The following is a 72,089-nucleotide window of genomic DNA, read 5'->3' on the forward strand; positions in this document are numbered from 1 at the left end:
GCTGTGCATACTGACCACTAGGTGTCCCCATCACTGATGCCAAATGTGGGCAACTGGGAGTTAATCCCACACTGTGCCACTCGACCAGTATGGTGCTTCATCCACAACAGATGAAATTCAGTGTTTAATTACCAACACATGCAGAGGGAATCCATCAACATGTGCAATGCTGAAATTCCTTTTTTTTAATTGAAACTGTCTGGAATTAACAAAAGTTTAATTCCTGCAGTGGTGGAAGATCCAGATCCTTTACTTCAGGAAAAGTACAAATATCACACTGTGAAAAAACCCCCCTGCAAGTAAAGGTATACTTTTACTTGAGTATAAGTTACAGTATTAAAAGTAGTCACCGCAGTAAAATCATCAATGTCAGTGTTTCAATGTTAAATATGATGTTTTTGGATTAATATTACTGCTGCATTGACGCATATGTTCTATTTTACTGCTTTACATGTTAAAGGTTGATCTTATTTTAACTACTTAATGTACTGTTGGATAGTTTAATCTGTAATGCATCATTCTTCACTTCATAATAATATATGTTTTTAATATTTGCCTTTGATATATAGATGAGTAGGAATATAAAACTGGATAAAATGGAAATACTTATGCAAAGCAAGTACCTCAGGTTTGTACTTGTACAGTACTGAGCTGAGTAAGTGTACTTAGTTACTTTCCACCACTGAGTCCAGGTTCACTGATGAAATGAGTGCACTGTTAAACAAATGAAAGGAGATGCACACATACATAAATAATGCCATTCCCCGTAAATAAAAGTCCTCTGATGGAGAAAAAAGTTCAATAGCATTCTGCTGTGTTTGTTTCAAGCCCACAGTCATTTTGCGGGTGTAGGTGTCAAAATGGTTCAAACGGCGCACAGCTCATTTTGGTCGCTGGTAGGAGGATCGTACGGAGAAGAAATCGAAATGAGGTCCTGAGTCCTTGTGTTTCTTCGTCACAAAGGTTCCTCGGCAAGGAGAGAGTTACATCAGTGCGTGTGTGTGGTTGATATTTACCAAACAATTTTCTGTTTGCTGTCGGGTTGGCAAGCTGTAAATCATCTGTGAGCATATAACTGAAAAGCTGAAAAGAAACATAACAAAACAAAACAATTTTCAGCTGGAAAAAAAACACAACACTAAAAGAAAAAATGTTCTTGAACCTGATCTTTTGATAACAAGCGACCACGAATGGAGGGGGGGCGGCGTGGGGGACTTGGAAAGGGACCTTGGGGACCGTGTCAACGTTTTCTGTGCCGGAGCAGGGACAAACATTGGGCAAACATTGGGAAAGACTGGCAGCCTTTGAGATAGTGGGCCGTTGATCTAAGACTGAGGAACTAAAGTCCACTATCTCCTGTCTGATACAGCAGCCAAGGTCTTGCTGACACACAGAGCCACAGAACAAACATGCATATACCTGAAGACAATGACCTTTGAACCCCCAGTGGGAGAAGTGGGAAAAAAACAGGAAGTGGTGAAAGTGACTCCAGTGACTTCCTCCCTGCAGGCCAAGAATGAATCAGGTGGAATGATTGTAAGTACACGGGTCATTGTACATAAAAAGTGAACACACACACACACACACATTGTTCAAGAGTGGGAGGCACAGATGTGGTGTGTGCGCATGTGTGAGCCTACATGCATGCGTGTGTGTGTGTGTGTGTGTGTGTGATGGAGGAAGCGAGAGAGTGAGTCTTCAGATGTAGCGACAGATGGTATTTGATTACAGAGCAGACGGTCGGTGTTGTACAAAGATGCTGTCTCAGCCCAACCTAAGGAGCTGTAGCCTCCGGTTAAGGCAAGCGGAGGGAGGCAGGCGGAGGACGAGAGGGAAAAGGAAAACGGGAGAGAGAGAGAGAGAGAGAGAGAGAGAGAGAATAAAAGCAAGCAAGCAAAGAAGACACAAAAGAAGCAACTCCAAAAATGAGCATCAAAGCAAAAAGAGTGAAAAGCAGTCAGGCAAGAACAAAAGCAAGAAAAGGAACAGAGGAACGGGGAGGTGTGGTGGAAAGTACAACAGAGGTCAAGATAAGAAAATGGCAAAATGACGCAGAGAGAACATACCGAGCCTTTTGAAAAAAGGCATTTTTCTTAAAAGACTCCCAAACCTGTCTGCAAATAAAATAACCTCCAAAAAGATATTAAATAGGTGTGAATGTTTCCAGCATTAGATATTGTCAGACCCAATTTTTTTTTGTTCTTTTAGAATTTTGTAGAACATAACGTTTCACAACACACAGAGACACGTACATAATTAAATCAAACTAGAACTGCTTCAATTTGTTGGTTAATCAGATACTCAATCGACTGATGATTGGTCTGCAGCTAATCAGCGAATCATTATAGTCATCTTCAAGTTGTTTTATCTGGTTCCGTCTTCTCACATTGTGAGGATCTGATGCGTTTTCTTTCTTCTTGTCTGATAATAAACAGAATATAGTTGGATTTTGGACTCCGTGACAAGTGAAACGATCATTAGTTGCAGCTGAAGTTAGAACAAACCCAAATTCCAAGTGGTTTGTTTTTCTGCTCAACATTCATTAACTTATCTTTATTTACAAAGTTTTTCCTGCACACTTCATTTGATATCTTTGTTAAGCTTTCTGTTTGTGTGTGTGCGCGCGTGCGTGTGTGTCCTTGGGTATGGCAATTGTTGCATTTCGCCCGATGAGGCGGCTTCTGCAGTCGTCTGTTGAGAAAACTAGGCTGGGAGGTTGGTGCTCTGCTGCCAAACCCTCATTAGTGCACTGAATCAGTAGCAGAGAGGAGTTAACGCAGAGTTAACTATACAGTAAGTACATACATTGTAGCCACTGATGCATTAAAATAAAATTAAAATAATTCATTATTCATTATCAAGACAGGAGATAGCAAGGTAGTAACCATATGTTTATTTAACGTGACTTTCTCCCAGCCATCTTACACACACACACACACACACACACACACACACACGCAAAGCATTTATTATCGCTCATATAAAATAAACCAGCAGACGTCGTCTACTCTCTTTTTCATTTTTATTTCCATTTTTTATTAATTTTGCACAAGCTTGCATATATACTGCACATACATTCAGTCCATAGAGGGTGAAGGCACGAAAGGCAATTTGACTACTGGTTGTTTTTGGGCTGGGCCAAAGTAATACAAGGGGGGAAAAAATCTCAAGAGAAAATACAAAACTGCTTCAGACTAGTTTCAGCTTTTAGCCCACCATCGGCTCTGTCCTGGAACAAAATATGACAACCTTTTTTTTTTCTTTTTCTTTTTCTTTTTTTTTTTTTTTCTTAAAGAAAACTGTCCTGTTCCATTTAGCTGCCAAGATCTCCATTTTATCTTTTCTCTCAGTTGAATTAACACACAAGAATACTAATTTTTAAAATTCAGTTTTGGGTAGATAAGGATTAAAATCTTGCAAGGGGGTTCTACTCAATTAAATGCAGTACAGCCTTCCCTGTTTGAAAAACAAAAGAAAATAACATCAAATAAATTAGGATAAATTAAACCAATAAATTACACAAAATCTGCAAGACAAATAGACACCAATAACAGAAAAAAAGCAGCCATGTCATGAGTTTGACTTTACAACCTGTGTGTATCAGACTGTATGTGAAACATGGCTGTTTCAGTTGGAATTACTGCACTAGAATCGAATAATAATGTCATACAAAAAGCATCAACAAAACACTATTTACATAACATATTGCTAAGTTACACAAAGGCAGTATTTATCACTTTAAGTCCACATCATTGATATTTACAAAAAAAAGAGGAGCAATGTAATAATAATAAAAAAAGAATTACTACTGAAAGCATTGAGAAACAAAAACCCCTTTCAAACAGGTCAGAATACAGATCAGAGGAAATTATCACAACGCGCACACACACACACACACACACACACCAAACACACATTGCCAACGCTTAATGAGAATCATTTACATGTCAGGATGGTACTCCCAGGGGTGGGGGAGGGGCCACAGTGTTGAGAATTGTGTCACTCACTGGTTCACAGGTTCTCATAATCGGTCTTTTCTCTCACACAGACACACACTCATATGCATGTACGTACACACACACACACACACACACACACACACACAATGCAAAGCCTAAAGAAATTCCACAGAAAGTCCAAACTTTTCCCAACTGTTTGAACCCAGTAAAAAAGGGTATAAATCACTTTTTTGTCCCCACATCTGCAGACTCTTCATAAACTGTACAACACGTGTTCCCTCCTTGACACGACTCTTCTGACGACAATGAGTTCCTGTCTCTCCCGGGTCAAATCTAGAGCTACGTCGGCGCGGGAGCCTGCCCTTGTTTTTTTTTTTTTTTTGTACAAGACCGGGCCAATCCGTGACATCATCATTACCCGACGGCGAGCCTAATGCATCGTTCTGTCAGCAGAAATTAAAGAAACGGATGCTGGTGCAACTTCAAGGGCACTGCCGACGGTAAACAGACCCCCGTTAAAGGCATGGCAAGGGGCAAAAAAAATAAAATCCTGTCCTCTGTGGGTTTTTTGGAAGAGCGGGTACGAGTCCAGTTGAGAGCAGGTCATCCCTCTTATGTTTTTCCACCCTTCTTTTATTTATTTTTTTTAAAACCCACCCCTCTCTACCACTCTGAGTGATAATAGCAAAAAAATCCCAAACTGTACAGCTATTCTTTGTTTCATCCTGACAGTATTTACAGTAGCAACAACAATATTTCATACTCTGAAAACATACTCCAAGTTTATTTTTCTGAGCTTAAGAAGACAGCCATTCAGCACAATACAAAAAAAAGTAAAGAAACCAAAAGGAAAAGTGGTCACAAACCCTGCTAAAAACCTACTAACTATTGCTCCTAGTCTACCAACAGCTCACTTATTCAGAATACAGATTTAAACAAAGCCGTCACTAAAAATACCCTCAAGCTTTCTTTTATCAAACAAAGTCTAACAGTGCCTTCCAAAGAACTTCCACTACTGTATATATTTTTATCCCATAGATTTGTCTTTTACAATTCTTAAAAAAGGCTATATATTTCAATAACTTTATCCTTAAAATCAACAACCCCAGAAAACAAAAACTTGACAAAAATATTCTCAAAGCGGTATTAAGATCTCGCTAATCCTTTTTCTTTCATTTTTTTTTCTTTTTTTTTTTTGCACATAAGTCTTCATTATCCTGAATTAATCTTTTTAGGCGCAGGAACTCTTTAACTTTAGGGCGGGGTTGCAGGAAGGGGGAGGGTGGAGAGCGATAGTAATCTGTGCATCAGATAAAAGTGTCCTTTCCTTTCTCCTTTGTTTGTGACGCTTTAGAGCCCTTGGCTGGTGCTTTGAGACTCTGAGACATGCAGAGCCTAGCCCATCCTTCAGTGAGAAATATGTCCGACTCATTCTCTCAGGCCTCCAGATCTTAAGAACCCTGTCCTGGGAGGAGGAGGGGGGGCACATAATGAAGGGAGTAGCTCCCCGTCTTTCTCTGCCTCCTTTTGTCAGGTGCTTTGTCTCGCTTCTACAAGTCAGCAGGTTAAGCAACCTGCCCCTTTTGATCTTTTGTGACACACACACACACACAGACACACTAAGCTAATGTCGCCAAGGTGAGATCAACAATGAGCTTGCACGCACCCTAGAAAGCATTCAAGTTCCTCTCATTGCCTCAAACTTACCTCATCAAAAAAGGCAACTAACTGCTTCTTAAAATTCTTAAAAGCCTGAGAGGGTGGATAAAATTAATAAAACACTAGATATACATGTACAACTCCAGTGGAAATAAAAAAATCTGGGATTAAAATCTCAGATAAAAGTGAAAGGAATGACATTTAACAAACTGGACACGGTGGCTTCAACCGAATCTCACTTTGGGTCTCGAAAGCCGCCAGTTTGGGAACGGAGGGACAGAGTAGAGGGTTTCAGGTGTGTGTCGGTCCTCGCTCTCAGCCTTTGTCCCTGCTCTTTGTGGCGCTGAGAGCTTCTCCATCTACCCCTGGGGTGAGTGTTCACCTCTGACCTCGTATTGTTGCAGTGAGAGAGAAGCTAGATCACTCATAGGCAGGTGAACATGGAGGGAAGGAGCAGTGTGTGTGTGTGTGTGTGTGTGTGTGTGTTTGAATGTGTGATGTTCACGGGGGAACTTCCACTTGAAGCAGAATTAATAAAAACCTGTGTTTCAGCTTATATTCACCTCTCTCTTTGCCCTCCTTGAATTATCTTCCTCTCTGTGATGCTTGTGTTTGTTGTATGTTTTCAATTATCTATGGTTTCAGTGACACTGTACATTAGATTGCCACAGTATTCTGATATATTCAAGTATCAACTGCTATTGAGATGACTTCATAATACAATTTACACCTTGTATAGGCTGACCACAATAAAAGCCTACCATATAAACAGGCCGACTCCATCTTACACACGAGCGATTCAGAGAACAGTGCTATAAAAAGACAAAAAATGATTATTATTGTGTATGTTCACCAGATAATTAGATGAATAAGATTTATTTCATGACTGAACAAATGGCTCATTTAGTGGGAGGACTTTAGTTATAAAAGCTGGAGAGGCTGTGGAAATTTAGCCGTTAACAAAATCGCACCAAAAGGCCACGCTTCTTCTGCATAACTCTATACTTCTGCACCGTTCACTTCATGTGTTTCTGCATCCTAACTGCTTTTCCAGCTTCCTTGACGGGCCGATCCTGTGCAGAACAGGCTAGCGACCGCAGGCGTATGGAGAAGCCACTCTGATGGCCCTCCATTCAAAACCCCAAGTTCAAAACACTTTCCAGGCAAAAAAAAAAGAACAAAATTAAAGTCCACTTCAGGGATGGACAAAAAAAAAAAAAAACGTAGTAAGGAAGAACGATGGGAAATGGGGTTAAAGTATTTCAGAATCTAAACTCTTGTGGAATAATATTGATAGCAATAATTTATTTTTTTCTGCAATGGCATCAAGGGACAAACAAATCTCGAAGTGCCAACCTTCAGCAAGCAGTGATGACAAATAATAATAATCATAAACATCAACAATAATAATAATCAAAATAATGTACAGCCAATAAACACAATGCCCTACGTGCAGGGAAAACACACTTCAAAACATGGTAGACCTCAGTTAATATCTGAAACCAGTCCAAGTCCCACAGACTAGTACAGACCATTACCACAAGTCCAGTCTTAGTCCAGTCAATAACCTCACTAGACCTTGTCTTTGTGTGCATGTGTGTGTGAGACTGCCCTGCTGGGGACATCTTCAGTCTGGGCACCCACTTCGCAGGGACAGTTCGTTTGGAAACCCACTGGATTGGAGGGATACCCTTGGGTGCTATGAATCTTTAGGGAACCCAGCCTATGTTCTTAGTCATCTGAACGGGAGCTTCTTCCACACACTGAGGACTTAGTGTTGATCATAAAACAAGCCAAAAGGGGTGAGAGTTCACACGGTCCAAAAAAACACCCAACAAGATTAGAGTCTCTTGAGTTCAGAATCATAGAAAAACAAAACAAATTATAACCATCATGATAATTATCATATAAGAACAACAACAGAATAGCTAGGTCATTTAGGAACTGCCACAGAGGCTTCAGATTGGGAATGCTACTTCATAACTTTCATACATTCAAAAAATAAAATAAAAACAGGAAATCAAAGGTAAAGTTGAGGGAAAGGAAAAAAAAAACAAAACAGAATATTGTTCTGAAATTCTATGAAATCAGAGGGAGGAAAAAAGCGCAAAGCATGGAGCGAGAGGAGGAGAGATTTACTCATGTAGAAGCTCTTGGAGACAGTTGGGGGACTTGAAGACCTCAGGGACTTCGCTGTCCAGTTTGCAGATGACCTTGTAGATGGCCTTCTTCCAGGACGGGTCCACATCTTTGCCGGCCACGATGGCGTTGAAGAACTCCCTCAGTGTGACCTCGGCCACCTCCAGGAAGCGATCAGGGACCTTTACCGACACAGGAATGAAAGAAATGGTTATTAATCTATGAAAGTATGATTTTAGAGAAAGCACAAAACAACCCTCAGGTGCAGCTGGCAGTCAAAGGAACAAATCACAGCCGGATAAATTTGTGGTTGCAAATATGAACAAAACGGTGTCATGGTTGCCAGAATCCTCTTGAAGTGACCGATGGTTTGAAAGTGAGTAAGTTGCAGAGTTTTATCATATTGTTTTATTGTGTAACTTAAGCTTCCACTTGCTGTTAGCGACACACACACACTGCATAGCTGAAATGTACCTTGAGAGTCGTAATTAACTTATTCTTTTACATACTCAAGCTTATGTTTTATCAAACAAGAAGACATTTTCTAATGCAGTTGCTCATCTTGTGTGCTGATGAATTTCCTGTCCAGCCAAGCCTTCAAAGTTCTCCAACTACCAGTCAACTAACACTGCCCATGCTGAAAATGAACTCATACATCTGGAAACCCGAATACTCAAAGAACGGTTTCCCCTCTGAGCTTTGCAGCAATGCTTGCTTGCAGTGCCACTCTGCTCCCTTGTAGAATATGCTCATATTTTCACGGTGGATATAATACCATAAATCTCCTATCTCTTCAGTGCCTACTTCCTTAAAAGCCAATTGAGGCGTCAGCCTGAGAAAAGTCACTTCTTGTGAATTCTCAGGTTTCTCACACCTCCCACTTCCCTCCCCACAACACAGTGAGCGTGACATCTTTATGAGTCCCACTGTAAATCTGTGACCAAACAAGAAAGCGGAGCTGAGTGAAGAGCGGCAGAGAGGTGCTGGCGAAAGAGGAAGTACTAAATGCTTTGGGAACGGGGAGACACGCCGCCTGACAGCAGCGCTCACCGACACCATGGAGATGATTAGTCTGGCAAAGATCTGTGACACCTTCCCCCAAGCCAACACTCTGTCAAACACACACACACACACACACATGCAGGTTTGAGCACACACACCAGTGCACACACTTCCTTGTGCCAAGGAGATGACACATCCTGTACTGTTACAGGGCTCTACATAATGCTTGCTACACACACACACACACATACAGAAGCTACCCTGGTGTATTTGGCTGAGTCTCTTTCCTCAACTCAAAGCTCCAGGGCGACGCAGCCTTCAGGGGTCACCTGCTTGGATAATGCTGACTGTCTCCCTGCCCGCCTCCCTTGATGCTTGCTCACACACACAAACACACACTGACACACATAGGCACACACACACATACAGTAGCTTGCCCAAATGCCTGACAGTGCGGCGCACTCCGCTCCTCCAGTGTCCTGCAGATACTCATCAGGAGTGTCAGGACACAGCAAGGTTAGTGGCCACTGGAACACACACACACACACACACACAAAGACGGACATGTACCCACACACACAGAGCGAAACACACAGGCATGTCTCTTTACACACACACTTGTACACACATGGGACAGCCACCAGCCCCCCTCAGGGTGATGAATGAAGGCTAAGATGCCTGTGTGTCTGGTGTGTGTGTGCATATTTCTGTGAGAAGGTGAGTCGTGAATAAGGAGCTTGTGCTCTCTCTCTCTCTCTGTGTGTGTGTGTGTATGTGTGTTTTAGGCAGTGAGTGAAAGAGAAACCACACAATCTAACCCAATTCCCCAAATACTGAATTCCCTTCTGGTGTGGTAGGAGTGGATATAATTCATTGTTTGGATTGCTGCCGTCTCTGAAACACTGGCACAATGACCCTGGTGTGAGGGCAATTTTGTGTGCATGCACTGTAAGTGTCTGTAGGTGCATGCATACTCTTTTCCCAAAAGGTCCCGCCAACAGGCCAGTGCGGCGTAGCACCCAAGCCATTAGACGCAGGGAGTGCCGCATTACTAAGAATATTCCTGCATGGAATTTCTCCTGACGTTTTGACTATAAAAGGACAGCAAAACGCTGACTGCAAGGAGAAAGCAATGTCAAGGAGAAAAGGGTATTGGTATTTCAGATCCTCTTGACTGAGAGAGCGAGAATGGGAGGGAGGGAGAGAGAAAGAGAGAGAGAGAGAGGGAGAGAGAGAGAGAGAGAGAGAGACGACAAGAGAAGGAGGGGCTGAGAAGAGTCTAAGGAGAGAGAGCGCAGCGACAGAACAGAGGGAGTTATTCCTGTCCCACAAGCCTTTGTTTCGCCAGTATGTGTGAGTTGTGTATGTGAGCAAGCTGTCTCCTGACCAGCAGTGAGCCTTAACTGTTTGCAACCCCTCCCTTGTCCCACTCACCGCCCCTCACTCCCCCTCTCTTCATCTCGCGCTCTCTAGGGTCAGCTGTTGGGCCTTTGTTCCAGAGGCATTGTGGGGGATTATCCAGTGTGGCCGTTCATTCGCTCGGCTGTCCGGTAAATGGGGCCAATCGCGTGGCTCACAATCCTTCATACATATTTCATAGGGCTTTTTAACAACTTCTCAGCAGAGCCCAAAATTAAAGGACAGATGTACAAAGAGGGGAGGGGAGAGGGAGGGAGAGAAAGAAGCAGGAAAATAAAAGCATAGAGAGATACATAGAGGGTTGTGGGGACGTGGAACGACGCCTGGAAAAGGCAAACAAGGTGACTGCGAGTACGTCCACTTGCATGCCAGCTAAATTTGAAAACGCACCTTTTTCTATTTGGCTTTTGGTCCAAAAGCTTTTTTAAAACTGGACTTTCAGAAAATGATGTAGGGCTGCTCAGTCATATTCAGCGTCTTCATGGTGGTTAAGAAGACAACTTTCGGTCACATTTAACTGTTGGTACATCACATGACAGAGCAGATGTTTATTTTTGCCAGATGACTTGACAGTCATGACAGATTTGATCAGCATCTCAGTGCAGGAGCACAGGAAACACTGTTTGCCTGGTCAACATTAGAACAACTAACAGTGTTTTCAGATTTAGTGTGTATGAGTCCGAATCAAAGAGGACTTGCATGTGTGACACACACTTTCTGCTGTTAAAATGATATGGCCTCCTGAAAAACTAAAGGGTTTAGATCTGAGAAAAGGTGCGAGAAAGATGGAGAGGATGGAAGTGTGTGTGTGACGGGGGTCCAAACAGCAGCTTTCATGAAAAGGGATATTATTGTTACTCTGCCTCTGTGTAACACGATATGAAAGGAGGAAGAGAATCAGCAGAAGGAGAAAAAGCTGCTCTGTAATACACATGTTTTCCTAACCTTTTCATCGTGCTGTGTTGTTTAAATGCCAATTAAAGAGAAGGAAAGAAAGACAGACTGAAAGAAAGAGGGACTTCTCTGACCAGAGGCAGCGATGAGGCAGTTAATCACTCTTATTCACCGACTCCCCCGCTCTCCCCCATTCTCTCCACCTCTCTCCATCTCTCTCTCTCGTGACAGGTTGCTTTGAGACAGAAGGATAAGCTCTTTTTCAGAGAGAGGGAATCGGATTTCCTGCTTTTTGATGAGATAATAAAATATGACGGAGGACAATAGGAGCCTGTGGACGGCTTGCTGGGAGCCATTCACTCCCGCAGCGGCCCCTGTCTTAAGACTGCTTAGACAAACGTTTAAAAAGGTAGCCAGAGGCCCGAGCCCTCAAATAAAGGCTACTGTTACACACACCGTGTTCAGTGTGTGCCTATGTGTGTGTCTGTGTCTTTGCTTGTGTTTCGGTAAAGCCTGAGAAATCTCTTCTCTCTCTCTGTGACTCAGGGTTGGCTGTTTGTTTGGCCAGCGTGTTTCTCTCCCTTGCTTTTGGGAACTGTCAGGAGATGTATTGCACCTTCTATTTGCACAGCGTTGGCCAAACAAGACGAGACCCTGGAAGATAAGGCTGTGTGTGTGTGACTGAGTGTGTGTGGTAGTGAGTTCTACCCTTGAAGGATGAAATTGCAGGGACAGACCCACCCCCCTCACCAGCCAGGTTAATTCCTAACCCCAGCTCAGCCTGGGAATACCAACACTTCCCATGCTTTTCAGTTATTGCATTTGTTTGTTTCTGTGAGTGAGATGGGAATTTATAGATTTTGCAATGCACTGAATGACATACACGGGATCATCTGGCACTGATGTGTAATGTTTTTGCTGCGGCGACTGTATCGTAAGAATATTCTCCCTTCTGCTGACAGAGAAACATTTAAAAACAGAGTTGAAGTTGAAGTTGAGCAGGAATGTGACATTTCACTGAGTCAAGCCAGAGCTTCCAGAACCTCGAACACACTCACACATAGGTCCCCGTGCCTCACGTATCTGCTCTGATCAATAATCTACAAAGGTCTTGATAAGCCCTTGGCCCACACTGTCACTTTAGGCAAACACAACCCATGTCCCCTTTCTTCCTACCCCTCGCTATGCTCATCCCCGGCCCCCTCTCCTGCTGATAAGACTGCACCATAGCTGAAGAGTCCAAACAACTAACAAGAAAAAGTATGGGCACAGTCACAGTAGATCCTTCGTGTGATTGTTTCCTTCCGAAGTGCTTAATTTTCTTCTTTTTCTCAATCCTTCACTTTCCTGACTTCCCCTCAAAGCGTCTTGCTCTGTGCTTACGCGACTACTGGGACGGGAAACAGGCCTCAAAGCTGAGCAAACACCAGCCACCCTCATTCCACTGATAGCCTTGAGAGCATGGAGCCTTGAGGGACTGTTGTGCATACATGTATGTGTGTGTGTGTGTGTGTGTGTGTTTGTGGGCGCACATCTTGCTGCCTGGCGTGTGTACACATGTGGACATGAGCACACGATTCACATGGGCTCTTTTCAAGGTGCACCTCCGTCAGGGAGTCAAGGACAGGACAGGGTCAAAGACACTGATGAAGTCGCTCTCCTATCTTCCTCGCTCCTCCCTCCACCTTTACTTGCATCAACCCCCACCACTACATACACAGACAGACACACAGACACGCACACACAGGCTGAGAACTGATATCATATCAGGGCCTCTTTGACATGTCTTGCCATCCCCTTTCTTTCCCTTGCTTCACAGAAGTTGAGGGTAGTAGCAAGACAACAGAAATAAAAATAATCTGAAACTGAAACAGCAGGGGAAGCAGAAATCACAGTTCAAGCCTTTCTTTACAGACTTAAAAATTCATTGTCTGAACTCATGTGGTGAACTCAGGCTGAGAGAAAACGATGTAAACCAAGGAGGGGGGGGGGTCACCAAACGCTGTAACAGGGCCTCTGGAGGTCAGGAAGTCAGCCCGGCTCACAGAGACCGAAAGAGCAGGAGGCAGAAGGGAAAGAAAGGAGCAAGGGAGTCTGGAAGATAGGAAGAGGACATCTGGAGAGGAGGAGTACAGAGGGAGGGAGGGAGAGGAAGAATAGAAGGGTAGGAGGAAGGAGGGTGTGGGTGGGCGGGCAAACAATAAAGGATGGCGAGCAAGGAGCTGCGAAGGAGGGAGGATGGGAGATGGATGGAAGGATAGAAAGTATAGAAGGAAGGGCAAGTGAGACAACAAGATGGCAGGAGAAGAAAGAAAAATAATGAACTGCTGATTGGACTGAAGGAGGGAGAGTTTAAAATCAACCAGGGAAATGGGAAGAGTGTATGAATGGGGGGGGGGGTTGCTTTGACACATCTGCAGTTCTGATGCACGCCCTGGTCATTTTGGCATGAGTCCCTTTGCCACGCTTCATTAGTCTCCCACACACACACACACTCTGAAGGAGACCAAAATGGTCCAGAAATAATGACATAATCAGCAGCTGTGCCACAGAGCAGGCTGCCCCTCACAAGGTGACCAGGGACAGAAGGAGGGAGGAGAGGGGAGAAGAAGGGAGGAGGAAGAGTAGGAGGAGGAGGAAGAGGAGGGGGCAGTATTGGAGGAAAAGCAGGCAGGAGGGCGAGTCAAGTGTTGGGTGAGCACAGAGGGTGTGTGTGTGTGTGTGTGTGTGTTGGAGCGAGAGCAGGTGAGAAAAGGAGAGAGGGGATCATGTAGTTCTTTATGTTTAAGTGATTTCTTGCCACCCCTGGTGCCCCAGGCTCTACACACAGCTGTGGTCATTTAATCAGTGCACAGAATAAAGTGGCTTATTCTCACGTACACACACACACACACAGATGAGCACACACAAACCACGCAGTGAAGAAAAGACCTGTCAGGCTACGTCAAACGGGGGCCCTCGATAGCCCCCGGCTATTCACTGAGAGGCAGATGATCCTGCTCTCCATGCTTCTCCTTCCATAACTCTTCCCACTAAGAGAACGAAAAAGTCAAGACTAGTCGTAAATGACTCCGATATCACAGCGGTACTATCTGAAGATTTAATCTTTTTAGCTTGTGTAGATACAGTTGCCTCACGGGCTGACACACAGGGTACAGCGAACTGGTTGGTGGTCTCTCTTTAAAGGCGTTCAGTGCATTTTTATCACTTAGTGGCTGTTAGTCTTTTAAATCATTTAGGCATTATTTGCCCTGGTCTTGCTTCAGAACGCGCTGTCAACAATATTTATAGGCGTTATTTCTTTGTTGGAAAGTAATTTCAATGAAACCTGACAGTGTTCTATCTGGGACACTGTTTCGGGAAATACGTGTGTCTGCTGGATTTTGCAATGCTTTGAGCACCACAAACCGACAATTACGTCCACTGCATTGGAGCAGCGATGGAAATCTGGGAGACGGATATTTGCCAAAAATCTGTGCTATCTATTAGCTTTGCAAAGTTTTTTCTCATGACTTCATTAAAACAGCGACACATTTGCGAATGAGAATCTGAATGTGGCATCTCACTCTGCGGTCTTTCTTTCTGTGCCCTGCCCTCTCTCGGGTCACCTTGCTGGAAAGAAGGTTGTCCTCGTTTGTCCTCCTGCATCCTCATTCCTCATTCATGTATTAAAAAATGTTGCTGTTGTAATGTGTATTCTGTGCATGCGACATGTACTGCACGTCTGGCCATCCCGAGAGGAGAGGATCCCTCCTTTGTGGCTTTTCCAATTTTTGTTCTCTGTTAAAAGGTTCTTTCAGGGTGTTATTTCCTCTCTCGAATTGAGGGTCCAAGGACAGAGGGTGTTGTGTGTGACCTCTGTAGAAAACGGAAGCTGGTGTGTCTGCTTGCTGTGGTGGAAAAAGCAGGTGCAACCCCCCCCCCCCCAACCCACACACACACACACACACACACACCAGGTATACAAGGTCAGCAAGTACTCCACTAGTTATTTGTTGCTGTATATGATGCTGTGCAGCTGTAATGTACACACATGATAAACACACAGGTAGGGAAGTTTGGTTCAATCTTTTCTCAATGGGAGTGTTAGAGAGCACAATGACAGCAGATAGAGGGAGAAAACGGGTTAGGGGAAGTGTGTGTGTGTGCGTGTGTGTACTTGACATAAACCCACTGGCAAATTGTATCGGCTGTATTTTTGGCAGCTGTGAACCTAAATCTATACTACAAGCTTTTCATCTTTCTTCTCCATCTTCTGCCTGTTTTTGTCTTCAATCGCTCTTCAAAGTGAACCCTAGAGCCTTGTGCTGAAAACACCACACCTGTGTGCAAGCGTGTGTTTTTTGGGCACTTATGTATATTCACATTTGTTTGAATCTGTGTCTTTGCCTCTGCATCCAGTGCAACGGCCGTGACCTTTTCACCTCAAATTCCCTGAGGTCAAACCCCGGTCAAAGATGTGCACCCCACACACACACACACACGCACAAACAAACACAGCATGCTCTATGTGGTGAGCAAACCAAAAAAAAGGAACAAGAATGAAGGAGTGCAAGACAGGGAGGGGAAAACAGGAGGAGGAGGAGGAGAAAACAGACATTAGCCTCTCTGGGTGGAGAACAAATGGAGCCCCGAGAGGGACATGAAGAGGAGGAACGAGGGAGTGAGGGGGGAAGGAGAGGTGAAGCACACAATGCTATGGGGCACGGCGGTTGGACAGACAGCATCTGCTCTCAGCTCTCTGTGGCTCTGGTAATAGATGGAGAGTTGGAGAGACACCGAGAGAGCAAGAAGGAGAGAGACAGAGAGACAGCGGGAGGAAAAGCTGAGGAGAAAAGGGTTGGGGAAGAGAGGATAATAGAGGAATAGAGGAGACGATATGTGAGGGGGGGGAAGTGAGCTGGGGAGTGTAAAAAGTAAAACTTTCTCTGGCTGATTTGGCCACTTTTTGGTTGAAACACAGTGGATAAGAGTGTGTCCGTGGAAGGGCGTTTCAGTTCTAATGGAGGGATGACAGACGGATGGACAGACAAAAGAGGAAGAGGGACAAAAGGAGTGAGACATCTTTCTAAGAACAGAAAGAGCAGCTGATAAGGGAGGACACACGATACTGTGTGTGTGTGCGTGTGTGTGTGGACGAAGGCCTCTCGCTGTGTTTGCTGGTACCTTCTCACATGGAGATCATAGGGACTTCCTCTTTTAAATGCCAAGCTGTGTGTATGTATGAGTGCATGCGTGAGTGTTTGTGCCCTGTGTGGGAGGAGTGGTCACTGACAGAGGAAACTTGGCCTAGTCTGTTTTATGGAAATCTGAGAGTTTCCCAGAGCCATCATAAAACCTCATTGCCTCTTAGCTGCTTTTTCAGTCCCCACCTCTCCCTCTTTCTCCCTCTCTCTCTCTCTCCCTCTCTCTCTGTTTCTCTCTCTGTGTCTCTGACCCATTACCAGGTCACACACATTCCTGTCTTATGAAAGTTGATGTGTGTGTTGTCATTGTGGGGGTGGGTTCAAAGACAGACAGAGGGGGCTTCGGAGCAAAAAGAAAAGGACACTAAGTGAGAATTTTCACTTGAGTCCTCACATGAAAGTGATGCTCACTCAAAGTCAAGGCTTTGGAAGGCCGGGTGTGTTTTCGGAAGACTTTGATGGCGATGGACAGAATGAATGAGAAGCGGAGAAGAAAGAGAAGAAGAGAGGGGATCAGGAGGGGGGCTGAGAAAAGAGGAAAGTAGAGCCGGGGTCTAGGTAATTAACGGCAAGCTCTTTAATTACCGCTGGTGTTCATTGTGCCAGAAGGAATGTGACAATTATGCCATTAAAACTTCCTAATGGGGGGAAATAGCGAGGGAGAGGACGGGAGGGGTGGGGGTAACGGAAGACATGCAAAAGAGGAGGATGAAAGAATGAAAGGAGAGAGGCAACAGAAGGAAGAGAGAACGACGAAAGGGAGCGAGGGAGGAGGGATATGAAAGGAAAAGGGGAAACAATCGCGACAAAAGAGGAGCTGGGAGGGAGATGGGGAGCGTATTAGGCCAGCACAGTGACAGAGCAGATTAGCATCAAACAAGAAAGGCCACAGACGTGTGTGTGTGTGTGTGTGTGTGTGTGTGTGCATGTGTGTGAGATCACTGAAACAGAGGACATATTCATTCCAAAGACGCCACCAAGGTGGATGGAACTTTGATGATGCAGAATCTGGCAAAGGGAAAACTCACTCTGTATGTGTGTGTGTGTGTGTGTGTGTGTGTGCTGAATCTGCGTAGGCTCCTGTTTCAAGTGGTGGTGCAGGCAGGTAGGGGAGGAAGAAGAGGAGGAGGAGGAGGAGGAGGTGGAGGAGAAAGGGGAGAGATCCACAGAAAAGGGCCTTGGGGGCATCCTGATACACATCCAGTACATTTCCATCTCCATGTTACCTCTATGACTCACACACACACACGCACACACACACACACATGCACATATAAGACAAACATAACAAATGTGTCCATGCACATGCATAATACACACAAACACACCATTCCCACACAAACATCAAACAGCAAAAAAAAAAAAAAAAAAAAAAAAAACCCAACAAAACCCACGCACTCGCACTCACAAACACACATGGCAACACACACAAATAACACCCACACACACACACACACACATCAAAAAGCCGCACACAAACACTTGCACGCAGAGTCTTCGTGCTCACCAAGGCGGTTGGTTCGTCAGGGGGGTTAGGATTTGCATGGCTGGGCAAATTTTCCTTGTGCTAAACTCTAATCAGCTCCTGTATCTCTCAGACACCTGCCCAGCAAAAAAAAAAACCTTAATATGCAAAACACCTTCCCTCCCTCCTCCACTGCTGCAGCTCCTCGGCCAACAGAAGACTTATTCACCTGGCCTCTCTCACTCTTTTCCTCTCTGTCTGTCTTCTTGCAAATTTTCACATTTATGTATGCAAATAGGCTGTTCCCCTTAAGCCCGGTTCAACAGAAGCTTCCTGGTGGTGCCAGGAGAAGAATGATAGTTTTGTCTGAGATATGACTCAGAAAGAAGGGGTTTGTCTGGGGGAAAAAGACTTCGGTCATTTTCCCCTGTTGCCTCGTGCAAACTTTGTTGACGGGGATTTGCACAATCTCTTCCTAGAGGTTGTTCTGTCCGCGGTTTTCTGTGAGCTGTTACATGAGTCATGCACACCTGTCCAAGAATTGAGATTTATTTCTTCAAGTGAAATACTGTGTGGTTTAAAGTGTTTGAGTCGTGTAGTGTACAAGTTGCAGTTTTACAAGTTTAGAAATGCTCTTCATTAAGGGCAGCATTTAAAAATCGAGATTTATGAAGCTGGGTTTTTAGAATATCAATTGTCATGAAAGGCTTGCATTTCCTGTTGCGGGTGTTAGGCCTTTAACCGTAAGCAGAGCATAATATGATATCTGATAACAGAAACGGGCTTCTGATGGAAAATAAGCCCTGATTCTAGGATAAGGCAAAAGTGAATTATAATAATACCATTATTATGCTTTAACAATGTTCTTCTTGCTGTGATTCACTTTTACACATTGGTGGTGTAAAAATCTAAACTTTTTCGCACACATTTCAGATCGCTCCGTCTACTTGATTTAAACTTATTCCCCAGTCGCTGCAATAATCACTCTTGGACCCGTCATGAGCAGCTGAACAGGAGGAATCGTGTCATTTCTCATTTCTCTTTGTGCTTTGCCCTGATGGACTTTGGGCTTATTGAGACCTCATATATACAAGTGCTTCTGCCTGCCAGAGTCTTTCAAAGCCTCCCTTAAGAGGGTTGAAGATGGATGTGGGGAAGTGTGTGTGTGTGTGTGTGTGTGTTTGGGTGCACACAGAGGAGCCCCAGTGGACGATTAACGGACAGAGAGAGATAGACGTAAACAGAGAGAAAGAGAGTGAAGCACTTTAAATGTGAGCGCTGCAAAAACTCCCACTGCTCGCAAGGGCACTTCTCTCCTGCAACCCCCCCCCACCCCCCGTCTCTCCTTCTACCCTTCTTTTCCTCCCCTTTCCATTCCCCTCCTTTCTTTTTCTCCTTCCCTCCCTTCATCGCTCTCTCCTTTGTCTCTGAGCTCTCACCCTCTATCCCCTATCTATCCATCTCCCACTTCCCCCTCTCCCCCTCTTTCTCTCCCCTTCCTCTCACTAAAACAGTAGGACGCTTAACCTTGATAACAGTGAGATTTTTTCCCCCCTCAAAGTGACACACACACGCACACACACACACACACATACACACACACACACACTGGAGAAGTGCTTTGCCAGCATGCCAGGCCGGTCCAAGGGACGGCTGTACCCTTCGAGGTGAACAGGACACTGGGAAATGCAGCAACAACAAAACACTCACACACATGCACTCACACACACACACAGACTCTCTCTAACAAAAACACACACATGCACGCACGCACACATGCACACACACAAACCCAGATCACTCCAGGTCCTTCTTAACACAAGCGTTTTTAAGGTCTATTGTCAGCTGACATTGAGAGAGCACTGGCGATCCTGAAACGTTTCACACACGCACACACACACACAGACTGTGGCAAAAGGAGGAAGTGTGAAAAATGAACCATATTAAAGGTGAAGTTGCCTGCCGAGAATTTATGATCACAATACAGTGGATACAGTGAACACAGTAAATGAAGATTGGGGGAAGTAAAATGTGGTTTCTCAAACACACACATACTGAGAACTGCTGAGGGGAAATTAACAGTGAGGAAGAGGCAAACCGAGCGAGGTGTCTGTAAGGTTTCTTCCTCATTGGATGACAGTTCCTCCCATCTTAATATGGCTCCATATTATTGCTGTCTAGTGAAATTCGTCTCCAAATATTTCTCCAAAGTTGAGAAAATTTTCAATGGGTATTTCAGAGAAAATGCGTTGTTACAAAAATGACAGACTGCCCTCGACATGATTTTCACAGGACAGCAACAACATATGTTATATAGTGCAGTGTACAGCAGGATGCTTGACAGACTTGAACTCAGCACTGAGAACAGCGAGACGGTGTCAGAGAGGACACTGTGAGGCGGTGTCACTGTACCCATCTGCATCACGAGGTATCAGATGAAAGTCACTGTTTTCTGATATGGACTGTGTTCACTCTCAGCTCCTCCTCTGGCTCAGAACATACAGCTTTTTCAATTCAGCCTATTGCTTAACGTGTTGGTGTTTACCTCGAAGTCATTGGCCTTGTTGTAGTGCATGTTGAGGGCTCGGAAGAGCTCGCAGTCGCGGCTGACGCTCATCTCCTCACTTCCGGTGACTCCGTCATTGATGGCCTGCCGGGCAAACTTCTCCATCTGGATGTAGTAGAACTCCCTGAAGTTGCTGAACCACTTGATGAGCTGGGAGGTTATGCAGCGATTAAACTGAAACGAGAGATGAGGAGAACGAGTTAGCACTAATTACAGTGTCTGTATTGTTGGAGCGAAAACATCACTTGAATTCCTGGTACATTTTGAGTGGCAATCAATGGCATCTGTAAATATTTTTAAAGCAGTGATTGTACAGGGAAGACGATCATGTCTACACCATATTAAGCCATTGGATTTGGGGAGAGAAAGAATGAGAGAGAGAGAGAGAGGAATATGAGAGAGAAGAAAAAGTGTAAGGATGATAACGTGTCATTTCACATGAGGGAGTAGAGATGTGAGATGAGGAAGAAAGTGAGAGATAAAAGATGAGAGCAGGAGAAAGAAAGAAAGAAAGAACACAGGTTGTGGAGTGAGGGAGGATAATAGAGACATTAAGTAAGACAGCTAGCAAGGAGAGGGGAGAGAACAGACTGTGTGTGTGTGTGCGTGTGTGTGGTTCATCTTCCCCACTGGGAGCAGACCTCCCCCCTATCATAACCCTGAGAGTGGAGAGTGAGGTGGGGGGTGGGGGGTGGGGGGGTGAGACCGCAAACACATAATTGACCAGAAAAACGATTAAGTCATCATCTGAAGCGCCCTGGCCCGCAGGGGGCTCAAACATGTACTTAACCCCGTTCACCAATTACACCCTGATTCTCCTCCCCTCTCTGCACCTCCCAGGCAGAAAGAAAGGAGAAGAAAAAGAGCAAAAAAAAAAAGAAAATAAAAGAGAGAGAGAAGCAGAGCAGAAGAAAGAGATGATAAGAATTGTGGAGAAGACTGTGACTATCTGATCTGTGCCGCTTGGCTGGATTCAATAGGAGGAGGTAAACCTATTAAGAACCTCGGCTAGTCCCGGTTCCTTTTCCGTCTGGTCTCAGCAGTGAAAACACACTGTCTAAACATCCAATCCTCTAGATAAGGACCTCAGGGTGCTTAGTATAGCTGCCCAGTCCAGTCGCCCTAAACTGCCCCATTGAAAGCAAAGATTAAACCCTTAAAAACATACAAATAATACCTTCTTTCCTCATGACTCCCACAAATTATACTATCTCACAAATACAAAATTCTAGCCTGTGAAATGCTTGATACCTCTAACCATCACCCACACCCTTCGTCCACACACACACACACACACACACACACACACACTCTCACACTCCACCCTCCCCTCTGCTCTTTTTGTGGAGCTGGAAGAATGGGGGGACAAAACGCTACTAAACGCTGAGCGGACTGTTCACTGGGGAGGCAGAGCGGTTTTGACATGGAGATTAGGCTCTGGCTATTGTTCGACAACACACAGACATGCACAAACATGCACACACACTCTTCGCGATCTGGGATGGCGGTCAAACACACGCAAGCACACGAAGATGGGAGGGCGAGGAGATGGAATGGAAAGAGAGGCAGAAAAGTTGGCAAGTGAGAAGCGGCGGAAAGAGCTGGACCAAGACGGGACGAGGGCTAAAGGAGAGTGCCGTGCCTTTCTGGAATGATCAGCAGATGACATAATGGTGGAGTGGAAAAGAATAAGTCCGCTTGACATTGTTTGGCAGGGGTTTTGGAGAGTGTATGTGGGGGTGGGGAGGAGGGGTGGCCTGGTGGCTGTCGTAAAGTGCAGGGTGAGCATAAATGGGGAAATGAGGAAGGGGGGGGGGGGTGCAGGACGGGTGCAGGTCAGTGCCATTGGACAATAGGGTTTTGCTGGTGGTAGTGGGGGGGGCGGCGGAGGGTCGGAACGTGAGCAGTCAGCAAGCTGGGGTCGTGACATCGGAGTGTCAAACAAACAAACTACTGACACAAATACATTGGCTGCACGGGGCTATTCTTAAACACACACAATGTAGCAGACAGTCGGACGTTGACAGAACACAAAAACACTATTTCATTCAAGTTGTCAGCATAGCGTAAACCTTCCCTTGTGTGTAAGATCCAAACAAGTCTTACTGGCTGTGAATCTGAGACATTAGTGAATTGGTCGTCGATCCGCGCGTGTGCGTGCATCTGAGGCGCGTGCGAGATCGAGCGCTACATACTGAGATTAAAGTCAGTGAAAGAGTTACCATCGCTCATGCAGGAGACCTTTGGTGTCACTGCAGCCGAGTGACGGATAGATTTGTCACTTTGGACAAGGATTACTTTATTATACCGACAGCTCAGGAGAAGATGTATTAGGGCCTACGCAACTGAACTGAACTGTGGCTCAATCGCAGCACAGAGCGCACAAAAAAACGCAATATTTACTGTACATGCAGGTAAATACACTAAATCACATTATATCTGCTCCCTGCACACCAAGACACACATTTTTGGCAAGTCTTGCTGCAGCTTCTAGCAGTCTTGGTTCATTAAGTTGCTAGTGGGGGACAGAGGACCCCTGATAGCGACTAAGGGCGAGTGTGTTCAGCGTAAAAGGAGGGAAATGGTTCAAAGGAGCACATCACTGCAGCTCCTTAATCAGAGCTGGCAGGAGTTAGCCAGCACAGACATGAGATGCAGCATGTGTTTGTGTATGTGTGTGTCTATGTGTGTGTGTATGTGTGGACACACTGCATTTTGAGCATTTAAGTGTGTATAAGAGTGTGGGTGTGTCTGTATGCGTCTGTGTGTGTGCCTGGCTGAGAGGCAGATGAGAGAGAGACAGCGAGAGCGTGTTTCTCACACTCACACTCAAGAGCCTGTGAAAGGTCAGCGCTTAGTGCTAACAGCACAAGATAGAAAGTGGCACGCACGCACACACACACACACACACACACACATGTTCTGCTCATGCACACACACATAGTTAAATCCAGAATAGGAAAACACTCAAGTATCCTTGGTCTAAACTATATTAGTCGTCTGCCAAAAGTATTTGGGCACTTTGACTGCAATGCCAAACGCCTGCACACACATCAGCTAATTTATTAATGTGTAGAATAAAATTGGTTTCACAGTTCTGTCATGTGGTTTAGGATGAAAACGTTCAGCTGTAAAGCATTAGCATGAAAAGCCAGAGCGCGTCTCTCGCCAACACTTTCCCTGACATAGTGGTCAACAATGGAGCAGAAAGCACACAGATGACCTCAGAGTGCTAAGCTACATCCAGAACAACCGGAGAGGAGAGCAGAAAGACACAGAAGCCTGTACGGGCCTCTCTCTTTCTCTTTCTGAACCTCTCTCACTCTCTCCCTCTCTCGTAAGCCCCTTCACAGTCATCAGGGCTTTCCAACGTTTCCTGTTTTCGCAGGGGTGAATTGTGGGAGATAATCTCTGGCTGCCTATTGGCTGACTGCACACAAAAAGCGGCCCTGGAAAGCGGGCTTTTGTTACTACTGCGACTCAAATCCAGCGGCTGGCTTTTCTTTCTCCCCGGCCCCGCCGAGGCACACATACCATGCCACACCATCAGCGAAAAAAAGAAAAGAGAAGGAATGACATATAGAAAAGGGAAAACCCCTCCTGACCTCCGCTACTCCACAGCACATGACTGGCCCAAATACTGAAGCTTGTCGCCAAAAGAGCCACAGAGAGACAGACAGAGAAGGCAAGGTCTGTGAGTTTGAGGTTGTGCTTGATTAAAAATGAAAGGAAAATGTGCATATACTATAAATAATACATCCACACAGGGTATCTCATTACAAAGACAATAACTTTAGCTGACTTTATCAAGTGACTGAAGATCTTTATTTAATCTGCTCATTAATCTGTCATAATTATTCACTCTCCATTAAAACAGTATCTGCGTTAATAATGAGACATCCTTAAGCTAGCGGGATGATACTATGGGCTGTCATCAGCAGTGACAACAATGATATTATGACACATCTGTCAAAAGATGTCAAAAACACCAAAAGTCAAAAAAGGTCACAATAGACTTAAAAGAAGCTTAATGGAGGGGAACAACAGCTACAGCGTCCCCCAGTTATTGGGGCAACCCACTTCCCACGTTCATTAGGTTCTTGACAGTCAAGACCTGATTAGTCGAGACCTGATTAGCCTTCAAGACTTATGTCTGAGGACACCCACTCGTTAAGGGGCCGCATAGGCTGAATCTAATTAGATAGTCAGTCTCATTCCCATACACGTCTACAAACTTCCAGCTTGAGCCCATTGTCCTCTACTGAAAACAAAAACAAACCAATGTGACTCATAATCCCCCTAAGTATCTTGACCTTGTTTAAGTATCTGATGAGGCCATTCATGAAGAGGCCACCTTATCTAGAGGGACAGAGTGAAACAAGTGATTCAAATCTTAAAAAATCACTGCAATTGTTCAACAGAAAATAAATCAGTGGGATGCTTTAGTATTGCGGCGTTAACATTTACCGGTGCCTATCTGCTATACCAACATGTTGTCTCCTTTTCAACCTGACCAGTGATGTGCTTAGAGAAAATTCATATGACGCTTGAGTTATGGTCGGTGGCAGCGAAATCCAAGAGGGGGCAGCTGGGAAAAAGGGGGACCTTTATCTTCTGATTTGAATAAGATGGCCTGGATATGTCACAGTGTTTACCCCTCCGTATGGTCCAGGAGGGGCACACGCAAAACAACAACAACACACACAAACTCGGCCATTGTGTGGTTGTTCTTGTTTTTTTGCTGTTTTTTTTGGGCAGCTTACATATTGTGCTTTGTTTTCCAAATTTCCTTTATTAAGCTCCCAATGGAGCTAACACTCATCCTTGCTTGTTCCCTAAACCGACTCTTTCTCTTCTCTCCTCCCTCTATCAAACCATCCTCCCTACACCTGCTCAGATAACCACTCCTCCGTCTCTAGGCTCCATCCTCCTCTTTGCCCTCTCCACCCCTCCATTACTCATCCCGCTCTTTATCTTTAGAATACTCATAGGCTCTCCAGCTCCCTCATGTAAACCCATTCAACTTCCTCTTCTTTCATCTTTTGCATAAAACCATAACTTGGTGAGGGAAAGGGCCTCATTTCAAGACAGACAAGCAAGCACTGTTCTCAGCACCTGAAACTGGTACATCACAAGTTAATAAGTAAAACTTCCCCTTTTAAAACAAGTTCATTGAAAGTTTGGGAGGAAAACATGCGGCAAAAGAGAGAAAAGAAAAAGCAGAGTGATATCCATCTTTATGCTTGTTACAAACAGCCAAACTCTTGACCTCAAAAAGATCTTAAATGAATCTTAAATTAGATGAACAGAGACAGTGTGTACCAAAGTTGAAAAGGAAGATACTGGAGAAGGTTGTAAATAAGAAAGAAGGACCGAAGAGAAAGAGCATATTTGACACTTACCTTGACATCAGAGAAGTACATCTTGAGCATATTAGAGCTTGGGTAGCGGGTGTAGAAAAACATGAGCTTGGCTTTCTTCAGGTGATTGGGAGAGAGACCCTCTTGGATCTGAAAATCGCCAGCAATTAAGGACATTAACAACTGTTGGGAGTCAAACAACTTATGGTAGCTCAAGCAGCTACTGATATTATCACAAATACAACATGTGTGAGTTAATTATTGACAGCAAGACTGGCAAGAAATTGTCATTTGGATGATGGGTAACCAAATTTTCTTGCAGGCATGAATGGAGTAGGGGGCTGAAGACAGTGCACCAAAGCAAAGCCATTTGTTTGCAATTAGCATCGTCCGTATCAGGTGTGAGAGCGTCACGGTAAATAAAACGCTGGCCAGCACTACAGCCGATGCTTTTACATAAGGAGGCTCATTTCACAGTCAAAGTACGCAAACGCCTTTGCCTACACCCCATGCTAACCTCCACCCAAAAAAAGGAAGAAGAAAAAAGGAGACATTTGCATATCACAGACAAAGACAGCAGTTAACGCCAATGACGGGCAAGAAGGCCTAATGGCTTGGCGACAACACATGCCAAGCCTGAATATGACTGTCTGATGCTGGCTTCATATCAGTGACAAAACAAGGTCTAGGAGATAGTCCCAAACACTGGCCCAAGCAACATGAAAAACCTTCTCACTCTCACATAGGCCATACAGCATTCAAATACATGTCAGAGGCCTTGTCTTCCTAATGGATCGCCTGGATTGAACAGCAGAGAGGATGGAGATGGGCTGGTGGGGGCACCTTGAGGGATAGTACGGTTCCAACCTTCAATTACATCCCCCTCCTCCTCCCTCTGCTCCACCCCTACCCCCCAGCCTCTCTGCCGCTGCCAAACCCTTGGAGGAGCAAAAGAAGGAGGAGGAGAAGGAGAAGAGGGGCTCTGAGGCTTTGGACACAGCCAGTGATGGGGGGACTGAAACACATCTGCGCCACCGAACGGCCCAAGCCATTTCCATGGTGAATTAACAGCCGTATAATGCATCTGATAATATCAATCTGGAGGATAAGACATTGAAAAGGGAACGGGGATGGGGGCGGGCTGCATGTTAAAACCTCAGGCTGTTTCAACAAGGGTTTTCATCAAGCAGAGGCAAGACAGGGCTTTAAAGTACACAGAAGATACAGCCCTAAGTTTTCATGAAGACTGTATACACATGAGTGGACAAAATACATTGCTTGACATTATTTATGATCTACAGGGGTGGCTGTGATCGTTAAAATCAGTCAAGTGTCCAGATGTAGCTGTAACTATAGAGTGGGAAGAAGGCATCAGCTGCTAGATTGGATTGCCCTTGGCCTCAGGGTTACACAGCAAAGCCAGCAAATGCTGAACCACACTGGGTTGGCTCCTTAAAGACCCTGTCTACTTTGTCTGATTCAGTGAGGGAGAGGGAGAGTTGGTTGTATACGCAGCGAGGGTCTTGTGGGGGAAACCCTGGCAGACCAGTGTTGCTCTGTCAGGCCTGGCCAAAAGAGCAGCACTTCACTCTCCACACCACACCATCTGCTCCAAGTGGAGGGGATACAATGGATCCTCAGACAGACAGAGGGAGAGGGAGAGACAGAGAAAAAGAGAGCTCTTTTTCAGGCAAGGTGGGATTTATTTGCTGAGAAAGCTGTGCACTTACACTTAGATTAATTTGTTTTTGCTTTTTCAATTAGGATTAGCATCGCTTTCCCCTTATCAGTGAAATTAAAAAATATTTTAAAACAAAGACGTTGAGGTTTTACCTCGACAGCCATGAACGCAATATCACCTCCCTTCAGATGACAATTAAGAAGCTTCATATCTCCTGATGAGGCATTTTCATCTCCAATTCACTCACAGCTTGCAAATGTAATTGTGATTGGACTTAGGGGTGGCGTGCAAGGCTATTATTTTGTCATGATGGTGCACTCATACCAGCTGGCCCACTGTTCGCCTGCCACATCTGACAAGACATCATCATTCTCACAACACTTCCCCAAAGCCCAAAGTCATGAGAGGAAAATAGCTGCTCCACTTCCTAATTCCAGGTGTAAGGACAAGAATATTTGGAGTCGGACTGAGAACAAATGAGGAAATTGATAGCAGCCATCTGCTCCATAACACTGTCGAGAGCTGGTGAAGTTGAACACACCTCGCAAAATGTCTGACAAGCTGTCTCTGGCTTCCAAGGCTCTGAAAAAAAAAGCTCCATATATATACATTATATATACCACATTATTTTTGATTCCCAGAGTTTAGGAGCAATGTTAAAATATATATGTGTGTGTGTGTGTATATATAGATATATATACACACAAAGTAAAGCAAAGTAAATATATATGTGTGTGTGTGTGTATATATATATATATATATACACACACACATATATTTATATGTATATTTAATTTGCTCCTAAGCTCTGGGAATCAAAAATAATGTAGACATGTTATTCTGTCTATTCTTTTCATTTAGGGGAGTACATCTGTTAATGCCTTGAATTTATAAATGCTACAATAAAAGCCACAGCATCTGGCATATGTGGTTATTGTTTGATTGTTTTCTACTTTCTCTCAGTCTCTGTATGTTTCTCTCTCCCTTTTCTCTTTTCATCCCTCCATCGGGAGCCCGTAGAAGCAAAGGATTATGGATCTCTGGAAAGCGTTCACCCTTGGGTCAGAAGACAAGACAAGGCGAGGTAATGAAAGATAAACAGCTCGCTGCAAACACCTGTTAACGTCCGCTTCAAAGAAAAGACAGGGAGGAGGGGGGTTTGCAGGGAGGGAAAACAAAAAAAGAAGTATTTGGCTGCCAAGCAACAGCCGAAGGGCCCCCCGGGCTGTTGACAGATCTTTATGAAATGAAAAAAAAAGAAAAGAAACGACAATGATTGTGGGCTTTTTACAACAGCGATGGATGATAAGAGGAACACAAGAGAAAACACAAGCAATCATAAATATACATCTTTACCGAGTCCTCAGGCGAACCTTTTGTGACATGCATACACACAAAAAGACACACACAAACACACACTTGAAAAAAAAAGTCTAGGCACTCAGGTACACACAAGAGCAAAAACAAGGCATCCAAAGTGATAAATGAACATATTCAGTTCACTAATAAAGCCCCAACTGGGAGAAAAGGTGTCGGTTTTATTTCTTAAGTGTGTAATGAATGTTAATAACTTTAAGACAAGGCTTTCTAAGGACAGCCAGTGTGACACAAATCAAACTTTCATAAGGGTTAAGGGGTGTTGAATACTTGGGGACTAAGGAGGTATAGGGGAAACAGAGAAGGCACTGAATGTATCTGTTTAAGCTATTAGTCCTGAGTCCCCGGGGGATTCAATTTGAGCCTCCCATAGGGGATAGCCTCATTATCTGTAGGGCATGATTGGGGCACACTGGGGTTAAACTATAAGGGATGCTATATAACACCATTGTGCCAAGTTTCAGGATGCCATCTCCCTCCTTGTTTTTTGAGGTCATTTTTTTATAAAAAGGAATTGGGGCAGTAAATGTCATGGAGAGCTAATCTTTGTGAGTAAGTGATATGTGACAAGAAAGCTTTTAAGCACTTAAGATTGAAGATGGAAGAAAGGGCTCTATGGTGCTGTGAGAAGGTAGAGGTATGAGTTTAAAAATAAATACAACAATGCAGCACAATGGAGAAGAGAACAGCAGTGGGAGGAAAAGTGATTCATCAACAATTTCTCAGATTCTTAGGCTAGTTTCAAACAAGCTAAAAAAGATTTGATTTTTAACTCTTTGTAGCTCAGATGCAATGTTTTGCACCTGTCTCTACGGGGAATTACCAACTGAAATCAGATTTTTCCTGGCTCACATAGACGTGAGCTGCTCTGAACTGGACCACAAAGTGTTAAAACATCAGTGTCAATGTCATACACATTCTTTCAATCCCTTCAAAACATACACACACATACACACACCACCTAGACTTTCTTGAAGGATACATTGCTGCCCGAGTAGGGTGAGATGTCAGCCATGTCCTGGAGGTCACCGCACTCAGACTTGATGAGGGACAGGGAGAGTCCCTCGGCTGTGCTGCCAGGGTGTGCTGGTGAACAAGAGCGATGGTGGTGCCCAAGCTGGTGACCTGAAGTCATCTTGGTCCTCAGGCTGGTGGTCTCACGGGAGAGGTCCATGGAGTCTGGTGAGGAACGGTCCTTTCCTGGATAGCCACCTGTGGGCGCACCAAGAGGACTCTGGAAAGGGTAGCCTATGAGAGGCAGTGGAAAAGGGTGCCTAAAAGATGGGGGGCTGAAGCCCATGGAGGCAGAGAGTGAGGAGGGATGAAGGGTGGGATGGTGGTGTCCACCATGTGCACCCACAGCTGAGGACTGGTGGTGGTGCTCACTGGGTGTCTTCCTCACGACTAGGGGCAGCGCCTCGGTTTGGTCATTGGTGCCGCCTGGCATCCCGGGCATGCTGGCAAAGGAGTCTAGTGGATTGGGAATGATGACATCACCGAAGCACTGCAGCCTCTGGTTGGCGGTGTGGAAGTTGGGGTTGTCTCCATTGACAACGTTGGGAAATCTTTCGGGAGGTATGGAAAGTGGGGGGAAGGCCTGCTGGGGAGTAGGGCGTGGAGGTTTGGCAAACACCTTTACCACTGTGTCTACCACCTGGGTCATGGCTGAATTGAGTTCCTGCTTCAGCGTTTCTGCCAGCTGTTTACCTTCAGCATGCATGGAGGATCCAGGACCTCCCTGTGCTTTGCTCCGGCCGAGCCCTTCTCTTCTTGGCTTCTCTCCGTCTGCCAGCAGGGCCTGCTCCCGAAGCAACGCCCGTGCCCTGTCCAGGAAATGACCCGGGTCCAGGTCTGACATCTCATTGTCAGAGCGCAAGTCATCTCCACCCCGGTCATCACCGCCTGTGTCAGACCGGGTTGGGCTGTCCTCAGACATGTTTCCTATGTCATTGTGGAGATCATTGTTGAGGTCATTGTGTTCTGAGTCGTCAGTTGAGTCATAGATCTGAAAGAACTTCTCTTGCAGCTGGCGTAGCTGTTTCTGCATGTCCTCCAGCTGCAGCTTTAGTTGCCGTCGCTCCTCCTGTTTCTGCTCCTTCCTCTGGCACACCAGCTGGGTGAAGCTCTGCTGTTGCTGCTGAGGCAGACGCTGCTTACGCTTGTTTTCTCGGCTGCTACTGCTGCACACCTCACCTCCCCGTGGGCTGCTGGGGGCCTGCTGCTGTGACTGAGGGGGTGGACAGTCCAACTCTATCTCCCTTTCTCCATCCATCTCATGGTCACGTTCATGACGGGAAGCAGCAGGTACCACCACACTGGGTGAGTGGCTCATACCACGTATAATATTCTCTACACGGGCTCGCTTGGCACGCAGGTGTTCATCATTGAGACGTTCAATGTCAAAGGTGGCCAGGCCAGGAGGACGACCAAACGGGGACAAGCACTCTTGAGGGGTGCTGTCCTGGGAGGAGTTACTGCATGCATCCTCTTGGGGAGCATCTGAACTAGCATTGGAAAGCCCTGATCCGGGGAAGCCAGCATCCCCTCTATCACCTCTGTCCCCTCTTTCTCCCCTCTCGGGTCCTCCTCCATTTTTAGCCATGTTGTTCTTGAGAAGCTGGGAGATAATGGTGGTGCCAGGGAAGGGCATCATGGTGTCCTCGTATGAGTTGGCCCTCTTCAGTAGCTTTCGGAGTACATTGGACTTGGACTCACTGTCACTGGCTGATATAACGCCAGGCCCACCATGTGGCTGCACTACAGAGCACTCCATGGAGTCGGTGTCTGATCCGTGGTGAGTGTGGGAGCTCAGAGAGTTCATGGCACTGAAAATGGCTGCTTTGGCGCGGGCTATGTTATCAGTGGTTGCTGTTGTGGCTGCTACTGTGGAGGAGGCTGTGCTGCCCACGGTCCGCTTAACACCAATGTCCACACGTCTTCGCTTGGTCTGTCTGTTCAGGAGGGAGTCGCTGTCATGGTCCGGCATCACGGGTTGCTGCTATTGGGCCATATCCCACAAACCCAGTCCTCTAGGATCAAAGCCTCTGTGTATCTGTGGGCAAAAGGTCACATAGGCATGATTCAAGTGTAATTATTTCTAGAATCTAAGTCACTCACGCACTAAAACAGGACATGTCCTAGAGCACCTCAGTTTCAGAAAGGCTCTTTTAATAAACTGAAACAGTAAAAATCTATCAATCTCTCTAAAATTGCATCAGCCGATATTCTGAATATATACCAAAGAGTTTTGTCTCTAGCCAGAAGGCAGTCCCCTCCCAGTATGTATTTAAATGGACAGAGACACGGTTAGGCAGTAAGGATCAGTGACAGTAAAGAGAACAGGCAAGATGGGGTCAGAATTAGGCCCTGGCTCAACATTCCAGGGCAAAGTCCTACATTTTATCCTGTCCCCTGTTACATGCCGCCCGACACTGAACCAGTTCCCACGGAACACAAAGCTGCATAAAATTATGATAATTACTTAAGTACTTGTCCTCATTTCCATTTTTGTGCAGTGCGAGCCAACATAGAAGCTATTAATTCACAAAATAAAATAAAAAGAAATAGGGTTGAGTGCCTAAGAGAGGAAATGCACATTGTACATGTCTTTGTATACACTTTGCTAAATCCTTTTTAGTAAGATATTGTTTCATAAGTCCGACCAAAATTTTTATTATTTTAAACCACGTTTACACATTGCGTAATTTTGAAATGCAAGTTCTTTGTCCACATTAATCAATATGGCCATAATATCTTAAGCAATGGGGAGAGTGACACATAAAAGAAACACAAAATAGGCCTATTGATTTTGGTGCCAGCGTGAGCTCACTTCTGTGTTTTTTGTTTGTCTTTTCATCTGGCAAGGGCAGTTAATTCTGCTCAAATGAATGGGTCACAAGGGTCAACTCTGGCAAGGAGCAACTTAAAGCGCTCTTACAAAAACCCTAATGCCCCTCTGAAAGCAGAACGTTTTGTCAGTACAGGCCTGCATCAATAATGCTATGTAAGCAGCGGTGGTAGCACCTTAGTCAGAGCCATATCAGATGCATTCAGCCTCAAATGTAGTTTTATTATCAGAGAATATTTAATCCGTATGCCTCTTTTTTTTTTGCTTTTTAATTAAGTATGTTTAAGGTTAATATATTTATAAATTTGAATGTGTTTTCTTAGCAGCATAATAGTGGAGCACTTGCACAGTTTACACCAGTAAAAATATATATATCAAGTACAAGTACAAATACAAGTACAGTATTGTTTCTTTGACTTGAATTTTACAGGTTGCAAATGTACTTAAATGTTGCACTTATTTGGGAAGGATAAGATAGATTCACAAAGTGGCAATAATTAATTAAAAATAATAATTTTAAATACAAAAAATGTCAAGTGACTGATTTATTTATGTTTAATTTTGCTCTAATATTCTCGGACAAACGCTGTTCAGAGACTTCTAATTTTAAGACTCATTTAGTTTCAGTGTAAGTGGTGACAAACAAGGAAATCCAGAGAGATTTAAAAACATTTTCTGTATCAGGCTGTTTTCTTGCTCTAACCAAAGGAGATTGTATCATCTTTACGATATCGTTCCATATGAAAACTATTTCTTCTAATTAAGTCTTTTTTCATGTCACTTAGCCACACAGATAACATTCACATGCACACACAAGCGCGCGCGCGCCCACACACACACACACACACACACAGAACTGAACTTTGCTGCTGGCTTTGTCAGTCGCTGCGTTAAGAGATGCACCGCACATGGGGATATGCATTAGCAGATTTCTCACTTTGGAAAACATTTTGTAAACTGACATTCTGTAAACTGATAGACTGAAAATGTAAAAGTCGATATGTGCTGGAATAACAGGTAAATGTTTCCTCCTTAAAAGCCTCTCTAATGAAGTAACACCAGAATACTACCACAGAACCCTTAGATAAAATACTTTGGCTCAAGTCTTGACAGCCGTATCCAGCAGTTCAGCGACACGTCTCCAAGAAAAATAAAACTTGTCTTGATCGCCTCAGGATCTTAACAATGAGTCTGAAATAGTTGGCAGCACCTGTCTTTTCCGACGGCGCACCTGTCTCCCATTGCCCATGCGCACTCTCTCTGGCTCTTTAAAAAAAAAAAAAAAAACCTTCCAACAATTTCAAGCTATATGAACAACGAGCTGTGGATGTTCACGCCAACTTTTACAGCTCTTCACCTCGGCGTTTATTCACTGAAAAAGCTCTATAAATTTTTTAAACGAACCTGTGAACCTTCCAGCTGATATCAAATAGGTAATGAGTGAAGTTCAGGTGTGACACTTGGCCCGCATCAAAATAATGTACACTTTCTGTAACTTTAATGGGTTCAACCTAAAGTTTACCAAGAATTACGCGACAATATAAGATGGGAAAAGTGAGACCCTGGCTGTCTCTTTGCACATCTGATGGTCAATGGACAGACTGAGATAACAAAACCGACCAGAGACACAACATTATAGCCAACCAGCAGCCTTCTCTCACAACTGTTCAAAAAGTGCTGCCGCAGAAGATAAACAAATAGACAAAACAGGAGAATTGACAAGCCCCGCAACTGTTCGGTTTAGGACGCGGTGTCAATGAAAAGGGACGATAGCCGTTAAAATTAGATTTAACCCACAGGACAAAGACAACCTGTGATAACAGAGATCAAATACAGGCAAAATCTCAGTTTGCGTCTATAATCAACTCATGTTCTAAAATAAACACGGGCTTCCCAAACTTACTTCGCAAAGTTGCAAATCAACTTGATCTCCGCTTTGATGAGGAAGGCAGGGCTACCGTCCGCAAATCATCCTGGCAAAAAATACGGGCTGCTCACGTAAACTCTTACCACACATCAAGATGAGGGGGAACGAAACGGGGCAAACAATGTCCCATAGATATGATTAGCTGCTGATCACCGGAATAAATTTCCCCCCGTTAATGATGTTTGATTTGTTTATTTTTTTTCCGCCCACCGTGCGCACAGGCGAGGCAGCACAAGAGAGGGAGGTATCCGAGGACAAGGTTACTTACCCTTTAGATGAAGAGGGGGACAACCTGAACTCCTACGGCGGAAAAAAAACAGAGAATATACACAGAGCACGGCGGATCGCTGGATGCTGGGACACAGCCTAATTATTTTCTCAGAGAAGAAAGAGTTGGAATAAAGTCAGCGGCGCGAGCGAAAGCAACAAAACGGGGAAAAAAATAGAGAAGATGAAAAGAGGCTCTTGAGCGTCGGTCTCTCCCTGTATCCTCTGCTGTGACTAAAAGAGTGAGAGACATAGAGAGAGTGCTAGAGAGAGAGAGAGAGAGAGGGAGGGAGAGAGAGAGAGAGAGAGAGAGGCTGTGTATGTGTGCGTCTCCGAGGCGCACTGGATACAGAGCACTGGATGTTGGAGCGCTCCTCCGCCACTAAGATTCACTTTAAGACGCGGCTGAAGGAAACAGGAAGACGTGCGCGTCATGAGCGGCGTGATGTAACTGTCGCAACCTACCAATAAGAAGCGTCCGTCCGGTCCGGAGAACAACGCACTGAACTTGACCAGAGAATAGGACTTGAGCATGCAACTAAAGAGAGAGAGAGGGAGGAAAAAAGGAAATACCAGTCTTACTAATCTCTTTCTCCCCAAATCACCGACTGCGCCAGTAAGAATCGTTACGCACTTTGACATTACACTACCAATAAAACACATAGTCTACATCTTATTATTATGGTATTTTTTAAAGTCTTAAATGTTTCTGTAACGCTGCCTGGTTCTAAGAGTTTTTAAATAAAGTATCCATACTTTAAAAAAAAAACAGAATATGAACAGTTTTATTTAATAACAGCTAAAAGAAAACATAAAACCAGTCGGGTTTTCTTTGGAGGGGGGGGTCACCATGTGAGATTATCTCCCGGTTTTAGATTCATTCATTACATTTACTCATAGAAGCGTGTGTTTAAGATGAATGCAACATGAAATGAGTTAAGGCAAACAGTTTTACACCGCGCCCATGCAAATGATTTCAGAGCCCCTTCCAGTCTTCCTAGTGACAGTAAAATTCCCAATTAACCGTCTATTTTACAATCCAAACGACTTTTTTTTAAATGCATGTTTAAACTATGTTTGAGAGAGCCGAGTCATTTTTAATAATTTACAACTTTGTAAATTGATCCATTTTGTCTGAATATATATATATATATATGTATTTTCTGCAAGACAACTGGTGCGTATTTAGACCACAGCTTCTCAAAGGGACTAACTGTCGAGGGGTCACTTGGGTACTGGAGGTTCAAAGTGGCATGTGGAGATATTTTACGTGCAGAGTTTTCTCATTGGTTGCAGCAAAGTCTGATTTATGTACAAGCAAAAGCAGCACAGATGCTGCGAGCTTTGCTTTGGAATTTAGATTATCCAGGGAAGCCAATATCTGCGGAGAGCTAAACGTCTCTTTGTGAAACGCTCAGTGGAAGAGCCGAATATCATCACGAAACGTCTGTCACTCGGATCCACAGCTCGCAACCAAAATATCCCCGTGCGTAAAGACCGCCCTGTGATCAGAAGTGATTATTAAGTAAAACCGGTGCTAAATTAAAACAAAAATCCTCCTTTACGTTCACACACCTATCAATTTTTGATGATTTATTAGTTTTTTTCTGCGTTTGAGACTTGCGCACCTGTAAGGCTGAAACCTGCAGGCACTGACATCTGATCCTTTCCACAGAAAAACCCGTTTGACGCTTCTGATTTATGTAATGATGACAGCCGCTCGCCCTCATCCTCCTGCCTTATTACAAATTGAATGTTCATTGTTACAGTGCAGTTTAAGCGCTCGGAAAATAATTCAGCTTTCGACCTTTACAACAGGTGTAAGCACAAATTGTTAATAATATTATTTAGGAAATAATCGTGTTGTGTTCCGCTGAAATTAATCGTTCCATAAGATCTTATCTCGTGGAAAGTGCCTGTTTTATCTCTTTTCATCGACTCTAACGATATTTCTGCCTGATGCAGCTCACATCCATTTGGCTCTGCCTGCGTTTCTGCATTTAGAGAAAGCGTAAGACTCGTGTTGACCAAATAACTTATACATTCGTTTCATAACGAACGTATAAAATACGTATAATTATTAATATTGTGGTTTTTATTAATATTAATTTAAATGGTTAAGCAAGTTCGTAGGCCTTTGTCCGTCAATTTGTTAAAGCCAGTAAAGAAAAAGTTGTTCATGCCCTGTCCTTATCAGATCGGCGTGCCTTTGCCCTTCTTCCCCCCACAGATTTTACACTTTGGATTCATTTGTTGCACGCAGAATCTTCTTTTTTTTGTCCTCTGCACAAACAGGATTCTAAAGTACTTAACGATAAATCTTATTTTCCATATGCTCCTCTGTCAGGTGCCAAAAAGGAAAAGGCGAGTCTCTTTTCCATGTCGCAAGCAAGTGTTTTCAGGACGAACGAATTGCAACGAAGTCAGCAAACTTTAGTGTCTGGAGTGTCTTTTCCAAAGCAGGTGTCCCGGCCCCCTGCTCCCCTCACTGGCCTGACGCTGATTTGGCCTCGGCTCCCCTGGGTGCCGTCGGTGCGCACGCAGGCTGGAAAAACAGGCCGGGACATTAAAGAAACGCGTGTTTGGAAAAGGAAGACTCTGATGAGGTGTAGAGGAAACGTGTTGGTTAACACTGGCTGCTCTTATCGCGGCCCATTCCAGATGGATCAACTCGTGTATTTATTTCAAACTCACTTTCTCCCCCCTCTTTTGGGTCGAGTGCGACACACCTCGATGCCCAAGACTGATAATGCACTCTGGCATTGCGCACTGATGACTGAATTTATTGACATATTTATTAGCGTTGGGCACAAATGCAGAAGAAGGGACGTAATGAAAACAGTATTTTTCCCAGAGGTGTTATAAAGGTGCTTTTTTTTAGCACGTTCTGACACAATTATGTGAGAATAAGTGCGGACACGCGGTGATGGTATGTCGGAGTGCAGAAGAGCCGGTGGCCTATTTTTCCTCAGTACTAATTTGGATCAACGGCGGGTCAACTATCTCTCTGTTAATATTATTATTATCATTATTATTATTATGACGACTGGGTTCGTTGTCTTTTGTCTTATTTTTTGAGAAAGTTGGAGGTTCTGCCTCAAACTTAATTTAAGTTATCTTAATTAATATTACGGAGGATGAGTATAATTTAGAAGAAGAAACAGCAGTGGTTATAAAACGGCATTAATCAGATGATGACTTGACGAGCTCCTACAACAGCTCCATTTCTTTTCACAGACAGTTTTTTTTAGAAAAATGAGAGAGACGGACACACACACACACACACAGAGGGAGAGAGAGAGAGAGAGAGAGAGAGAGAGCTATTTGCGAAAACATAAGCAGAGAGAAATGGTAGCGCTAAAAGCTGTTTTGTTCCGGAGAGGTCTCCGGGTCCCTGAATAAAAAGGTTTAGGAGACAGGACAGAGGAGAGGAGAGGAGAGCAGAGGAGAGGAGATGAGGATACAGGATTTGTCCGAGTTTAATAAGTGAGTAGGCGTCTGACTCTCAGAGCCTCTACAGTCCTTGTTGGGCCTCACGTCCAGCACTTAATGTATTCAGCTTTCCCCATCAAAGATCAGAATGCTGGAGGAAAATATGCATCACACCTGTTCTTGTTATCAAAGGCAAAACCTAAACCCACTTCGAGAAAATAAAGGAGGAAGCCTGACCTGAACGCGACGCAAGTAACGCCTGCAGTAAAAAATACAGAAATTTACATAGATGTTATTATTAACGATATTACTTCTTGGCTGCTATCGGACTGATAGCTGGCACAACGTGGCCCCCGATGACCCACATCCCTCTTTCTAGGCTACAAGTAGTGGTGATTATGGAGGCGTGTGTGTGTGTGTGTGTGTGTGTGAGCGAAAGAGAGAGAGGGAGGTTGCTCATCCTCTGTGGCCTGTTTTACGCATTCAGTGGGACATACAGCATGCACACACACACACACACACACACACGCTCAGCTATGCTTTACTTGCATGAATGGGTATTGACTATTGTTGCAGAAGAAGCAAATGTATGACACAATGTAAAACAAGGGAATGTGACAGTGAAAAAGGGAACAGAAACGAACACTAAGTAACCTTATGATAAATAATCAATAACAATATCTGCGGAATGGAGCACATTTATGAAACACACACGAATTTCTACACTCTTATATATAAAAACACACATTTATTCACCACCACACACTCTCTGATTTTTTTTTTTTTACGGCTAACACACACACACACAGCCTTCACATTCCGAGTATTGCAACACAAAACTCTGTTTTCAACATGTGATAAAAACAACTGTTTGCTCTAACATTAAGTAAGGCTCAATGTCTTCCTGCACTGGAAATAATAGGCAATTAAAAGCATCCTGCTCAGTGAGGCTGATGGAAATATGGCTGCAGTCAAACTCATTAAAACCACAGATATGCTCTAAACAACGTAATTAGTCTTAGCCATGTGTAAAATCCTCGAAATTAGCTACATATTTGACATTTCCGACGCAGGAGATAACGCAGCACATTCTGGAAAAATCTGATTTAATTCGCTGTGTCTTACGAACAACCTTGTATACACACACACACCAAAAAAAATCACCGCCTTTCAGAGGGGGTTCGGCTGGAGTCAACAGGAATGAAGGGCGCGCGCTCGCACGTGTGAGCACGCGCACAAACACACGCGGAGCGCCTTGGAGGTGCTGGGCGGACAGACGCTGGGAAATCGCCTGGAACTGTATTAAGCCTGACGTCCTTAAAACAAACAATGGCACCATGAAATAAGGGCTTATGCGCTCAAAGTCAAAGAGCCCCCTCAGCAACTCTCACTGTTTATCTCTGCCTCTGTCTGACACACACACACTCGCCATTTCTTGGGGGTTACACAGTCAAGCTGGCAGCTCCATTGAGAGGGGGACCAACTTTGCTCCTATGAACTCTCACCTGTCAACATGGAGCAGAGGACTTTACTTGGTAAACACGAAAGGACTTTAGCTGTTTACTTCTGGCGGTAACTTAGCCTGTTTCATTAACGACAAGGCCGCGGTCACAGCTGGTTCTCCGTGTGCTTTCAGTGCGTTTTAAGGCGATGTTAAAATCCAATCCAAACTCCCTTCAATAATCTGACAATTTTAATACGGCCTCTCTTGGGCTGCAACTTTTGTAGAACAGACCTTAGTTACGTTTTGAAAATGTGTGCGTCATCGGTAGGATACATCCGGCATACATCAAAATTAGCTTGAATAGATTGTTTGACACGTGGATCAACTTTTTGTTTTTGCCCAACACTGCTCGCTACCGCCCCACGCTGTCGGCTATTTTGACAGACACTTCAGGAAATAACGGGTTAGCTGTTAATAAAGTTGAAATTGAATAACAATGACCGTTATTTTTTGCTACGTAATCAAAGCCGAATTTAAGGACCATTTTCGACGATTCATTTAGTGTCTTAAATGATTTTCTGTGGTCAATAGAGTTTGATTTTAAAAGAGAACAACCTGAATTTCCACATTTTTTAAGGGAGTGTGGTAACAAACTCTTTACCACTTAACAAGATGCCGCTCTCTGCGTTTTACCTTTTTAAAACTCCAAATTCTAGTGCGACTATACTGCTTAGGGAAAAAAGGAAAAAAAAAAACACGGGCTGTGGCAGATAAGCGGCGGTCTGTTTTCGCTCCTCTGATCAGCGGTAATTATATTTGTTGGCGTGGAGGTAAGTGGTCCTCCCCGGGGGGCGTATTGTACTCGACTCACTCCATGCCATAAAATAAAATTACAAGGAAAGGAGAAGATATCCTACAATAACAGAGGCGGGTCGTAAAATCAAAGAGTAGCTAAATTAAATCTGAAGGAAAAAAAAAACCCTCACGGAAAATACATTAGGGATATGATGGACGGGGGTAGGGGAGGGCGGGCTTCAAATAAATCGCAGGTTAATGAGAATTTAATAGCTTCTACGACTATATGGTTGTTTAACAGCACACACACACACTGACTCTCTGGCTTTCTCAGGCGACTTGAGGCAATTAAGAGTAATTAGTGACCAGTTAGCCTACCTGTGCTTCAGTCCTTCTGCACTTCTCCCAAATACGATAAAGAGAGGCGTCTATAGGGTATGAAGTGACATGTACAAGGCTTAAGTAGCTTAAAGTGCCTCTCTCACCACACACATTAGTCTCCAGCTATAAGTTTAGCTCGCTCCAACAGTCTTCTCCTGTTACAGCACGGGACATTCACACATCTTGTACCTGTTGGCACCCTTTTGTCTGGTTTATGTATCTGTGTAACCTTTGACCCCCAGTGTGGATGCTGGGGCCTGGCACCCAGCAGGCCGTCTACACACACACACACACACACACACACACACATAGAGGGGGCTTTCACTGGTGACCTCTCTTGACCTCTCGCTGACCTTTCGCACCGGAGGAGATTCTGCCGCCTCAGCGGAGGTCAGGAGGAGTGTAGCTCTGTTATAATTGGCCTGTAAACACACAGAGGCTCAGACAAACATGCATGTTGATTGAGATGAGTGTTATTTCCCGGTAACTTGTTGCTTGATAGTGAAAACTCTAGCTCCATCAAACTGAAAAATGACCGTACTTGTACTATACTTAAATATTTCCATTTTATAATACTTTAAAGTACTTTTACTTTATAGTTATTACTTCATAGTTATACCCTGCTACATTTTAGAGGGAAATACTTTTGCTCCACTAGTAGATTTATTTCACATTTTTAGTGGCAGCTGTAAAGGTGATGCGAGGGGTGCATAGTTGGTTGCAGTCTGAAACTTCTCCACTAGATGTCACAAAATCACACACAGTGGACCGAGTTTAATGAGTTCAAAATGCCAAACTGCCTACCTTTAGCTATAATACTTTTGCATGGCCAACACTAAAAGTTAACGGTGGGCCACGTAAACACTTAATGTATTGTGAAATGATACTAGTACACAAGTTCCCTTAATTGACTGATTTCCTGCACAGAGTGTCCCTCTACTTGCCATACTCACATTACAAAAAATTATTAGGGATCCTACACATTTGAAGAGACTTAAACAGTATAAATGTATATAATTTTTTATTTTCTTTTTGCTAGAAACATCTCGTGGGCCAAAGTGATTATTTTCGGCAGCCCTGGCCTGAAGGATCCAGACGTTTTCATATACAGTAGCTTGTAACGTTTGAGTGTAGCTTGTAATTAATCAGAACAGTCTGGCCATCTATCCTCTGTTGTGCCATGCATGAGCATGCTTCAACCACAGGTTAAAAACCAGCTCCCTATAATGTGCTCATGTACTCAAGTGAATGCACACACAGATAAAAAAGCTCCACACTCAAGCACATACTGTGTATATGCACTACAGGCCTACATTCATGCAAATTACTCCCGGCATTTTCAAAGACTTCCCCGTGGACAGAGGCGTCTGCCAGCGCTGCTATAAATCACGCTGAGGCTGGTGCTGAGGGCAAGGCACACCTTGTCCACGTCGCCCCCACTCCTGGGCTGAATAAACCATAACATCCTGCCTCTCGTGCTGCCCGACGCCCTCCGAGCACGACCCTAGAGAAGACCCCCCCCCCGTGCCCTCATCTCCCCTCCTCTTCCTCCCTTCCTCCAACTCATCTCTCTCTCCCCATCCCTACCACTGTCCCTCCTCCTCCTCTTCGAACTAACATTTGTCTTTAGGAATTTTTAGCTGTTGCGGTGGACGTTTTGGGCAGGGCTCGGATTGTTTAGACAAACGCACAACCCCTTCTCCATCTTCATTTAATTATTTTTTTCCATTCCAACGACTTCCTGCTTGAAAAATGGGATGAGAGAAAGAAAAAAGGAGAAAGAGAACAGCAAAACAGCAGGAAGCAAGCGTTTAACGGGAGGATGCCGACACCCTCATCCTGTCGTGTGCCGCTTGGTTCAGGTGCTCTGAACCAATCAGCTCAGTCCGCTCCATTTACCTCAGGGTGTGACGACTTTGGCTGAGAAGGCCCACTTTCCGTCATGACCCCCTCTGGAGGAAGTATAATGTTTCTGGAAAGAAAAGGAGATGATTTTACTGCCAGCCCAAATGTACAGGTTCATAATAGAGCATTAACCTCCCCTCACCACCCAGCAGAGACATAAAAGTGAACAAAGAATAAAGAATGCATGGAGCGTTATGTTATCTGTTGATTATTTCCCTTGATTTTTACTGCTGCAGAGGGAGAAGCTAAGCAAACAGTCCAGCTCAGGGTTTGGTTCTTGGCATTTCACTTGAAGGTCTTATTACAGACAAAACCCACTTTGTGTTGCTTGGCATGCACACCACACAAATGATTACCTCCTCTAAAAATTAAATTTAAAAGTCTCAGAATTGCCAATAAATTCAGTGGTATGCAACAGTGTGTTTTAATTTGAAAAGCCACTTTGTTTAATGAGACAAGTTTTAGATGTTGGAATTTTAATTTTGGAACAAAATTTCTCCTTTAGTTACCTACACGCACATACAAATATATATTTGCATGTGGACATGCACATGCACACTTTGTCTCCCTCTCTCTCTCTCACTCACTCTCTCTCTCTCTCTCGCACACACACACACACACACACACAAATCTCTCCCTAACCTTTTGTATGTCTGGGTACATCCAACAGAACACCAGAGGAGCCTTGAAAGGACAAGAATAGTGAGGCATGTGCCTATTTGTGGCATCATTGTTGTAGAGATGAAAGATCTGTTATATTCACTCACTCATACAAGCACATATGAGCAATCGTACACTGCATGTCATTATTTCATTACTGCAACACACAGTCATATTGAAAATTGGCTTATACATACTGGTCAGGACCATGATATATAACCACAAAAAACTCAAATATTTCAGAATTGTGTTTTGGCAAATAGCTCTCTCTCTCTCTGACACACACACACACACACACACACACACACACACACACACACACACACACACACACACACACACAGGCTTTAGCCAACAGACACACAAAATGACTGGGTAGTTCCTAGAAGAGACACAATGGCATAATCTCCAATTTAAACACCTATATGTAGCATCTTACAGTCGTTGAATATAGTGCATGTACTGTATGTTGTGTGTGTGTGTGTGTGTGTGTACAACACCACAGCTCCATGCCTCAACAATGGGCTAACCTGGCTATAAATGAGCCACAAGTGCCACCTGTGCCGAGATTCAGTGTTAGGACACGGGAGAGTCCCATAATAGGATGCTGTCTCTTTTATTCCGTTGGTATGAATAACTGCTCTAAGAATAATGTCCCCTCCTCCGTCCTATAAATGTTCTGAGGTGGGCCGTTTATGTCTCGAGGTGCAGTTTGGGTTTTGCACAGCAAGGAAAGTACCTGTGGGATGAAGGAAAAATCCGGTGTAGAGGATAAGTCCTCTAAAACTTCACTGGGCTTAAGTATGTTTGTTTTTGGGTTTGTCTGTAGTTTAGGGATGCCAGACTAAACCTATAGTCGATGAGAAGAGTCTTAGGTGTCAAAGAACCAAAACCCTCACACTTTGGGTGCTCTGCGCCTTGTTGTTACAGCCAGGATGAAAGCATCAGGGATGGTTTCAACACTGACCTTTTCTCCCTGACTGCTGCCAATTACAGCTGCTAGTTAGCTGAATTAGATGTGCAGTTAATTGAGAAGAGCGCTAGCACAGGAGCTTTGGATGCTAGGAGGTGGTTGTTGTTGTCAGGCCCAGAGTAGGGAGCAGTGCCAGAATGACCAGAATATACTGGATACTTCAGTTAAGACCAGTCCTGCTGCACTTACTTTAAAAGCGCTGTGCTGTAATTTGCCATTTGCTGCATATCTGGCTGTAGAGCCAAGGATGCTTCCTTAGTACGACAGGTCCTTGTAAGTTGGGTGTCCTTAATGCATGTTGCGCTGTCTGCGATGCCAAAAACTGGAAAACTGGCAAAGCATTATGCACATGGGATTGTGGGTACTTTGAATGTGCTGAGGATACACAGGCATCCTTGAAAAATCTCCATGTGGGGGACTTGAACGTGAACGTGTTGAACGTGAAAGATCGCAACGGTCCATCGGCTTCTTGCATCTTTGAAATTCAGCCATTTGAGATGCGCCGTTGGTCTCATCAACATGTTTGTGCATTACGTTTAGACTTTTTGATAGTAGACTCAAGTGTTATCATTCAGAAGAGATGGGCACCATTAATGTAGTGAAGAAGAAGAAGACAAATAACTTTTAATTCTCGAACAACAAAAGTTCACTCCTTAAAAAATGTCCACAGGTTGTTTAATTTTATTAATGGAGCAGGTTACTGCTTCTAACCCTGACATAAAGTAATTATTCAATAAAGTCAAAAGGAAACTATCAAATCTGATTTTACTTTTCATTGTATTGTTTCATTCACGTTACAGCTTCAAAAGTTAGTTTTAGTATCACAGTTCTACAGTTCAGTTGTTGTGTTTCAATGACACGGTGACGTTACTTATTCCCATCAACTTGCCGCTCATACCACACACACACACACACACACACACACACACACACACACTGTGCTGTTTTCAGTGTTTTTAGCTAAGCCAGAGGACAAGTGATGCCCGGGGCCGTTCCTGATCCTCCTGGCCTTTTCCTTGCAGGAATCTCCTCTTCCTGTGCGGAAGTTTATCGTAGTCAGCCTGCCTGTCACTGACGCCTCCCAAAGGAAAGTGACAGTGGCTTTATTCACCCGCTGACCCGTAAAGAGGACAGCGGAAAAAAAAAGAAAAAACAAGTCTCGCGTGTGTAACCTGACTCAGGGCTTCTTTTCTCTCCAGTAAGGAGGCTTGATGAATCTTGTACAATCAGCATGATGCCTACATGTGTGTGTGTGTGTGTGTGTGTGTGTGTGTGCATGTGCATACAGTATCCCATCCTTTAACCTACACCAACAACCTGAATGCATCTTCCCTCCCTCTTTTTAGACACTTTTGCATGTCTGCATAGGGAAAAACTGCAACAAATCCCCGTTTCAGCCAAGTGATGTCCTTTGATCTGCACTCTATACAAACAGTCCTTATTTTCTTTATTTCATTTCCATCTCAAAGTCGAGGCCCTGCAGCCTTGAAGAGAGAGAACAGGATAGATAAAAGGACAGAGAGATGATGTCCATCTGCTCTGATGATCCCTCTCCAACTTTGTTTGGCATCAGTCTTTTCTCCATCCCACTCTGGTCCCCATCAGCCCCAGAGGACCCAGGCAGTGGCCTTTTCTTGACCCAGTTTAGGACTTCCATTCTGGGCTTTCTGATCTGTCCACTCTCCCTCTGTGTGGGGGTTCAACAGAGAATCCTGAGATTATCAGATGGTCACTTAAGAGGGAACGAGAGAGAGTGAAGTGCTGTCCACTTAGCTGAAGATTATCCTTTAAAAGGAAGGGATGGTGGTGGAGATGGAGGAGAGAAGGAGAAAAAAGGATGTGCTTAAGAGATGGATATAGAGGGGGTGGGTGGAGGGAGAGATTGTGACAGAGCGATAAAGGGCAAATGAATCATATGGAGATAAAGTGTGTGTGGGAGAGGGTTAACAAAAAAAGCGAGGAGAGAAATACAGCATTGGAGGGAAATTAAATGAAAAACCGGGATGGAGGTGAGGTGATGGAGCAAGAGAGAGCGGAGGAAGGTCGACGCAGAGAGGTAGAGATGGAGAGATAAAAAGAGGAGGAAACAGGAAGGATGAGGACAAGAGCTGGATTAAGCAGTAAAAACAGTGACTGTGAAGTGTTCACCAACCAAAATAAGGACCTCGTGCTGTGCTCTTTATGAGTAATGGGGTATTTGTCAAACATCAGCAATACTAGTGGCTGTCTCGGGGAAGACCTGATTTACAGGTTGGCCACAGAATGTGTCAGTGAAATAGTTACATGTAGCCATCATCCTAATTTCATGTCTTACAGAGTTTGTGGTTCATTACACTTACTTTAAGGCACTTCATTTTTGTCATCTGGTGCCACAATAATACCTCTGATAAACTCAACAGCGATGTCCCTTTTAGCATTTGGCTTTGGTCCAAAAAACTCCTGAGAGAACTCAGCTTGTCAGAATGAATTTTGTTGTTATGCTTTTCAGTTCATATCTCATCTCAAATATCTGTGTCAAAAATGTGGAAAATGCCTGTTGAAGTCATCATTTTTGTGAATGCTGCACTGAAAAACATGCAAAGTTCTTCTAGAGTCTAGCTCTTCTCTTTTTAGTGTTTATTTTTCGATTTTCTCGATTTAATCCAGTTTTAGCTGTTTTCCTTTCTCTCCTTTTTCTTGTAAATTGCAGAATGTATTAGAAAAGAAAATGGTTTCTGATGTCCAGTTCTGTTGTGTCAAGTAAGAACTACCATTACACACAAATCTAATTCCAGTGTACCTGTTTGTCATCCACTGTGTTCAGTCAGTCAATCGAAGCATGTTTTTACCTTCAAGAATCTTTTCAATGTTTTCAAAAGTATGTCTGGGGTCGAGGATACGATCGGTCATGTGTCTTAATTGCAACCGGTAAAGAGCATCTGTTGCTCGTAGTGTGAATACAAAATACTTTAAAAACAAAGTGTCCGTGTGTGTGTGTGTGCTTTCAGGGGGAGTGTGCATATGCAAGAGAAAGAAAGAGAGATCATTCCCCATCATCTGATTGGATCAGTGGTCCTGCCAGTGTCCAAGTATTGTTTCCCCCGTGGTGGAACACACACACACACCTATCCCAGCAGACACCATCTAAATATTCCCTGCACAAAAAATAAAATCGAGGGCTAAAACCTCACCTGCCATTAGTGCTTTCACCCTGAGTATTATGGAAAGAGGACAGTCTCAGTGAAGGAAGCAACAGGGGTTCAAGGATGAGAGAGAGAGACAGAGAGAAAGAGGGGTGACCCCCCCCAACTCACCCCTCCCACCTCCCTCCATGTTAATCTCCTCATTTTCATTTCTCTTACCATGTGGGATTAGAATGATTTTATTTAAAGTGTCAGCTTGAGCTACTAGATTGAGAAATCTGGATTTCATAGGGATTATTATTACAGAGAAAACACACACACACACACACACACACACACACACACACAGAGACACACACACAAACACAGAGATTTTTTCTTCTCTGTCACTCACTAATGACCTGCTTGACCAACAAATGATATTCATCCTCAAATTCAGTGCAGGGGAGACGAGCAGACAAGACCAGACATTGTGATACACTTCAAAGAATGTGTGTGTGTGTGTGTGCGTGCATGTTCATGTGTGTTACATGCTGTGACATATTAAAACCCCAGTTTTTCACACAAAAGCCCATGCATTCATAAGACGGTTTAAGAGTTACAAGTCATATTGCACACATACGTTTTGTTTTGGTTCTTTTTTTGTCTTCTTTTTACTTTTCGTCTTCGTCGGAGCGCCATACAATCTCCCATCAGCCTCGGCCAGGCCAAGTGAAATGAGGTGAACTCTAACCAAAGCTTCATCCTTCTGTCAGATTTAACATCTAATCTACATTAGGATAAGGCTTTCACCACTCAGGAAAAAAAAGAAGAATAAAAAAAAAAACGCCATCACCTTTTCATCCTAGGGCCAAGCCTTTTATTCCGCCTCTTCTCATTACATTAAAGGATGAGGGAGGCTGTACAGTGGCTGAGCGGTATTTAAAGACACCATTCCCTTCATCTGTTTAATTTCTCTTTATTTAAGAGACCCCCTCCTCCCTTCGCTGCTCCCTCCCTCTGTTTAATTTCTCTTTATCTAAAGACTCCCTCCCTTCATCTGACTGATTGATCTTTGTGTCACAGCAAATGACACGGAAGAGTTAGTCACTGCAAGGTCCCTAATCCAACCTTTGTGACCGGGACGCTGTGTCTTAGTGGAGACGAGAAGACTTCAGCTTTTCAGATCTGAACTTGCTTCTACATACCATAGATGAGGCATTTATTGCACATGATGCAACCCATTTTATTTCTTGAAATGATGCTTGATGCAGTTTTGTGTAGCTGTGTGCTCCGTATGCAGCGGAGGGTAAACCCATGCAATAATACACACCTAAATACTGCACTGAAATACGAAAAGGGTTTTAAGTACATTCTGTCTGTACTGATTTTTATTGAGTCGCCATTTAAAGGTTCTTTTCTGTCTGTTTGAACTATTGTAATGCTTCAATGACACTGTGTGTCATTACATAACAAAATAATTATATAAGTACTGTTCAAAATACTGTTCAGTTAACAATGGGCTTCTAAACTGTTTTTTGGCTCACACTGTCTTAAAGGTGCGGACAGAGAAAAGACAAAACCTCCTTTTTCAGATTTTCTTTAGACAAAAAGAATTTCATACCAGAAACAACAAGGGAAAAACAAGGGAAAATACAGACGGTGGTGAACATCATAAGAGCATCTAACAGTTGTTTTCACCACCAGTCAGTCTGAATAGCCTCATTTAATGGTCCTGTAAAATATCAGGAAATTGTCAAATGTGACCATAACAATTTTGCTAATGCCCAAGTTGATGTCTTCAGATTGCTTGTTTTGCCAACCAAAACCTCAAGTTAATTTCCTGTCACATAATACAAAGAAATGTTGGAACCAGACAATGATGATATGTAGACAGTACAAAACAATAAATGATGAACCAATAGTTAGAAAGATCAACTGCACCAACAAAGCATGATGAAGCCTGGCTGGGAGACCCTGTGTTAACCTGTCTTGAACAATAACAGACTGGGGAAAACAATTCATAACTCAGATCAAAAACACAAATTAAAACATTCACCTCCCTGAGATCAGTGGGAAAAGCTCGCTATAAGTGCTTTCCATCACACACTTTATGTTACTCCACACTGACATGTCTGTCAGAGTTGCAGGAGTGATTTTACAGGCGCTCAGACTTGAGTTTATCTGATGAATAAACACACACACACACACTCACACTGATGGCCATTTTGCAGTAAGAGCAAGGTCTTGGGAAGTAGGTTAAGCAGACCGGGATCACCTCTCGCTGCTCTCTCCCAGCTTAGAGGCGCTGAAAGAGGCTGGGTGGGAGGGATGGGTGGCAGAGGTGGAGAGGATGGGAGGAGGCGGGGTGAGTGAGATGGAGAAATCTTCCAGGGGACATCTGTCACAGCGAGCAACTTGTGAGCTGCTTTTTTCCAGCCTGCTCCGTGACCCACAGATTCTCTTGCATGACTGATCAAGAACTATGAGAGTTTTAGCGAGGGCCTTCGCCCCTGCGCATGGCCAGGGAGACCCCATACAGACCCGCTTAAGTAAGATCTCTATCATATGGAGCGGATGTGGAGGATAATACTGGAACTGCTCAGTCTCTGGACAGTTATCAGAGTATCTGTAGGCTGTCCTGGCAGGAATATTCAAGTCATGAAAAAACGACACATTGAAATGTGACAACTTTTAGGTCTCTCATGACCCAAATCATTTTATTACCACACCATGTACACTTCTGTTGCTGTTTCGCGACCACGTGAACACACTGAATAAAGAGCTGCATATTGCAAAAGTGCACGCATGAGAATGTTCCTCCCCCTCCCGCAGGTGTTTCAGCTATACAGTAAACAATAACGCTTTACACACACATAACACATTCGCACACATGCACACACGCAAACACACAAACACAAAAGGCTTATTGTGTGTGGCTGTGTGTCCACTAACCCATCCCTTTTAATCTGGGATTATGGTATTCCCATCGTGATGGCAACAGAAGAAACAATGCTTTATTTCATGGGAGGAAATGTGCAATAATGATGTTAACACCTCAGTTTGCTGATTTAACTATTACATGTGTGCTCTCTCTCTCTCTCTCTCTCTCTCACACACACACACACACACGCATATGCAGACAGATTCAGTATTTCTCCCTCCCACTCTGCTAGGCAAACCTTGACACACAGTAATGTAAATCTCTTTAGAAATTAATCCAATCCAAATTTGAAAAATTGTATTCCATTTTTTGCAACTAAATATGTGTGTGTGTGTGTGTGTGTGAGTGAGTCAGAGAGAGAGAGAGAGACAGAGAGAGAGCCTTATTGTGAGCATACACTATAGAGTATAGCTGCTCCCATGGGGTGTAATCCGACACTAAAATCATCCATTAACACACTATCAAATCTTTTCTCCTCTGTTGTGTCACACTTCCATGAGCCATTTGTGGCTTTAGTGCTTCGGCTACACAGCCTCTTTAATGTAGTTTGCAGTGTGCAGCAGTTTGTGGGATGCTGTCTTTCTGGATAAAGAGTTTTGCAAATCCTTGGCTCCAAAGCCAAAACACTGACCATCCAAAGTCCAAAACAGAACGGGCCAAATGTTCAAGCAAAGTCAGATTTTAGATTCTGCATTTCTTGACCTGAAAATAAATCATCAGGTGTGATTTTACTGTCGGTGAAGAGAAGATCAGATGTTGTTTGAATGCAGAGGATCATAGCCGGCGCTCCTCGTGTTTGAGAGGTAACGGTGTGCTGGTCTGTGAATAAGACCTCTGATGATGGCTGTAGTTTTATTGTGAGGCCCCAGGTGCTGCCAGCGTCACACATGGACACTCATGGCACTGGTGTCCTGGCACACACCAGCCAACCATAGAAGGGCCAAGACGTGTGTGTATGCGTGTGTGTGTGTGTGCATGTGCGTGTGTGTGTGGGCATGCTATACGGCTAGAACAAGTTCTGGTTTTGTGTGTGTGTGATTTCTCTGGTTGAGAGAAGGCCAGTGTTGGTCTGGAATGCAGATGAGTGTAATGATGATACTCCCGTGCTAATGCTAATCCATCACTTTATATTACAAATCTAATCTTTGCTCTGTGTTGTATCCTTCTGCTGTGCTTTATATAGAGCTTATTTAGGTCATGCAATGCATTTAATGCCAGTTAGAATAAGTAAATAATTACTACATCAACAAAAAATCTGTTTTACCAGCATTGCTAAAAAAAAGAAATAACACCAGAGCTTCTTAAAGCCTCGTAAAATTACTTTTCATAGTTTGTGTCGGACCATTTACGTTAGTGCGTTTTAATTTCAGGAGCATTTAATTATGATAATAGCGCAGTTGTCAGCGCATGTGCACATGCATGCATGCATGTACGTGTGTGTTTGCACATATGTATGCACACAGGCGTATCTTTGCGTGTGTGTGTGTATGTGTGTGTGCACCAGCTGTCTGATCAGTAATCAGTTAGCAGTGGGCTAATGCAGCCTCCTTAACCCAGGGGCCTCATAAGACTGCCTCTGGCCCAGCCCATCTCTCTGCCAGGGACAAATCCATTACCCAAAACAAGGACATCAAATGTCAACACACACACACACACACACACACACACAGATTGTATATACTCGTCCAAAGCATATTTGAGATGGAACTGTCTCTTTGAAATGCTACAATTACAGTAACAATTATTATGGGAAGAAAAGACAGTGACTATAATCAACACGCCTTTGTGATTAGTTTTTAATTTAATGCCAGTTAAACATACTGTGTGCTAACCCTGAGGAGTGCATTTTCAAACATATCAAGCTCGCCACAATCCCACTATAACTTTAAAATGAACTGTTAATTTAAACTTAAAATAGATAAAAATTGGGAGCGAATTTAAAAAATGATCTGCTAAGTAGTTTTTCAAACAAGGGAAGCCGCCTTAAAAGGAAACCTCTCCAAAGGGATCCTGGGCATTTTGTCAAGGGCTCTGTGACCAAAGCTGTCGGTCTACAAAGGTTTACATAAATAGCACATAAACTGCACTGAAAACATCCCCTCAGAAGTGGTACAAAGACTGCGGCGGCTACCCAAGGGGCTCATGGTAAGCAGCAGCGTTTACATATCAGTGGCCCTTATAACATGTACAGTGATATGGCAGGTTGGAGAGCTTTGATGCGCCGTCACCCAGCAGGTCGGGTGTATCGATCCCCAGGGCGGTGCTGCTTTCTGGGCCGGCCTGCCTGGGTGACAGGGCCCCCTCCCGGAAACCTCCCTGGTGCCCGTACCCAACAGATGGCCTCAAAGAGGGACCAGAGACACAGGGCCAGCATCCAGCTCTCAAACAGAGGAGCAGAGGAGCAAATGGCCTGTTAATATTTCATACAAACACTCTCACTCATCTCCAAGCAAGGAAACGGACAGGACAGAGCGCAGTGTGTGAAGGGGCAAATGTGTGTGTGTGTGTGTGTCTAGCAGAAATCAAAGACATTTTGATGAAATATGAACAGTTTTCCCACTCAGAGGTGCTTCATAGGTAGAATTTTTGTGCATAGTAATCAGTAATCACGTAAGAAACGTTGATGGGCACAACGACTAAAAGCTGCTTTTGTAGTAATAATAATAATGAATCCTTTATTTATGAATCTCGCTTCTCTCCAACACACTGACACAGACACACATGCACACACACTAGCACACGTCTCTCCAATTACTCTCAGTGCCAGATCCTTTCTTAAGCCTCTGCTGTATCTTTTGAGCGTAACCTGCGTGCTAATAGCCCATAACCTCTGTACAGATCAGTGGAGGTTATGCTATTTGCTGGTCGGTAATTGCCCTCTTCATCAGTACTCTGTCTGCGCAGGCAGCAGCGCGGCCAGCCCCGGGGTCCTCCTGATGTCATTAATGTGTGATTAGGGCCGGTGGGGAGCAGCAGTTAGGAGGTTAAAAAGCCCCTGACAGCCCTCATCATCGGCGAGGAAACCCTGAGACTGAGGCAGGGCCGCGCAGATGGGCGAGAGCGTGTGGCTGCCAGAGCTCTAACTTGTTATTCCTCCTCACCTCCAACAATCACGCCATGCTAATAAATGGCTCTGACACGGGCATGCACGTGTACAGCCTCACGGACACTGGTCCACATACATCCACAAACAAACACACAGGATAGGCTCCATCATGACAGTGCGTTCAGTCTTTCTTGAATTAAAGAAGATATAGTTTTGTTTGAATGAAAACGACTATGAGGAGAGAGAGACTGGGAAGCCGCCAAAATGTTCATCAGGGTTTAATACATATAAATGTACAAAGTTTTGCCTTTTTTTAAAACTTGATGACACTGATTTGACTTGAAATGATGAATTGATCTTGGGAATAGGAAGCTGACAAGTTAAACTTGACGCAAGCAATCTAAACTACAACCAAAAGTGTCTGTCTAAGTGCTCAATCATGTCAGGGCTTCAGGATTCCTTTAAGTTGTCATCTTTAATACATGAGACGATTTCCAGCCCGGACTGCGCAACAAAGTCATTAGACTGGGAGGAAAGATGAAATATAAATCAAGCGTCTCTCTCTGCCCCCTCCCCTGTGAACAGGTGGCTGAGTTGAATGAGAGGGTGCGCTAACTTGGCTGTCACCGTGTTTTCCAACAGAACCGCTGCCTTCTAAAGCCAAACCACCGTGAATTATACATCTATGGCAGTAATTCTCTCAGAGGAGAGAGAGAGAGAGAGAGAGAAAGTGAGAAGGGGGCTAAGAGAGTTAGAGAGATTAATGGCTGGAGCGGTTGTTTTTGACGCAGAGATCCTTGGCTCCGCTTCCCGCCTGCCGCTTATTGGCTTTTCAGAGCACATTTATTTATTTCGTTAACAAGAGAGAGTGGCCGCGTTGCTGTCACTCTTTTGGCTCACTCAGTGCCACAGCAGACTTGTCATCTCCTACACTGTGGTGTGCGCCTTTGAACCCCACCACGGACTACAGAGTGAGAATATTAATAGTGCAACAAACAAGACTTTAAAAATAGCAGGGTTCTGTCAGAGGCCGAGTGTCACTGACACTTTTTGTCTCGCAGGCTGACCTGCAGGAGAAGAAAAAAAAAATTAAAAATCAACGGTCACGTGTTTTATGGCAGAGTTTCTCAGAGGTAAGCAATCAAAAGCCATTATGTCATATGAACATCTAAACAAACTCTTGTTTGTCGCTTTATGTCACCAAATTATCTGTATAAAACTATTCAGTTTATAGTCGGCTCAAGGCAACTTTTACATTAGTTTTTCTCTAAAATCTTTTCTCTAACAGCAGATGCTAGTTTATCATTAAGACATTATGACTGCTAAAATGAAGTTATGCATTTGGCATAACAGAGAATTGCTGTATTGATGCTCTGATGTTAATAAAAGCATACTTTGATTTAGAGTGACACTGACTTTGTCCATGGTAGTTTTAATACTTTCACTTTACAAGGTGATAATTTAAAGCTGGACATATTTTATTACTGATACAAGCTGTATGGATCTAACCCCGGTGAATCAGTTCTGCTTCACATTACAAATTGGGAAACAAACAAAAAAAAACATAAATAAAAAGTAAACAAAACTGAAGTATAAAACCTCCAGTGCTTTGAAAAAACAAAGACCAGAATGGAAAAAAACGGATTTTGCAAATTTGATTTGAATTCATATCATACTCTGATTTTAGTGGAAGAATTCGTCAAGCTATAGTGAAGACAGCGAGAAGTGTGACGCGAGATAAACCCGAGTACACTCTGATATGAATAGTCAATCCATGGACTAATCTGTATTCAGACTCCCAAGGGAGTCGGCACAAAGGGCCGTCACCGGCTTAGCCAATAAACTTATTCAAGTCAGTTTCAACACAGCGCGGCATGTTCCAACATAATCTGTCCAGGAGGTCGTGACCTCTACATCCCCTGCCTGTGGAATAAAGAGGACCTCAGGCCGGGATGACAGGAGAAGTCTTCCAAGGAGTTCATGTTACCACATGTCATAATAACAAGAAGCTACTGTTCCCCCGCCAGGCTCCTTCCCCCTTTGTCTTGGAGGGGCTCTGGACAGGGGCAGACAGGACGCGCTGGCAGAGCTGAAACTGAATATTATCATTGGGGGGAATCTTGTTTCATGTTACTGAGCGGCTGGGCCAGTAAGCTGGGTGCGCCATCACTTCACCTGAGAGGAACAGTTCACTTTTCAAACACTCAGAAACAAGTTCATGCACACACACACACATACAAGTACCTATTCAAAGAAATCTACACTTCCCAGTTTCCTCGACTTACTGCTGCGATTTATTGCTTATATACAACTTTCACAGACGCCTGCTGTGCATTCACACACGGGTGTTGACCGCTTTACTCCCCCCGCTCACCCTCCATGGCGATTGAGAGGTCAATATCTCACTTTACCGCCAGCTACACTTTCCTCTGTCACTCACAGCTCCCACTCCATTCAAACAGCAGGTTAGCCCAACAAAGGAGACCGCAGGGGAGCTGCCCGAGCCTTCCGCTTACACACACACAACACACGCTCACACGCACACAAACACACACACATAACGCGGACCGTGCGAGCTGCGGCACTGCTCAGAGCTTGACGGGTGCTTTGTGCTCATCCGTCAGCCAGCCCCTGGGTCCTGAAGATACCTTCAGTCAGCGGAGTCGGCTCCCTGAAAGGAGGGATTCACACAGCTCTGAAATATTGATACCTGGAGCACGCCAACCTTTTGACCTCTCCTTTACATCCTTAGAAGAGGAGAGGAGGTGTAGATGCTGGGAGGAGTAGGAGGAGGAGGAGGAGCAGGAGGCCGGAAGTGTGGCCAGGTGGAAAAGCCAGTCAGCTTTTAGGGAAATTTATTTTACTAATGATGAGGACATGCACAGATACACCAAACTGTTTGCATGAACAGCCATTCTGCAGGAATTAAGTTTGACAGAATATTCAGTTTATACTTGAATTAAAAAATAGTTACCTCATTTTAAGAGAAAAACACTCACTAGAGGACAGACAGCAGAGAGTTAGCCTCTGACTCTAGGACAGAGAAATGGAGTGATGAGAGAGAAAGATGAAGAGGGAGGGAGAGGGGAATGGGTCGGAAGTTTGACATTCCTGTGGGCGATGTGTGTCTCGTCAGTGAACGCGTTTGGATTCTTTTAACGGGAGTCGATACCCCCTTCCGCTTCCCAAGCACTCACTGTGAGCTGAGCCGGGGTAATGCCATTGAACAGGGACAATTGGGCCTCTTTAAAGGCAGCTTTTAAATGGGTGTGTGCACGTGGATATCAGTACAGCCGATAGTTTTCCATGTAAGAAGATCAAACACAGAGACGCTGGGTGAATTCTCAGTGAAGAAGCACACAGATAAATAAATTAAATGACTAGAGGGAGTTTATTTAAAAGAGCTGAAAGTGTTTCTGTTTTGCTGTTGTACAACATACAAGCGTTCTGCCGCCCCCTCTCTCCCCCCTTTTTTCCCCTTTTTCTCTCTGTCCGCTCTCTTTCTTTTTGCCCAGACACACATGCTCCAGCGTAAGCTCTTCAAGTTTAAAGCATGATTTTCAAAGGCGCTTGGGTGCCTGTATCACTGCTTTAGACAAAAGGGCCAGCTCTTAGGAGATAGAGGGGACATCTGAGGCAGCGAGAGAGGGGGAGACAGGAGTAGAGAGAATGAAAGAGAAAGAACGAACAGGGTTAGAGAGACAGCGGGGGAGACAGAGAAGGAGAGAGTGAGGGAGACAAGGGAAGAAGAGAAGGAGGGGGCGCGATTGCACGCTTTCAACTGCCTTTTGTGGGCCTCTCTGCAGATGTCACCAGCTGTTCCCCTGCACGGAGGGTTCCAGAGCGTGGAACATCGCCTCCGGCCCCGTCCTCGGCCACCTTTCAAGTGTCAATCAGACAGGAGGGGTTGGAGGGGAGGGCGGTGACTGAGGGGTGGAGGACCGGTTGAGGGAGGCAGGAGTAAGGGGGAGTTCGGTGGACGGGAGGCAAAGGGGGCCAATAGACTGGGCTTCGGTCACTGTCCTGAGAACAGTGCCAGCGATTCGCCATTGATTAAGCCCCCCCCCCCATCAACCCGCTCAATAACAGAGAGAGGATGGAGCCAGCCGTGTGCGGCGTGCAGACAAAAGAGGCCCGTGGGCAAGGTTAGCTGGAGATCACACGGCTGCAAGGCTACTGCTTCCACAGCACTACTGTTAGCCATAGTGTTAGTGATTAGCAATAGCCGATGTCCCCAACCCCAACCTCCCCCCAACCCCCCACCAGCACTCCTTGGTTCAACACACACAGAACCGTGAGGGTGACCTACGATTAGATGTGTATGTTGTGGGGAGGAGGGCGCACAACGGTGGGAGAAAGAAAAGTTGTCATTGCAAGTGAACAAGCAAACATAAAAGAGACTGACATATGGTGCGATTGACACTGAGACAAACAGTGTCTAACGAGGAGGAGAAGGTGTGCTTATCACCGCTTAACCTTGGAGCGTCTCGTCGGCTGACATAACTCCAAGACACTTTTATCGACGGCATCAATATATACTGTACGCGGCTGTGTGTATAACCTTCTGATCCCACCGCGGATGATGGTGCTGAAACCTGCAGCACAGAGCCATTTAATCACCCAGACAGGGTCAGCCGTAGAAACCCACAGACAGGAACCCAAACAATTCTTCCACGGTTTATATTGGCAGACAAGTCTGCGTTGAAAAGTGGTGCCGCTGTCACATTGATGTGATATAATTCAAAGCCTGAAAAAACACACCGATTCCCTGGCTTTATTGACAGCCTGAAGTGAGAGTCACAGACTCTCAATGCATCTTATCAGGCGGTGTAAGTAGGTCTATTATACACACTATTGCCGCTGCCCTGCTGATAACCTCTGTTCCGAAGCTGTAAAACAAAGGCCTTTGAAGAGGAGAGGAACCGATGGATTTCATGTGATTTATGTCTTCTACAAACAAGATGGCTGAGCAGAGGCCCCAGACTACGGCTAACCTCAGTGTTTCCTGTCACCTCGTCCTGTGTCTCTGGGGGACGCGCAAATAAAACAAAAATGATTATACAGCATTTATGAACGTGTCAATCTGAAGAATGCACTTGTCCAGAAGGGTAAACTGTGAAGGGTTCATACACTGTTCTTAAGCTTTGTCACTACACAGAGAGATAAGTATCTTGGTTATCATAGTAAGACAAGAAATTCTAAGTTCTGTTGCATTGTATGTATTTACAGACTGTTGACTGGCTGTCTGGGCCGAGGGCTCTGTGCCACTGTGAATGAGAGGAAGCTGATTATATATAGAAGACGGTTTATATTTAGCTGTCTTTTGTACATTTAATCTAATTTCAGTGATTTGCACTAATCTTAAGAAACAGCCTCTCAGTAATGCGTGTGATATAATTGTAGGGAGCACTCTTAAGAGCAAATTTTCTACTGATCACTTCAAAACAAAAAGACGAATTTTAACCGCTGATGGTGCTAACACGGAAACAACATGTACTTATTCAAACAAATGACATCTCGATCATTTTACTCCCATTGGTTTATGCTCATTATAAATCGATCAGAAGCATAATTTCTTGACTCGTGAACAAGAGATGACCCCGCTTCACATTGTCGTCACAAAACAAAAGGAGGCCAAATCGCTCCTGCCTGTCAGACATGTAGCAAAACACAACTTCAGTCAAGGGGCCAGCACTTTTTCCAAGGGGGTAATATCCTTTGGCATTAATCACTCCGCTCATAAATCAAAAGAGTGTGACCACCCCTTCACTTCAGTGTCCCGCCACTGCATCCTCCCCCCACCCCCGTTTCATCCGTGCTGTGCATATACTCTGCAGTCTCCACAGTTAGCAGAAGTTGAAAAATCATAAATCAAAAGAACGACCTCAGCTCTCCTACCACATGCCATCCCCCTCCCTTTCCCCCCTCCTGCCACACCATCGCCCTCTCATCCTCCTCGACCTTCTATCCATCAAAGTTCATCAAACGCGTCAGAAATCAAGAGCGGCTTCCTCAATATTTCCTCATCATCCACACACGCCTTCCATCTCCCAGGTTTGCAACCACCACTCACTGAACCCTACACCCACAGGGTCACAGGGTCGCCACGAGGTCTCGTGGCTGACTGGCTGAATGTGTCTTTGTCTCACCCGGTATGAAGCTCTGCTAACTTTGGGAGCCTGCTTACTTGCTTGCGGAGGTGGCCCTGTGGTCATAGAGTCCCGTGTTTTTCTGATCTCCCTCCTGCAGAAGTGAAAAATAGCAGGAAATGTATATCTGTCATTGTCCATTCAGGAGATCACCTGTAAGGAAACGAAGCGGCCAGCAAGTGCTGACACAATCATCCCTGCGCCTAGCAACACATCCTGGTTCCGGCCCAGACGCGAGGGACCGTACAGTACGTCTGAGCGGCTCCACTTCCTGCCCCACAAGGCAGAGGGAGGGGGTGGGGATGGACGGCAGGTTATCACAGGCTGAAGGGGGAATTCTGAAGAGAAAAAAATAAAGACTTTTGTGTTCTGAGGTTAGTTGACGGATTGAAAACAAGGTCAGACATACTGTATCAGATCATATCTAACAGATTTGTAGTTCTATAGCTGCTAAAGAAACAAGACATTGTGGAAAGAAAAAGTCTAAGGGTTAATTATTAAATGCTAGACAGCCAACATAAGACACTATGATTTGCTCCCTTTTGATTTGTACCCAATTGTGTTGATTTACCTCCATCGGTCACGCATGTTTTTGAGGCAACTGGTGGTTTTTCTTAACCCTGACTCAGCAAATGGCCACTGTTTGATCTTCTCTGCTGTTGTGATGTCGTGTTCCTCCCATTACAAAGAGTACCAGGAAATGGTGGCCCCTGGAGAGATGAGAAAGAGACCCTGTTTATCCTGAGCAGAACCCATACTCGTGATTACAACCCAGCCCTGCACCTGGCCCCAGTGACATGCCAAGTACACACACTTTGTTACCCTCATACACACACACATGCACACACACATGCACAGACACAAACTTGCTCCACTCCAACAATGCCAATATAAAATACACAAAACACGCCACAAGCAATCAAGACTATAATTATATTGGGATATACTGCTACTTCTACTCTTATATGTGCATCACGTACTGGTAGTGTTTGATGATGATGCTGAAATGCATGTATTTTAGGTGATGGTTTTAGTTTACATGTCTGGAATTTTGCATTTTTATTTTTTTCTGGAAATAATGACAGAGTTCATTTGGTACTCTTCATATTGATCAGTTCCAGTCAAAACATGGAGAGTGTTTTGGTCAGTGTGATATATAGCAAAATTAATTAACAACTAAAAAATATTCACTGGGCTTTAAACAGAGCAGTTCGTGTAAAGACATCCCTATTGTCCCTAAAATTACTACCAAAGTATGTGTTTTTTATGGAAACGACCTAGAAAATAATTTAGAAATTACAGACTTGCACAAAATGTTGCCCTGGAAGGAAGAGAACATAAAATATAAAATACAGCACACTTTAGATAGCACACCCAGCTAACCCTAATTATGTGAAGCCAGCCAGACTAATGTTTTACTGTTAGGTAAGCTGATATGCTGGTCTTCTACAGTCATACTGTCTGAATGAAAAAGGGCAAAACCTCCCTTAACCTTTCAGTCAAGTTTGCCTGATACCTGGAAAACTGGTTCCTTAAATTCACCCACTGACATTAACCCCTGTTCTTCTTCTTGAAACAAATTATTTTATTCCGAGCATGGTTCACCACGTCTTGAAGTTTTAGCAGGTGAGAACAGCCGCACTTTGAGATGTATGAAAAGCTTGCCAAAGGGGCCAAAACAGAATGAATGAATCATATAAATGGCGATAACAGTATGGAGAAATCTCTCTGCGGTAGCATTAATGGTGTTGCTTGTGATGGTTGGACACACAAAAATGTATGAAAATATTGTGCAAGGAAAAAAAAAATATATATAATATTCCTCAATATTAGCATCAATAGCGTGAACTCAACTAACATTTCATTTGAAGCCTTAAGAGTGCTTCCATCTTTGGAGCACCTTTAAGACATGTCTGTGTCTCTAAAATCAGCAAAAGGTGCAGCAATAGTTTGTATACCTTCTAACTTATGTTTGTTCTATGAATTAATGAGGTCATACTGGTAATGAAAAACATGTCTATCAGCATAGTGACAGTTTAAAGGACTTTTGTGGTATTTAAATCTTACACACACGCACGCACACTACCAGTGCATGGGAAATGCTTTCTAAGAATTCTGAGGGAGGCATTTATATTGATATATGTGTGCTGACCAGAGCTGACCTTTAGCCAGAAACAAGACACGGGCCAAAGGAAATTTTTATTCTCATATGATCTCACCCAGGACACACATACATTACACTCTCACTAAAAATACACTGCCAGAAACCACCAGACATGTTGAATCGGGGCCACAGAATCCAGTTTGGCAGCAGGGGTTTGTATTGTGTGGCCGGTGCAAAAACAGAAGTGCTCTGACATCTTGTCTTTGTGCTCGTGAGGAGTCACATTGCAAACCAATGGAATCAAAGACTGGCCAAAAACTTCTGACAGGCTTTTTAGTCTCTTTTTGAGCTGAAAGTGAGCTGGGTGTTTCATACTCTTCTTTTATTTGCCTCTTCTTTTCTCAGCAGCACTCAAGTTCACTCTCCGTTTCTGTTCTCTGCAGTATCTCAAGCTCTTTTCTTGCTTTTGCTTTTCTCAAACCACTTATTCTCACGGTTGAATTTAGGCGAGAAAGAATAAATTGGGAAAGTCTCTCTTTTGCTTCTCTCTCATGCACCCACAAATACAAATGCCTCTTCTTTTCCTCTTTGTGGTGCACTGACTACCAGCTCTGGAGGAGCTCTATTGTCTCTTGGAGCAGCACCTGTCACCACAGTGTTAAAATGCAGAGGAGAGGGGCCGTATGGTGTAGGACGCCCTCAGCAGGCCACTGGATATGTGTAAATGCTTCAGTTTGCACACACACACACACACACACACAAACACATGCACATACTCACAAGTTATATCCTGTTAAATTGGGGAGGGGTGTGCTGGAGGTGTCATGGAGGTCACTGAAGCTGTGTGTGTGTGTGTGTGTGTGTGTGTGTGTGTGTGTAATTAATCCACTGAGCAAAGACAGTTTGAGCTGTTAAACAGCTGAGTGTCAAAGGGCTTTTATCAAGGCAAGTGGCGCCCAGGCTGATACACACGAACCTGCACATACATTTCACACCACTTACACATTCATGTGCCATACGTATGCATCAAGTAAGACTGCATCTGCGCACACACACACACACTATGTAGACATGTAAATAGATGGCAGAGACATCATCATAAGGACACTCACTTGCAGGTCCGTCTTGCTGTCCAGACTCAGCGGTGGACTCAGCTGTTGCTACTTCTCACTTTCAGAGTACATGACAAGAGCATGTGATGAGGACATGCAACAGCAGTGCATGCATGCGTGTGTCATCTTGTCATTATGAATACATGTCTTCTTCTACCTTCTTTGACATATTTTTCAAGATAATAAGTGCATTTATTTTTTACACATGATACATTTTAATTAAATGAATTTGAAAAACGATCAACTAACTAACTAACTGCAGTAAGATTAAGTACATGCGATAAATGATTGACTTTCTTTACTTACAGTAACATCATGTCACTTCCTGTTAAATATTAAGTCCCCCCCCACCCCATTTTGGGGTTTATTATCGCACTGTTAAGTACTTTTTGTCATATTGTGAACCATTACACACAACGTGATAGTGCAAATTAGCTGCAAGTTCTTAATTCAGAATTGGTGAAGCAAAACTATATAATGTCTTCTGAACGGAGGCCTCTGTGGCCACAAGTGGTGGAAGATTTTAGGACATTAATTTTTTAATTTTCCAAGAAACTCTCAAATAGGTTGCCTCTCAGGCTTAATTAATGGGAAACCTCAACAGGAATGAATGGGACCTCATGGGAAGCATGTCTCCTGGTAGAGAATGGTGTATCTACAAATAGTTTCACACTTTGCTAACATTAGCTTACAATCTGCCACTAAAAGCTACTGGTTGCACCAGCTGAGTTTCATTACTTATGAATTAAACTTTTACTTCATAAAAGAAAAATTGTGCTTTTTCCTCTCTAAAAAGTTACATAGTCTTAATAGAATCCACACGGAGGGCATTTCGAGTCAGTCACAGTCTCATGAATGCTGATTGGTCAGACAGGGAGTGATGAACAGAGGCTGTAATGGCCTGGCATAAGCTGCTTAGCATGTAGACTTGCATCCATGGATGTCAGTTTCTTTGTACATCATTGTGCATTTCTCATGTCTGAAACATATACACGCATGTAGAAACACCCCGACACTTGCACAGCACGTACTCCTCCCCCAGTATAACCTACATCTTTATCTAAATGAAGGCATGTTTCAGATTAGCATGCTAATGTAGCGGCATTGTTTACCAAACCACTTTCCTTTGGCCTTCTAGACCCTCCTGCTCCCTCCTTCTCTCCATCCTGTCGCTCGCCTCCTTTCCTGATCTCCGTGTAGACCTCCTGCTTGTGCATTTGCAGCCCCCCAAGTCCTCCATCCAGCCATTATCTCCTTTTATCTCTTGATAAGTCCCTGTCACCCCTGCCCAGAAAATGTCCTCATATTGTTGCTCTGGAGGACTTAAGACGCTCTTGGCCACAGTAAAATGTCCTAGCAGATGTTTCACCATTTGAGTGCTTTTTATTGCCTGGGCTTTCTTTCTTTGAGGGGTGGAGGGAGGGAGAAAGAATAGGATAGATGGAGGGGAGGAGGTTATAAACATTAGAAGGCCAACAGCTGGTTGCTTCTCCCTCCCAGTGTGCATTAACCTCTGTGGCCCTCTTGCTGCAGTGCCAGTACAAGGAGCTTCTCAGCATCTGGAGCTTAAATAGGGCGAAAATATCACTGTTGTCACAATAAGGGGACAGAAAACAGGCTGGAAGACGTAAGGGCAGGGCATGATACCAAAAATGTTGAGGACACAGCAGTTTGATGAGTTTCTTAGGTAGAATAAGATTGTAAGCCTTTTATAAGCCAAGACTTTGCTAAAAACAAAAACCAACAGGCTTACATAACTGGTCTTTCACTCTCCCTTATCTGCAGCTTCAGGAATGCCATACGTCTCTGCGTGCAGCTGGTGAATTTTATTAGTCAATAAGTTTAATAAGTTAGTCTTGAATACTATGTCTGCTTGCTGTCATTGACTTGTTTATGTAAAAGAAGATGGATGCAGTTCCTTTGCATAGTATTTTTCAATGCAGATGCTTAAATTGCATTTCACTGCGTTGAATAACTTGTGAGTATATTGCAAACTACAGTGCTAGTTAGAGATTAGCTAAATGGTGAAACAAGACATCAAACCCCTCCACAACTAACCACAGCTTTTTAGTTTTTAGCAACCCACTTATCTCACTGTCAAAAAAGGAAAATGATTTTTATCAACTTTATAAACAGACCTAAAAAAGGGAGTAGACTTTGGACTCAAAAGCCGGTTGTACAAGTAGGAAAGTGTTTGCTAGCATATTGAACAGAACATCTTTAAAAGGTGAAAATATGTCAGTGTTTAAAGGTTGTTCCCCTGCCCCTAAGGGACCAAAAAATAAATTATTACTCCTTTAAGAAGAATTGCAAACTGGAACTGAGCTAAACGTCTAATCTCACCCGTAAACATACCTTTGATTTGCATGCAAAGACATGAAATAGTCACCCATGATAGCCCATACCCATAGTAGTGTAATTCCCTAGAAACTCAACTATTCCTTTGAGCTATAGATAAGTATTGAGGTATTTAATCCACTTAGTCTTGTTTACTTACTGATTTTAATGTCACAGCGCATTATTGTGATAACATAATATGCACATAAAGCCGTAAATTAAATGACAACAGCCAAGTGAAATCAAGCAAGAACCTGAAGCACTAATTGCAGTCTGCGAGACGGACCTGAAGGTACTCCTGCTGTGCGCCCACACACACACACGCACACACACACATACACACACAGGAGTCAATCGCCATTCAGCAGCCGTCACTTTGAACATCCAAAGTGTACCTTTTCTCGAGTAAACAAGCCGATTGTCTGTGCTTCTCTCAACCCCTCGGCAGCTGCTTCTCCTTAAGCCACTGCCATCGCTGTCATCATTACCATCATCATCATCATCATTATAATCATCAGTCTGCTTAAACACAAGACAACAAAGGCAGACACGCACAATGGGTCTCAGTAGCTTTGAGGAACATATCAAGGCTTAGTGAGAGAAAAGACAGAGGGTTTACCGTCTTTATTTGAATGGGCTGCCTTTGCCTCATGCAGGGCTTGGCCCTTTCTTCATCTTTACTCAGTATTGGATGTTGTGTGCTCAAGGGAAAGGTGTGTGAGTGTGGGTGGGTGAGAGCATGATAATAGGGGCAGGTGCTCCAGGGTTTACCTTCATGCAGTTTGTTAGCTCAGGGAACAGACATGCAAACACACAACGCTCAAGGAGAAGCGTCCTCTGCCTGACACTTGCACACTCGTCTGTCGTCGGTGTCACCATGATCCCTTCCTTTTGAAATGAATGTGTATGACTCGTGTGTGAAAGTGACAGCGCGTTCACAAGCATTCACTTCCTGTGTTGAAATCGCACTAAACATGCTGCACTCTCTGTTTTAACCCAGGAAATTAATTTCATAAAACATGTGAAAGTAAGTTTCCCAGTTACCGGGAGAACTGCGTAACCCTGTGAAAACAGCTGCAGAATCTGTGCTTCTGGAGGGAGCTTTCTAAAGCACAAGATCACACTGAAAGGTGGGGAGAAAATCCTGTCCTTATAGAGAGACACAGGATATTTAAATATTTCTCTGCTGGAAATGTTCTGAAGTATTGATTAAACCCTGCCAGCCCTGGGCACACCTGGGCAACTGTTTCATAAAAGATTGCAGACAAAGTTGGACGAAAGTTAGCAGAAATTGTCATACACATTGTTGGAAAGGTGTAGTACATAGACATAGACCGACCCTTTCTTTCTCAAGCTGTCTTTTTCATTCTCCAAACAACTTCTCTCGCCTTTGAAGACAGATGGTGCTGTGTTGAAGTATCCAGCAGTATCTCCTTATTTAAACTATTATCACTTTTCGCCTCTCCAGTGTTACTTTTTGGAGCAGCTAACAGCTAAACACTTGCGAAAGTACCCTGGTCTTCACAAGTCTCTTAATATTATGAAAATCATGTACATAATCACAGAGTTTCTGAACTTTGGCAGTAGATGATTGCAACTGAATTTAGTATCCCTCACACAGAGCAACTTTGTAAATCATTAAAACTAATTAGTGTGTACAGTTTCTCTCTCTGCCTTTTTCTGTTTCTTTCCATTTTTTTTTGTTTTTCTGTGGCCTTGTTTACCTCTCCGTCTTGAAACGGAAGGAGCATTGAGTCATTTTCTGGCAGCCGCAGGAGATGAGGGCTGAAATTGCAGGAGCAGACACTTCCATGGCCAAGTCTCATACGGCAGCACAGCTAGAAATTAATTAAAACAGGGGATGAGAGTGAGAGGCAGCACGAGAGAAAGAGAGAGGGAGAGAGAGAGATGGACAGACAGAAAGGGATCACAAGGAAAATGCAGACATGCAGAGTAAAAGGATGTTGTGCGAGGGTGTTGTTACTTGTGTGTTTCTGCGTGCTGGCTCGCATGTGAACACCAGTTGTCCTCTCTCGACTCTGCCACAGACAGACGAGGGGAACAGTGCGATCCTGACACAAATCCTTGGTAAGGGTCCTTTTTCTCTGCCCTCCCTCCCTCGCCCTTTTCTCTTTGCCATCAGTAAATCCGGGTTTCACTACAACTTAAGCACTTAGCTGTAATCCCCATGAAGAGGCGATAGCCCTGCACAAGTCACTTTTCGACCATTAAAGGCATACAATAGGGGCGTGTTAGGGGCTCACTTAAATGGATTGAGCACAAAGCCTGGGCTTGATAAGTTTTTAGCTGGGAAGAATCCGCCGTTTACACCCCTCCTTTTGTGCATTCTCTTAGATGTACTTGTCTCAACAGTCTAAGCCGATTTTATCCCTTTTTTGCGTTTGTTTAATTCCTGCAGCACAGAAAGGCTTTAGAATATGTCCTATTTCTTTCTTTCTCCCTCTCCCTTTTTTCCCAAACAAATGTCACAGTGAAAGATTTACAATGGAGGATATCTGTATCCACTTCCTACAAACTAAACACAGGGGATGATGGCCTCTTCTTGATATTTCCAAAGCTCTCCCTTCAAATTAAGCCACTGTTTCTAATCTTTTAACATGGCACATCAGCTGGACCGAGGGGAAGTATCTTGATACGCTTGTCTCCCTTGGTCCAAGGCTGCGGAGGAAGTGGACCCCAGACTCTTCAGAAAACACTAATACCCATCATCCTCTGGGGGGCAAAGGAAGAATGCGTTCCGATACCGCTTATCAAAGCAAGGACACTGAAACACAAGCAAGCCAAGAAAAGAGGCCAGGGACAAAACCGGCATTGTCACTGCTCATCATTTGCACAGTGGCCATAGTGGCACAATTTGGAAAGACAATCCACAGTTGTCGCATGTGAAATCAATTAAGGATAGGGCCTGTGGAAAACCAGGATAGAGGATCACTCTGAGGGGGGCTCACTGTGTAAGTGCCACAAACAAGTTCCAAATGTTCAGCGAGTGGGAATTTTGTATTTTCAAGGACACTGAGTTTTTTTGGGATACACAGAGGTCACCACTTTTCACCAGTTTCCAAAAACACCTGCACATCCCAATGATTGAGCAGAACTCTAATCTGGTTTAGAGAGTCTAGTTACTGGAGAAGAATGAACCAAGATGTCCGACAAATGGTCAAAAAGTTTGTACACATGTTTTAAACCAAGTGCATTTGTCGTTGCTATCAATAATCCCTCACTGATCCGTGAAAAACTCCAGTCCTGTACGGCTGTGTTAATGCTCCACGCTCGTTTGCAGCTGCTTGCTTGCATTTACCTTGAGACTCTAAAGCAAGTGCTTTTAGTTCGACAGGCGAATAAAGCCTGACAGGAGAACAGAGAGAACAGAGAGAGAGTGAGAGAAAGAGAGAGCGAGACGGACACCGCTAAGTCGTTGAGAGCCGATCTAATCCAGAGGTTTGAGTGTTTGCCACTGCTAGCCATGTCTTAAAGCAGATCTCAGTAGGAGGTGGTGAGATGCTCCTCGGGGCTCAGGACTCTAATGGTTTGATTAAGCTCATCCAGCCAGGCCTGTGCTGCAGAGACTAAACCTCCATTTATGGACCAGACAAAGACAGGACCGCCGGGACGGATAAGAGTATTAAATCTGACTGCCAGGCTCACAAACACACTGATGTAGATTGTACACAATGTATAAGCACACACACATACACACACAGCCAGTGAGGGTGATATATATGAACATCACACACAACAGCAGCAGCAGCAGACCTTCCTGTATGTGTTAGAACTATACCTTTGGTTACATTGATGAGTTAGCTCCCTTGAGGTATTGAATCATGGGCAAATTCTGCAGCACTATAATCATGTGTGTTTCAGACTGCTGTAGTCTGACAGCAGAATCAATATGAACACTTCCAAGAAATTAAAATCTCATAAAGTTTTTTGCCATAACAAAAAAGCAAAAATAATTTAAAAAAGCAACAAGCCTCGTGACCCCCCTCCAACACTGAAAACACCCGTACACACCATCACAGATCATACACACCTGTCAATGACACGTTCACACGTGAATACAAATTAAAACTGGAACATTTGTGTGTTTACTTGACTATAAACTGAGCATTTATACACGAGTATGAAATTACAGTGAGTAAAGTAACATAAACAAGACACATTAGCCGGCATAATGATGATGCTACTCACAAACACATACACGCACACACTATAAAGAGTGTGTTGATCATGATCAGTGTTGTTTTGGAACATAAAGGGTTAAGTCCGCCAGCTCACTCTCTCTGACTTTGCTGGCTGAGCTGTAAGGCTACTAAGTAGCAGCTGTCCACCTGGCGAAGGAAGACCCTTCTACAGGCACACATGCACACACACATGCACACAAACACAAACACACAAACATAGACATACACACATATATGCCCTCTTGAGGAGAAGCTCAAGCTCTTGCTCACACCTGCCTGTCTGAATGCGCCTGCATCAACAAACACTTACAACAACGCGTGCACACACACACACACACACACTTTCGTTGAGGAGAAGCCCAGATGGTCAGGGAGGGGAGCAGTGCCCAGTGTCAGTGAGAGAGAAAGAGAGAAATGGAAAAGAGAGAAAGCGAGATAGGGAGAGACAGAGTGAGATAGTTGGAAAGACAGACGAGGGACGGCAGCCAGGCTCAAGTGGAGGAGCTGAAACAGGAAGACAACATCACACCAGTCCAGCCAGCCAGGGCTGTGGACAGACCAAAAAAAAAAAGAGTCATCTCTGTTACCAAACACACAGTCTGTAATCACATGCCTCCACTGAGCTGTGGTCTCCAGCAACGTTTCAGGAAAAAGGCATATTTATTTTCTGTCTGAGACTCAGATGAGAGCTAAGACAGCCAGGCTTCATCCAAAGTTGTTTGTGCCATTTATTTATAAGGGAGGGATTTTTAATATGTCTGCTGAACTGACCTGTTGTTGGTCGCCTCCTGACCTCACGGTGAGAACAAGATCCCAGGAGTTCTCAGAGTTCTGTCTGTTCACAAAGAAATAGTTAGCAGCTCCTGCTAAATCATCAAATTTTTTTACATGAAGATTTGTGGCGGCACGGTGGTGCAGTGGTTAGCACTGTTGCCTCATAGCTAGAGGGTTCCAGGTTTGAATCCCGGTCTGGGCCCTTCTATGTGGAGTTTGCATGTTCTCCCTGTGCCTGCATGGGTTTTCTCCGGGTACTCCGGCTTCCTCCCACAATAACAAAAAAACAATACTCTATATTGCCCCTAGGTGTGTGTGAGAGTGCATGGTTGTCTGTCTTTGTGTATTGGCCCTGCGATTGACTGGCAGGGTCCAGGGTGTACCCCGCCTCTTGCCCGTAGTCAGCTGGGATAGGCTCCAGCTCCCCGGCGACCCTGACGGATAAGCAGTATAGAAAATGGATGGATGAAGATTTGTGTATGGATTAAATTCTAAAATGAGTGTATTTCTCAAAATATTCAATACATTTTTTAAAGTATGGAACTAGAGTCTGGACTTGTTTAGATTATGTTAGCATAAAGACTGTAAACAGGGGCCAACCGCTAGCTGGTTTTGTTCAAAATTCACACCTAACAACACAGTAAAACGCAATATCCACACACTGTTATTGTTTGTATCTGTTTATGTACAGGTGAAGATTAACATACTGTAGATAGGTCATCTTTACAGGTTTCTAACTTCAGCCAAAAGTAAGCTAGGCTAGGCTAAGCTGTTTGCCCAGTACCTCTAGTCGTTATGCTAAGCTAGGCTAACCGTGCATTGAGTCCAGTTTTGTCCATAATGCACATGAGAAAGAAAGCAAATAAACAAATAAACATACCCTCTGGAAGGTTCAACTTCTCAACTGGTGTTTAAAATACTTCAAATTTAGCTTATCCAGAAAACCAACAGGCAGTAAAACAATTCCAAACAAAGAAACAAATAAATACCTGTAATTGTAGAATGTAGTTCAGCCTATATAAATATTCATCTGACAAGCACAAACAGAAAAATGAAGGGGGGGGGATAAAACAAAGGCAGGCATCTGAGCAGTGAGTTGTTTCTGGGATGTGAAGCCCTTCGTCCAGATGGTGATATTTTTTTCCAGCTTTAATTCATTTATTTCATGTCACAGTTGTGCTTTGATCGCTCCTCTCTAATAATTAATGTGGTTTTGCTGTGCGCTGCTCTTGAAGTCATTGTTCCAGTCTCCGCTGCACCAGTGCGAGCTGGCTTTGACTTCTACACCTGATGGGAAAAGCGCAGCGCTCTCCACCCCTCCCCTCCTCAGCTCACCCCCATCCCTCCGTCCATTTATCTATCTCTGTATCACCTTTTCTCTCTTTCTCTCAGCTTTGAATCGTCTCGAAGGGGTCCCACTGCTGCTTCACACACACACACACACACACACACACACACACATTGGACTGTCTGGTGTATCTCCAGAGTGGATGAGATACAGTGGTTGGCATGTGTCACTCATCCATTATTGATCACATCCAGCTGCCATCATCTACAGATCACTTAGAGACACACCATTGTCTGTGTCTCCCCCTCACACACTCACGCCTGAGCAAACTTGCTTGTTCAGTCACTAACTCATCTGTTTTTTCTTCGCTCAACTTGTCGTCTCATTGTCATCTCAAAATTAACCATTAGTCTTTGCTATAATTAGTCCTGCATTAGATTGTTACATTTTCTCCACAAGAGAAAGATTCCCCCTAAAAATACAAGCCGCTAATTAACATTTACTGATTAGAGGTTTTTTGCAACTAAAAAGTTACTCCTATTGATTGTTTATACAATCAGTGCTCTGTAAAGCAATAGTACATTTATTTACAATCTTATAAATCCTTTTCTATAGGGAGCCTCACTAGAAAGTGGCAAAGTTCCCACTTATTTTTTAGAGAACAAACTCATGCAACAACAGATCAAAGTGATTC

General features: G+C 44.0%; 1 protein-coding gene across 7 annotated transcripts; it reads right to left on the minus strand.

Moving 5' to 3' along the window:
* Nucleotides 1-3,005: 3,005 nt before the first annotated feature.
* On the minus strand, nt 3,006-40,935 carry LOC124050516 (prospero homeobox protein 1-like). 7 transcript variants are annotated; one of them, XM_046373136.1, is made up of 5 exons: nt 40,798-40,935; nt 29,690-31,759; nt 25,692-25,799; nt 20,269-20,463; nt 3,006-7,939 (listed from the first exon to the last, which is right to left on the minus strand). In XM_046373136.1, the coding sequence occupies exons 2-5, from the start codon at nt 31,691-31,693 to the stop codon at nt 7,754-7,756; spliced, it is 2,493 nt and encodes an 830-aa protein (XP_046229092.1). In that variant the 5' UTR covers nt 31,694-31,759; nt 40,798-40,935; the 3' UTR covers nt 3,006-7,753. The 7 variants fall into 7 exon arrangements, with proteins under 7 accessions (XP_046229092.1, XP_046229093.1, XP_046229095.1 ...); XM_046373137.1 differs by lacking the exon at nt 40,798-40,935 and adding an exon at nt 39,686-39,938; XM_046373139.1 differs by lacking the exon at nt 40,798-40,935 and adding an exon at nt 35,214-35,268.
* Nucleotides 40,936-72,089: the final 31,154 nt, after the last annotated feature.

Source organism: Scatophagus argus, chromosome 19 (genome assembly GCF_020382885.2).
Source record: "Scatophagus argus isolate fScaArg1 chromosome 19, fScaArg1.pri, whole genome shotgun sequence".
Classification (NCBI taxonomy): Eukaryota; Metazoa; Chordata; class Actinopteri; family Scatophagidae; genus Scatophagus; species Scatophagus argus.

Coding starts and splice junctions, on each gene's coding strand:
- LOC124050516 (XM_046373136.1), bottom strand. CDS start 31,693: ATGCCGGACCATGACAGCGACTCCCTCCTGAACAGACAGACCAAGCGA. Junction 25,800..29,689: donor CACCCTACTCGGGCAGCAAT/GTATCCTTCAAG, acceptor GGCGATTTTCAG/ATCCAAGAGGGTCTCTCTCC. Junction 20,464..25,691: donor TGTACTTCTCTGATGTCAAG/GTAAGTGTCAAA, acceptor CTCTCGTTTCAG/TTTAATCGCTGCATAACCTC.